Source organism: Schistocerca americana, chromosome 7, assembly GCF_021461395.2.
Source record: "Schistocerca americana isolate TAMUIC-IGC-003095 chromosome 7, iqSchAmer2.1, whole genome shotgun sequence".
Classification (NCBI taxonomy): domain Eukaryota; kingdom Metazoa; phylum Arthropoda; class Insecta; order Orthoptera; family Acrididae; genus Schistocerca; species Schistocerca americana.
Window position 1 is genome coordinate 284,336,593 of NC_060125.1, and position 72,089 is coordinate 284,408,681.

Consider the following 72,089-nt stretch of genomic DNA (forward strand, 5'->3'; position numbering starts at 1 on the left):
AACCTAACTAACCTAAGGACACCACACACACCATGCCCGAGGCAGGATTCGAACCTGCGACTGTAGCGGTCACGCGGTTCCAGACTGAAGTGCCTCGAACCGCTCGGCCACTCCGTCCGGCTGGGCAGTGCACTGGCGGCAGTTATTTCTACTCAGGTGTTTCAAGTGAAAAGGTCTCGACGTTGTTATGGCCGCACGACGGGGATAAATAGACTCTGAATTCGGTTTGGTACTTGGAGCTAGACGCTTGGAATATTCCATTTCGAAAATCGTTGGGAAATTCAATATCCTGAGAGTCACAGTGTCTCAAGTGTGTCGAGACTGACAGATTTCAGGCATTACCTCCCACGACGGAAATGTAGAGCTTACGTCCTTCACTTACAGACCGAGAGCAGCATCGTTTGGTAGACTTGTCACTGCTTACAGACAACCAACACTGCGTGAAGTATGCGCAGAAATCGGCAGCGGACATACGACTAATATATCCATTAGGGCAGTGTGGTGAAATTTGGGGTTTATGGGCTGCGGCAGCAGACGACCGACGCGAGTGCCTTTGCTAACAGCACAACATTGCATTCAGCGCTTCTCCTCGGTCAGTGACCATTTCGGTTGGACCCTAGACAACTGCAATACCGTTGTCTGGTCAAATAAGTACCGATTTCAGTTGGCAAAAGTTGGTGATAGTGATCCAGTGTGGCGCAGATCACACGAAGCCACGGACCTAAGTTATCAACAAGATTAGATTAGATTAGATTAGATTCACTTTCATTCCAATTGCTGCGTAGTGAGAAGGTCCTCCAGGATGTAAAACATGTCAGAAAACAACAATACATGACAAATATTTACAACTCCAACAAATAAGCTAATGTACCATTCAACAGGTCCCAAGTGGAATGATCGTAATTTTTTTAATGAATACTGTATGAAAGAATAATTTTACAACCACTAATGCACTGAATTTCAAATAATTTTTTTTATTTATAAGGTAAGAAACATGTAATAGAACTACTACTATAGTAATTATTTACAAAGAACACATTACTGGACACTGAAATGGTATATATATATATATATATATATATATATATATATATATATATATATATATATATATATATCAGTTGGGTCTACTGAGAAATTAGTCAACGGAGTAGAAGGAATTGGCCACCAATAAATTAGGCTTCTCTTAAACTGAATTTCAATGGTTGTTAAGCTATTTATGGCTGTTGGCTAGTTACTGATAATGTGTGTTCCTGAATAATGCACACCTTTTTGTACAAGAGTAAGTGCCTTGTGAAGATTATTCTTATATCTAGTATTGATTCCATGAACTGAGCCGTTGGTTTGAAAAAGTGATATATTTTTAATGACAAATGTCATTAAGGAATAAATATATTAGGAAGCAGTAGTCAGACACCGTGCAAGCTGATGGTCTATCTATAATGGTTTGTGCTGTGCTTATATGAAATGAAGTGCGTCCGCCGATTCAGCTGAACCGATTAATGACTGGAAATTATTATTTTCGGCTACTTCGGCTCCATTTGCAGCCATTCATGGACTTCAAGTTCCCAAACAACGATGGAATTTTTATGGATCACAATGCGCCATGGCAGATCAATATGGACTAATCGAGAGTAAGATTTGACCACACAGATCACTCGACATGACCATTCTTGGGCGTAATTATGGCAAAAGCCTGCACCGACAACACATTGGCAGCTACTGACGGCTACAGAGGCAGCATGCCTCAGTATATCTTCAAGGGACTTCCAACGATTTGTTGAGTCCATGTCACGTGAGAGTGAGAGTAAGATTTGACCACACAGATCACTCGACATGACCATTCTTGGGCGTAATTATGGCAAAAGCCTGCACCGACAACACATTGGCAGCTACTGACGGCTACAGAGGCAGCATGCCTCAGTATATCTTCAAGGGACTTCCAACGATTTGTTGAGTCCATATCACGTGAATCTGCTGCACTACGCCGGGAGAAGGAGGTCCGACACGGTATTAAGAGGTATTAGATGAATTTTGTCATCTCAGTGTATGTACTTCTGATGAGTTCTCTGTGAGTATATAAAGTTTAGTCCTCAATTTTCGCCAGAATGTACAAGGTCTTTAATGTGTCTCAAGAGACCAGGAGTACACGCCGTTTATATTCCTGTGTAGAGTTCTCCGTGAAAATATTAAGTTTAGTGCGCCAGTTGCAGCAAAGCATACGTTCCAAGAGAAATAGTGAACACACCAGATATGTTCTTGCATAAAATTCTTGGGTCGATATTTACTTTAAAGAATTTGCCGAAACATTTGTGTAATATTTTTAATTTCAATATTGGACAATAGCACTCTGTTACCATCTTTCCTTTATCTCTGGGCTTTGATAATATGTATATGCCGCAGTTTGTTATTTGCTGTTTTAATGACGCACATGAGAGATTACAGCCATTAAGTTTTGTATCAGTTACGTAATTAAACATTTCTTTTCTCACAACTAAATGTGAAAATATATTTCGGTATGGACCTGTTGTGTGAAGTTCAGTTTGGATAATATTAATAAATAATGAAGTTAAACTTATACTGTATAACCAACAGCACCTTATACTCCTCCCAATCCAGCGCTGCCTGCCGTTGAAATAATGTTACTTTTTACACCTTTATTGTAATACCCTCTCTTTGTAAGACCCACGTTATCCCTCCCAGCTCTCCTTTCCTTCCCTTCTTTCCCCGCTCCCAAAACTCCTAACTATTTCACGGAGTTTAGAGTTTATGGATTCTGCGTTTTATATTTTTCATCTCCTAGCAATAGTTTTCATATAATTCCACCGTTTATAGTATCAGTATACAGCAAATGAACCAGAAGAAAGGGAAGAGCGACGTCTATATAATGAGAATGAAAGAAATTTCAGTATGGCTAAGCAGGAAAGCCCATAGGATAGATGCAGATTTGTAGCAGTATGTATAGCCAAGGGAAAGATAGATTCCACCAACAGTAAAATTAAAGAGGTCTTTGAAGAAAGAAGAAACTACTGTACAGACAGCAAACGCTATGGTAAGCCACAAATAAACAACGAAGTGAAAGGTGAAAGGTGAAACGAAGAATTAGAAAATCTATACAAGAAAAACAAAAACGTGAGAACATTATTCTACAAAGGGAAAGAATGTAGGTATACTGTGAGAAGAATTTCAAAGAACACTGAAAGATCTAAGAGGAAACAAAGCACCTGAAGTAGAAGGCATTCCCTCAGAATTATTGAGACTGATGAGAGAACCGGCCATGACAAAACCATTTCACCAAGTATGCAAGATATATGAAATAGATGAAATACCCTCCGACTTCAGGAAGAACGGTGGAATCCCAGTTCCAAAGAGAGCAGGTGTTCATAGGTGCGAATTCTAATGGGCCATCAGTTTAATAAATTTTTGAAAATTCGCAATTTAGACACAGCTGTGTTGCCACTATCACACAACCAGTTTCAGACTAAAATAGACCATCTTAATGCATATAGTGACATCACAGTCACATATATGTGTCATGTCACATACCAAAATCTCTATTATAAACCGCGGACGGTGGATCTGTGACAAAGCACATAGCAAGTCTGAACTAGTATGTCAAGTATTTGGTTATAATGTTCGCTATAACGCAAATCGTCACTTTTAATAGGTTAGTCAGCGCAAGGAGAGCGGGCTCTAACATAAAAATACTGAAGTACGAAGTCTTAGTAGTCCTACTCCATATTCAAAGAAATTCTGTGTCAACAGGAGGCTATCAGAAACTCGATTCTTGGGGCAGGCGACAAGGGAATCTCAGGTAATTCAGTGGCTTCATTCTGAATAAAGATACCTAAACGCACTGAAATTACACAACATATGCATAATATGGAACACGAAATGCAAAGATACCTGGAGTCGATAGCCTACCGCTACGACTGGTGTATATGTGATGTGGAAGTTGTTGGGGTTTGGTTTGGACGCAGACCTACGTCGAAATCACGCCTCATAAAATTTGTATAATGGGCCACAAATTGTAGAAAAAGCGTTTCACAAACGCAATAAATCTGACGTTTGTATCATAATGTCATAGTACAACAAAAATACAATATGGGAAAAGAAGGTAACACTGTTTATTATGACATTGGTAAGCACAACGCAGTGTACTTTAGTACTCTGATTACATTGTGAAGAACAGAATGGAGCGATTACATTGATACTTCTGACTCTGTCTCTCTCTATCTCTATATCTCTGTCTCTCTCGTGTGAGCACAAAAGTCACTTACTTATACGACTCAGCATACATATTCCGTAAATAAAAGGCAGCTCTCTGGCCACCTCTGAGCACTGTGTGTAATGCTGTATTTGCCAACCACAAGCAGCAAGCCGTTGAAATGTAGTTAATTTATTATATTGTTTTGCTACGCAAATAATAGCAGTAATATCAGCTTCTGTGCCACATCTTTGGTATCATGTTAATACACTCCTGGAAATTGAAATAAGAACACCGTGAATTCATTGTCCCAGGAAGGGGAAACTTTATTGACACATTCTTGGGGTCAGATACATCACATGATCACACTGACAGAACCACAGGCACATAGACACAGGCAACAGAGCATGCACAATGTCGGCACTAGTACAGTGTATATCCACCTTTCGCAGCAATGCAGGCTGCTATTCTCCCATGGAGACGATCGTAGAGATGCTGGATGTAGTCCTATGGAACGGCTTGCCATGCCATTTCCACCTGGCGCCTCAGTTGGACCAGCGTTCGTGCTGGACGTGAAGACCGCGTGAGACGACGCTTCATCCAGTCCCAAACATGCTCAATGGGGGACAGATCCGGAGATCTTGTTGGCCAGGGTAGTTGACTTACACCTTCTAGAGCACGTTGGGTGACACGGGATACATGCGGACGTGCATTGTCCTGTTGGAACAGCAAGTTCCCTTGCCGGTCTAGGAATGGTAGAACGATGGGTTCGATGACGGTTTGGATGTACCGTGCACTATTCAGTGTCCCCTCGACGATCACCAGTGGTGTACGGCCAGTGTAGGAGATCGCTCCCCACACCATGATGCCGGGTGTTGGCCCTGTGTGCCTCGGTCGTATGCAGTCCTGATTGTGGCGCTCACCTGCACGGCGCCAAACACGCATACGACCATCATTGGCACCAAGGCAGAAGCGACTCTCATCGCTGAAGACGACACGTCTCCATTCGTCCCTCCATTCACGCCTGTCGCGACACCACTGGAGGCGGGCTGCACGATGTTGGGGCGTAAGCGGAAGACGGCCTAACGGTGTGCGGGACCGTAGCCCAGCTTCATGGAGACGGTTGCGAATGGTCCTCGCCGATACCCCAGGAGCAACAGTGTCCCTAATTTGCTGGGAAGTGGCGGTGCGGTCCCCTACGGCACTGCGTAGGATCCTACGGTCTTGGCGTGCATCCGTGCGTCGCTGCGGTCCGGTCCCAGGTCGACGGGCACGTGCACCTTCCGCCGACCACTGGCGACTACATCGATGTACTGTGGAGACCTCACGCCCCACGTGTTGAGCAATTCGGCGGTACGTCCACCCGGCCTCCCGCATGCCCACTATACGCCCTCGCTCAAGGTCCGTCAACTGCACATACGGTTCACGTCCACGCTGTCGCGGCATGCTACCAGTGTTAAAGACTGCGATGGAGCTCCGTATGCCACGGCAAACTGGCTGACACTGACGGCGGCGGTGCACAAATGCTGCGCAGCTAGCGCCATTCGACGGCCAACACCGCGGTTCCTGGTGTGTCCGCTGTGCCGTGCGTGTGATCATTGCTTGTACAGCCCTCTCGCAGTGTCCGGAGCAAGTATGGTGGGTCTGACACACCGGTGTCAATGTGTTCTTTTTTCCATTTCCAGGAGTGTATACTATGAACGATGTGGAATGAAGATAACTGCTGCGATCTTTGTCAACAAATGAAATAAATTTATGTAATACTGCTTATTTAACATTAACTTAGGAATGGAATAACAAGACAGGAATACTGAAAGAGATGCTCTGAACATGTCATTGTTTACAAAATACGACGATACGAGTTATCAGAATAGCGGTGTTCTAATTTCATTAGTGTTGAAAAGAGCATAGCAGTGCAACGAGCTCATCTTTTGAAACTTCCTGGCAGTTTAAAACTGTGTGCCGCAAAGAAACTCGAACTTAGGACCTTTGCCTTTCGCGTGCAAGTGATGGAAGAAGAAACAGAAGTCGACAGAGGGCATTTAGTGGATCCAGTATCAGAATCAAAAATAGAGATTTGAAGTACTTAAGATCAAATAAGGCAGAATGGATAGATTACATTCCCTCGTAATTTCTGAAATCATTGTGGCAAGTGCTAATGAAAACACTATTCACGTTGGTGTGTAGAATGCGTGAGACTGGCTATATATCTTCAGACTTTCAGGGAAACGTCATCCACAGAACTCCGAAGTCTGCAAGAGATGACAAATGCGAATATTATCACACATTCATCTTAACAGCTGATACACTCAAGATGCTGCCTAGAATAATATACAGAAGAACGGGAAAGTAGATGGCTGTAGGAAATGCAAAGACAGCAAGAGACATTTCTGATGTTGCGGTTGATAATGGAAGCGAAAAAAATGAAGAAAAAAAAGGACTCATTTACACGTTTCGACAATGTAAAATGGTGCAAAATGTCTGAAATTCTGAGAAAATTAGGGGTAAGCTATTGGGAAAGGTCGATAATACATATTTAATTTCTCAAGAACCATGAGGAAAAGAAAGAGGGAGAACTAGAACGAAATCCTCTGACAACAACGGGTGGAAGAGAGGGAAGTAGTCTTTTGGCCCTACTGTTTAATCGATTCATCGAAGAAGCTATGATGGAAATTTAAAAAAAGTTGCAACTGTGGGATTATAATTCAGAGTGGAAGGATATCAATAACAAGGTTCGTTGATGACATTGCTATCCACACTAAATGTGAAGGAGAATTACAGGAAAGAAATATATGTAAAACACTTACAAGAACAAGGGAAAATATGATAGGATACAAGTTACGAAGTCAGGGAATGACTGCCATAGTACTAGAGGGAGCAGTAGAGGGTAAAAACTGTAGAGGAAGACAGAAATTGGAATACATCAGCAAATAATTCAGGACAGAGGTTTCAAGGCTGCAAGGAGCTGAAGAGGTTGGGACATTGCAATGTACTCTTTCCACCTATCAGCTGTCTCCCCTGCATTTAACACTTTAATTACAAATGCATTCTCAAGGTAAACGCTGTTGCTTCCAATTTCATCCAAGGTTGCTTGACTTTTCTATTTTTTGAGACAGTCTATCCGACAATCGTTTCATTTTTAATTTCTTCACATCTTGTATGCAACCATTTCGCCTTAGTTTCCCTGCACTTTCTATTTATGTCATTCCTAAGCGAGCTGTATGTCTATATTCCTGAATTTTCATGAAGATTTCTTTACTTCCTCCTTTCGTCGATCAGCTTAAATATTTCTCCTGTAACCCATAGACTATGTGATCAAAAATATCCGGACACACCCAAAAACGTACCTTTTTCACATTAGGTTCATTGTGCTGCTACCTACTGAGAGGTACTCCATATCAGCGACCCCAGTAGTCATTAGACATCGTGAGAGAGCAGAATGGGGCGCTCAGCGGAAATCACGGACTTCGAACGTGCTCAGGTGATTAGGTGTCACTTGTGTAATACGTCTGCACACGAGATTTCCACTCTCCTAAACATCCCTAGGTCCACTGCTTCCGACGTGATAGTGAAGTGTAAACGTGAAGGGACACGTACAGCACAAAAACATAAAGGCTGACCTCGTCTGTTGACTGACATAGACCGCAGACATTTGAAGAGGATCGTAATGTGTATGGGCAGACGTCTAACCAGACCATCACACAGGAATTCCAAATTGCATCAGGATTCAATGCAAGCACTATAACAGTTATCCGCTGCTGCTCATAATCCAAACATATCACCAGTAAATGTCAATCGACGCCTCGCTTGATGTGAGGAGCGTAAACATTAGACGATTGAACAGTGGTAAAACGGAGTGTGGAGTGACGAATCACGGTACACGATGTGGCAATCCGATGGCAGGGTATGGGTATGGCGAATGCCCGATGAACGTCATCTGCCACCGTGTGCATTGCCAGCAGTGCAATACGAAGGCGGTGTGTTATGGTGTGGTCGTGTTTTTCATGAGGGGGCTTGCATCTCGTATTGTTTTGCGTGACACTATCACGGCACAGGCCTACATTGACATTTCAAGCACCTTCTTGCTTCCCACTCTTGAAGAGCAATTTGGGGATGGCGACTGCATCTTTCAGCACTGTCGAACACCTGTTCAAAATGCACGACCTGTGGCGGAGTGGTTACACGACAATAATATCCATGTATTGGATTGGCCTGCACAGAGTCCTGACCTGAATCCTGTAGAACAACTTTGGGATGTTTTGAAACTCCGACTTCCTGCCAGGCCTCACCGATCGACATGGATACCTCTCCTCAGTGCAGCACTCCGTGAAGAATGGGCTGCCATTCCCCAAGAAACATTCCAGCATCTGATTGAACGTACGCCTGCGAGATGGAAGCCGTCATCAAGGCTAAGTGTGGGCCTACACCATACTGGATTCCAGCAATACCGATGGAGGGTACCACGAACTTGTAAGTCCCTTTCACCCAGGTGACCGGATACTTTTGATCACATAGCACAGTTTATTCAGATTTTCCTTTCAAGTTCCTCTGTTTTACTTTCCAGCTTCTGTGATTGGACTTTTTAGATATACCCATTCCTCTTAAACTGATCTGCCTACTGAGATATTGATATCGCAGTACCCATAGCGTCAGAGAACTTGAAGCGTATCTCTTCATTCCATAGTATTTCCGTATTCCATTCTTTTGTATACTGTTTCCCCGTAACTAGTCTCTAAAACTTCTGCCTACTCTTCATCATTACTAAATCGTGATATGAGTCTGTATCTGCTCCTGCGTATGCCTTACAATAAAATATTTGATTTCGAAATCCTTTGAGGCGTGCCACCTTATATCGCTCCCTTCTACAGCCTGTGTATCGGGAGAATGACTCATGCGTGCACAGTGACTGATGGTCTAAAGTGGGTTCAGTCGAGTACGTAGTTTTAGTTTTCATCCGCTAGAGGACGTACTGCACAGGGACATTCAAGAAACAGGAAAAGAGAATGTTTTTGTGAATTGTATTGTTTATTTTTTAAAGGTTTTTATTTATTTGTGTTTGTACTGTTTTTATATGCTTTCAGTAGTATGAATGATGTGTGAAACAGGAAAAGAGAATAGAATGAAATTTTCACTCTACAGCGGAGTGTGCGCAGATGTGAAACTTCCTGGCCGATTAAAACTGTGTTCACGGTACGAGACTCGAACTCGGCACCTTTGCCTTACGAGGGCAAGTGCTCTACCGACTGAGCTACCCAAGAAGACTCACGCCCCGTCCTGACAGCTTTACTTCTGCCAGTACCTCGTCTCCTACCTTCCAAACTTTACACCGAGCGAGGTGGCGCAGTGGTTAGCACACTGGGCTCGCATTCGGGAGGACGACGGTTCAATCCCGTCTCCGGCCATCCTGATTTAGGTTTTCCGTGATTTCCCTAAATCGCTTCAGGCAAATGCCGGGATGGTTCCTTTGAAAGGGCACGGCCGATTTCCTTCCCCATCCTTCCCTCACCCGAGCTTGCGCTCCGTTTCTAATGACCTCGTTGTCGACGGGACGTTAAACACTAATATCCTCCTCCTCCTCCTCCAAACTTTACAGAAGCTCTCCTGCGAACCTTGCACAACTAGCACTCCTGAAAGAAAGAATATTGCGGAGACATGGCTTAGCCACAGTCTGGGGGATGTTTCTAGAATGAAATTTTCTATCTACTGGCAGAAGTAAAGCTGTGAGGACGGGGCGTGAGTCGTGCTTGGGTAGCTCAGTCGGTAGAGCACTTGCCCGCGAAAGGCAAAGGTCTCGAGTCCGAGTCTCCGTCCGTGCACACAGTTTCAATCTGCCAGGAAGTTTCAGGAAAAGAGAATGGTTTTCTGAATTGTTTTGTTTATGTTTTGAAGGTTTTCTGTTTATTTATGTTTGGACAATTTTGATATGCTTCTAGTAGTATGAATGATGCGTGAATGTGGTCCAAAGTAAATATGTAGAGCATTGTTCTACTGGTTAACTCTGTACGAACTAGTGTGAGAACGTCTTAAGACAGCGTGAATGCAAAAGACCGGGAATTTTGTATGATGTATTAAGTAGCTTTATGGTAAAAGGAAAGCTAATTCGAGTGCAAATGAAAATAGTTAACAACGTAAAGTATAAATAAAATATCAGAATGTCAAATATTTACTTCGGTAAAAAGTACAGTTCGCAAGAGTGTTATTTGTTGATTGTTAGTAAGGAAAAGCGTGGACTAACGCGGGAGAATAATGTTTTCCATTGGCCTTAAAGAAAACTGACCAATCATATCGGAGTATTCTTCGTGCATGTTTTCTCTTGGAGATATAGAATGCTTACAACAGTCTGAAGAAGTCGGAGCCCAGCCTTTCAATGGTACGGTTGTGTGTAGTATGAGCTTCGGAGGAAGTTGTAATTTGCCGGTCTTAGATATGCTGTATGCGTCAATAGCGTTCTAAAGTTAAAGCATATTTATTCCGGTATCTTTTTTAGAAAGTACGGATCTTTTAAATAATTTTGTGTATGAAAAAAGACCGTAATTCCGAGTGGCATATTGAGCAGATTGCTGACTTAAAACCTGAGTGCATTAGACACCAATAAACTTAATACTATGGCGAGCATTTTCATTTAAGAACAATCTGTGCTTAGTAGCTGTTCAGATTTCGAGAAATACATTACCATAAACTTGAATGACATGGTTTGTGCATGACTGTGTTAAGATTAGCACGGGCTTGGCAGTGAACGTGTACAGTATCAATATTCAGAATGTACCAAAGTTTTTCCAGTATCTACTCCTTTAATTCAAAATTAAGACCTTTTCCAGATCCTTGAAACAGTTACATAGTACGCCGCCTGGTGCGACTTGGAGAACATTAGGTTTCTGCTCGGCTTTCCTACCGGCGATCTGCTGCAACGAGTTCAAAGGTAGGTGCAAGTAATGGACGAAAGGAACCCCGCCACCGCTCTCTGCCTGACCATGATGTAATATAACTGAAATCTTACCGTATCTCTCGGTGTTAAAGTATTCCCCCTCCTGTTGTGGTTTGTGAACAGAGTAATCGCTATTATTAGCTGAAATTTATTACAAAACTCAGTTAATCTTTCTCCTCTGTCATTCCTAGTACCAAACCTCCTGTAACCCTTTCTTCTACTTCCTCCCCAATAACCGTTTAAGGTCCCCTATCCCCCCCCCCTCCCTCGCTATTAGATTCTCACATTCCTTTACGTACTGTATTATCCCTTCAATATGGTCATTCCTAGTACCAAACCTCCTGTAACCCTTTCTTCTACTTCCTCCCCGACAACCGTTTACGTTCCCCTATCCCACCCCGCCCCCCCACCCACGCTATTAGATTCTCACATTCCTTTACGTACTGTATTATCCCTTCAATATAATCATATACTTTCTCTGTCTCTTCATTATCAACTTGCGTTGCCGGCATGTATACGTGAACTATTGTTGTTCGGTGTCTGTGTGCTGTCGATTATGATGAGAAAAACCCTGTTACTGAACTGTTCACAGCTAAAGACTGTCTGCCCTACATTTCTTTTTATAACGAATTCTGTTCCCGTTACACTATATTCAGGTGCTATTGATATTACCCTATACTCACCCGACCAGAAAATCTTTTCCTCTTTCCATTTCACTTTACTGACCCCCTTATATGTACATTGAGTCTATACATTTCTCGTCTCAGTTTTTCTACCTCCCCTACTACGTTCAAATTTCTGATATTCTACGCCCCTACTAGTCGTCCCTAGGTATCAGAATTCCTTAAGAGTTTCTATATCAATGTAAAATGCTTGACTTTGCAATGAGCCATCGTTGTAAGTGACAGCCAAATATGAGGACGAAGGAGGTGGCCCGTAGCAAGAGAAGGTATTCATAATTGTCATGTTGATTAATCGGGTTTCTGCCGTTTATTCGCGTCTTTCCTGCACGATATTTCAACTGCGTGACTCGCAGTCTTCTTCAGGTGCTGTCCGATACTGATTCCAGTTTTTTTGTGGCAGTTTACTAATACACAGCGTCACCGGTTCAGATCCAGCCCAACTGTCTTGGTGGACAAGTGAGAGGAGGCTGAAAGCAACGGCTGAATAGCAGCCGAGCGTAGGACGTTGAAGGTGTGGCAGTGGAACTTTAAGTTCCGTGCCACTTTCCGACGGTGGAAATACAGAGGAGGGTGCTGTAATGCGCCAACTCTATGATCAAAGAAAAAAGTGGCTGCACGATAACGGGTCACTGATAGTGACTGTACGAAAACGGACAGAAAAACGTGGTCGTATTGGATTCCAGTGTGGAATGAGTCCGAGCCGCGCGGAATTAGCCAAGCGGTCTAGGGCGCTGCAATTATGGACTGTGCGGCTGGTCCCGGCGGAGGTTCGAGTCCTTCCTCGGGCATGGGTGTGTGTGTTTGTCCTTAAGATAATTTAGGTTAAGTAGTGTGCAAATGTGTGTGAAATCTTATGGGACTTAACTGCTAATGTCAGCAGTTAAGTGCCATAAGATTTCACACACATTTGAACATTTTCTTTGAGTCCGATGTTTATGCCTACGTTATGCTAGGCGTTCCCTCTGCGGTCCGCGCCGCGTCTGGCGCTCTCTCTCTGGTGTGCGCCGACCAGTAGCAACGACTGTAGTGTTTTCTTCTAGCTGCGGCTGTTCCGAACACTGTGCGCGTACTTTGTGATTATTATCCGTTGTCAATATAGCTCAATTAAGTGGTGAATGGCGTACAAGCTGTGCTACACGTTTTATCTTCCTATTATCGTCATTTGAGTCCTTCCGTGAATTAGGACGTTCTGTTAGCGTGCTGTATCGTGTTAGGCGTTTCGTCCGGAGTTCTTGCCTGCCAGGACCGGCTGCAATGTTATTTTCAGGTTGATTGTGTTCAAATTGTTGCTCGAGACTTGGACCACCTACACTCACGCCACCCTAACACAAAAATTCACCATGGAACTGGAGAAGGAAGGAGTACTCCCTTTCCTAGGTGTATTAGTTAGGAGGAAGGGATGGTACCTTCAGTCACGGTGTGTACCACAAACCCACTCACACCGACTTGTAGATGCTGGCCACCAGTTCCCACCACCCAGCACAAAACTACTCAGAACACTGGTTCGCAGGGCGCGAACTCTGTCACATCCGCATAATTTGGCGACGGAGATGGAACATTTACAATCCGTGTTCTACGAAAAGGGTACTCTTCTCGAGACTTCAAAAGGCGCTGCGCCCTGTATCCACACGAGAGGTTCCTGCAGAGATGCAAGAATAAACGCAAAAGGTTGCACATTTGTCATATGTTGGGCCGATATCTGCCAAAATAAGCAGAATTCTCCTCAAAAATAACGTTAAAAGCGTGTTCTATCCACCCACCAAGACTAATACTCTGCTAGGGAGTGTGAATGATGACCTGCGTCTACAGGAATCGGGCGTTTACCACGTACCATGTGTATGTGGTATGGCATACACCGGCCAGACGACCAGGACCGTTGACATCAGGTGCAAAGAGCACCAAAGGCACACCAGGCTGGGACAGGCGACCAAGTCAGAGATTGCCGAGCATTGTTTAAAACTCAATCATCCTATGAAGTATAACGACGCAATGATTTTAACACGAACATCGAGGTACTGGGACGGCGTCATCAAAGAATCTATTGAGATTGAGGTTGCGGAGAATGTAATTAACAGGGACACCGGTTTCCAGCTGAGCCAGGCCTGGAACCCAGCACTCGATGTTCTGAAGACGCAACGTAGACAACATCCAGACCCCCAAGGGACACAGGTATAAGAATGGAACTAGAGATAACAGCCCAGTACATGTAACTAAGGAGACGCGTGAAATAGCACCTCAGACAAGAGACAAAGTATCTGAGGACGCACTTCCGAGTGTCGAGCAACAATATGAATACAATCGGCCTGAAAATAACAATGCAGCCGCTTCTGGCGGGCAAGAACTCCGGACGGAACGCCTAACACGACACTGCACGGTAACAGGACGTCCTAATTCACGGAAGGACTCAAATGACGATAATCGGAGGGTAAAACGTGTAGCACAGCTTGGATGCCACTCACCGCTTAATTCAGCTATGTTGACAACGGATAACAATCACAAAGTACGCGCACAGCGTTCGGAACAGCCGCGGCTAGAAGACAACACCACAGCCGTTGCTACTGTTCGGCGCACACCACGGACAGAGCGCGAGACACGGCGCGGACCGCACAGGGAGCGCCTGGCACAACGTAGGCATAAACATCGGACTCATTCCACACTGGAATCAGTATCAGACCGCATCTGAAGAAGACTGCGAGTCACGCAGTTGAAATATCGTGCAGGAAAGACGCGAATAACAGGCAGAAACCCGATTAATCAAGATGACACCGCCTCGCCGAGAAAGCTTGAAGAATTACAATTGTATTCATACCTGTCGACAGGGGCGGAGAGTTCTTCATCGAGCTCTCGCAAGTCTAGATGAGCAAGGAACATGGAGGCGCCAGCCGGTTACTCACATAGAGCGTTCTTGTCATCAATAGTTATTAGTTATGATTATGACGGAGTTATATTACTTTGTCCGTATTTTCAATTACGGGAACAATTATTATCAGAAGAAAACAGTTTAAAAACATTAAATGGTTGGTGAAAAGTAGAAAGTACAGATGGCGTGACCTCTCCCCGTTTTTTAGCTTCGCAGTGTAAACAGAATCAATCGGTAGTTTTCTAAGTTAGATTTCCGCTTTTAGATTTGCCTAACTAATACTGGCAATTCTACGGAGCTTACATTCTCCACGCCCATGTACGTCAAGAAGTTCGTATTCCTTGAAAACAAATGCACGATGGTCTATCTCATTCAACACACTTGTGATCTGTGCAGTCTGAACCTCTTGTGTTCATCCTCTGTAATTTGGGAACCCTGTTATCAGTGAGATTTTCAATTGTCTTAGCACTACTCTTTCCATCGAGGCTGGAGTCAGAGGACAGTTGGGGATCTTACTAGTCGGCTTGGTTTTGCTTCGATACCCATGTTATCTGTGTTCCGACCAGGAGTCCAGGGCAAATTTAGCTTTGCCTGGAATCTTCACGCTTTCAGCATTTGTGGTTTTGTTAGTCATCTTTTCTCTAAAGGAGACAGTGATGATTTCCTTATTATAAACGATTAGTTTCACATTTAGCGATCTTGGTGAACAGATGGTACTGTTGCTTGCGATGTGCCGCGCTGGTTAGCCGCGCGGTCTGAGGGGCCTTTTCACGGTCCGTCCGGCTTCCCCCGTCGGAGGTTCGAACCCAGTCTCGGGCATGGGTGTGCTTGTTGTCCGTAGCTTAAGATAGTTTTAAGTTAGATTAAGCAGTGTGTAAGCTTAGGGACCGATGACCTCAGCAGTTTGGTCCCATAAGACCTTACCACAAATTTCCAATTTGCTTGCGATGTACATTTGTAAACAAAGCTTTGATAATGACGTGAGGGAAACGATTAATTTAACAATTGTTGCGCTTTTGTAGGTGTATTGTATTGTGTGGAACTGGAGACCTTGAAATGACGGAGAGGCTTCGTCCCAGAAGTAGCCCTTAGTGTTTCACAACCCCACAACAGGCTACAGCAGTACACTCACCCCACCGCCGCCCCACACCGAACCAAGGGTTATTGTGCGGTTCGGCTCTCTGTGGAGCCCCCCGGGAACGTCTGACACCAGACGAGTGTAAGCCCAATGTTTGCGTGGAAGAGTAGTTATGGTTTAGGCATACGAGGAGAAAGTGTTTGCGCAGCAATCACCGACATAGTGTAACTGAGACGGAATAAGGGGAACCACGCCGCATTCACCGAGGCAGATGGAAAACCGCCTGATAAACCATACACAGACTGGCCGGCACACCGGACCTCGACACTAAACCTCAGGGCAGATTCGTGCCGAGGACCGGCACGCCTTCCTCCCAGAAAGCAGTGCGTTAGACCGCACGGCTAACCGGACGGGCTTTTGGAGGTGTACTTGCAGTTACTTTTTACTTGGGCTAATTTCAACAGCTAAGCCTCGTGTACGGGAATCCATCCTCTGATGTGCCGGCCGTTAAGACCCCGAAATCTTCAAGCATACACACACACACACACACACGCACACACACACACACCCGCACGTACAACTCACACACGCGCGCTTGCGCGCGCTCGCGCGCGAGGCTCATAATTTGTAATAGCCGAAACAAGCCACCCACTGGGCTGGCGCAGAATGTACTTTCAGCTAAACTACGGGTGCTGTTGTAAGTTCATTTCTTCAGAAATTAGACCGAAATAGAGAAGTATAACAACATTTTTGAAATTAATTTAATTTCATTGCAACGTACACACCAAACATATCAAGTTTAGTTCCATTATCAACGGGGACAGGTGAAAATAAGTGCCCCGATCGGGACTCAAGTCCAGGTACTACTGCTTATCTGGCCGACACACTATCCATCTGAGCCGACGAGGGCACAGAGAATAGTGCGACTGCATGGACTATCTCTGGCACGCCTCCCGCGAGACGCACATTCTCACCTTGTATGTCCACATACTACATTCGTAGTTTCCCACCCCAATACACTCATTACTCGTGGAAGACATGTCCGAAAGAACAGACACCATCTCCATATAAGTACATAACTTTCGATAGTTACTTTTAGAAACAAGATACAAATACTATGACGCAACAAGAGATGAACATGTGTACCGATCGTCAGTGGAAACTGGGAACAGGCTCGTAGCAGGTGTGACGTCAGGTGAGTGGCATCTGTGACGGACGGCCCGTGATTTAGTAAGCGGCCACTCCCATCTCGTTGCCTAGCAACAGCTGCCCACTCGTAGCCCCTGCGGCCGTGACTGAATACTATGACGAAATTTCGTCTCGGCTCACAATAACCTCGGTGCAAGAAAATAACACTTTTGGAATAACTTGAAAGCGAGAATTACTGAACAGAATTTTTTTGTTTCTCGTACATATGGTCAATAATAAGATAAAGTGCCTAACCTGCTACTGACTCTTCCACTGTAAAATATTAAATCAGACAATAAAATTCTTTAGTTAGTATATGAAATATAAATGTACAAGTATTCGAAAATGTACACTTTTTCAACATGACTTCCGCTGCTGAATGTATGTAGAATTACTTTATGTTGCATCTAGGATAAGAAGCTCTGCAAACGAAAATTTCAGTGCATGAAGAAGGCTATTAAAATCAGAGTACAGCAATGTAACATGAATTGTGTACTTCATCTGTAATTTTAACTATGGGAGCGGGTACTTCTACGGCTGCCTTTGATTCCTGTTTTTCACATTTAAAGGTGTGTGAATATAGACGCACATGGCAAACAATATGACAAGAGAGAGTTACTTACATGCGTGACGAGACAATATTCTGGAGATATATACTGCAGGTTCTTGTACAATGGTTCCTGACTAGGCGGTATTTGTCTCCTAAGAGTTCAAACAAAGTCTCAAAGATAAAAACAAAAGGGTTAAATTGTGTTTGAGGGACGAAATATTTTTTTTAAAGTTCAGTGTTGTTATCACCATTTCTTAATACTGTATATCCAGTTACGTAAGTTATTTATAATTATATTTGATTTTCAAATACAGTCACTAACACATGACGAAGTATGTTGGACGTTACATCTTGAGAATTTTGAGTAGCAAGACCTTTCTCATTCAGTGCACCCACTAGACACATACATTGCACTTTATGTCAGGCATAGCTGACAGTGACTTTGAGACACGTGTATCACATGTACTTCAATATCTTACGAAAAGGTCTTCTTTGAGTTGTAGGTAGTTCCCGAAATAGACCGAAACCGTTTCATTTTCGCTTCAAATTTCTTTACGGGAAATCCATTAATATTAATCATCGTAATATGTAGAATATTATTCCAAAGGTTTGTTTTCGTTATCTTACTGCTAGAAGTTAGGACAGCGTCTTCTTGATGCTTGTGAGCGCTGCGCTCCTAGTTATTGACAATTGCAATGTTGAGATCAAAGACAGGATTTGTCATCATTTTTGTGGTATATGCGGTATTACCGTAGTTGTTATTTTCGCACGATTTTGCATCTGTTGGTTATAAAATGGACCCTGTTCAGGGATTTGTTTCCCTGTCCAAACCAATGTAAAATTTCGTGCAGAGTGAGGACTTGTCACTGAGTGAAGTCCGTAACTCTACGAAAGTACTTGAGGCGTGATGCCAGTACTTTAGGGAGCTGCAGTAAACAGCTGCGAGATTTCGAAATGGCTTTGGTTATAAACCGTCAGACGAGTCCACAGACGATTTACATGAATTAAGAGGGACTAAACGACGTCCTGAACTGTTGAAAATTCAGCAAAAGGCAGTCATGGTTTGGATCATAGCAACTGGAAATTAAACAGTGTTCCTGAAGGGGGAACAGATGCAGGTTATAGGTAAATGTCCGCCTGCTTATCTCAGTGGTAACGTACCTGCCTATCATACAGCAGGCCCAGGTTCGATTCCTGGATGGTAGGAGATTTTCTTCGCTCAAGGACTAGCTGTTGAGTTGTCTTCCTAATCATGTCATAAACGACACCAGCACCCAAGTTGCCCAATGCGGCCTCGGCTGGAAAAAGACTTGCAACTCAGCGGACGGACTTCCCTTGACGGGGCCTCTCAGGTAACAACGTCACACGATCATTTCATTTGCACATAAATAGTCACATACTGTTCATTGCTTGCATTTTCTGTACGTAATGTAGTAGTTGAAGCAAACTGTGAAGAAACGTTATACTAAAATGTGATTATAAACTGGGCTGCTACACAATAAAAAATATGTGAGTGCACTGTTTAGTCAAAATGCATCTCTTTTTCACCCAGCAGCAGTGGAATGAGGAATTATGAATTTCCTCTAGTTAAGACTGGGAAAGATCCTCATTTTCATAATGCGCCAAGAGCATACATGGGCGTCATCCCATTGAAATCTGAAAACTGCAAGATGTTTCACTCATGTTTGACGTTATCGCTTTACAGTTTCGTGAATATTTTGACAATTTCTGAAAGAAAAATGCCTTTAATCAACCGACTGGTGGGGAGAAAGACAGTGAATCTGTAAGTCAAGATTGCGAGTAAAAAGTATAAGAACATGTGCCTCTATCAAAATAAATATATTTATTTAATAAGTTAAAACTGTGGGATTAACTGTTCCATGTTACAAGCAAAGGCACAAAAACAGATATTGATTTCCGTTATGTTGTCTACCGTAATACGTATTGTTTAATTATGAATGTTTATACAAATAATAGAAATGTGTATGATCATGCTGAAATAGTAAAAACAATATTATGTACGAAAATATAGTACTTTTTACTTACAGTTTTTTTAGTTGCAGAATATTTATGATAAAGTGAGTGTTGTTTAAATAAAAAATGTGATAAGTCATTCATTCTCTATCGTCAATTTCTATTATTTGCCGGTGTAAGACTATATTCTTCCTTATGAGCATGAGGGAGTAGCTGTAAAGTTTCGGAATAATCCTATTCAAGATTGTAAAAGTTTTTTCAGTATATTTCAGAACTACTGTTGAGTGACATATCTCCTTTTGATCCTAAAGCCTCAATTTGACGGTATCAGCCCATCATAGACGTCTGAAACTTGGAAATGTTCCGGGAAACATATACTTTCATTTGATTGAAGCACCTACGACTGGGTTTCAGTCAGAATCCCTCTCTCCGTCCGTTGCTGAGGTGCTATTCCAACACAGTTGTAGAGCCTCTACAATGCTGTCCGAATTTTGAGGGAACACTAAGTGGACTAAGGGGCGAACGGGAATTTGTATTGAGGACGGAGGCGTGTTAGGGTAGTTCGTGCAGGTGTACGAAGCGACTGTGGGAGAGCGGCGTAGTGGTTGGTTGGTTGGTTTGGGGAAGGAGACCAGACAGCGTGGTCATCGGTCTCATCGGATTAGGGAAGGATAGGGAAGGAAGTCGGCCGTGCCCTTTCAGAGGAACCATCCCGGCATTTGCCTGGAGTGATTTAGGGAAATCACGGAAAACCTAAATCAGGATGGCCGGACGCGGGATTGAACCGTCGTCCTTCCGAATGCGAGTCCAGTGTCTAACCACTGCGCCACCTCGCTCGGTAGCGGCGTAGTGGTTAGCGCATCTGCCTCGTGAGCTGGGGTAACAATTCTCGTTTGTCGCTTTAGTCCACACACATATATATTTTCCGTAATTAATGTATACACACGTTCTGCAGTCTACAATAACAGTTATTGCCGCATTGGCTTTTAACACACTTGGCAATAACATTCTAATCTCTCATTTATCGGTTCCTAAACTCATATAACATTAGTTCACATTTTTGCGAAATTTGTTTTCCTGGGACTTCAATGTTTTTACGATCGACGTCGCAATCCATGGCATTAATAGTTATGTACGCCGCTGGAGGTAGTCTTTTGGTGGCTTGGTTTTGGTGAACATTGGTTATATATGACCTTCCATAGTCTGTTTGATTTGTAAAACGTAAGATTTTCGCCTCACGCAGACTTGAGTGTTCCTGAGACTACAATCAGCAGGTAGTCGTATATCCTTAAATGAGGAAAAAAATTTTCCGTATTTACTTAAAGCAGTAATATTTACATTCTTAAGCCATACACACAACTAATTATACTCTTATTCAAATTCAACAAACATTTAAGAATGTCGCAGTTTACGGTACCAATGTTGTTAGTGGACCGTGTACAGAATTAAGTATCACGACTTCATATATTGGTGCCCCTATATTTAAAATAACGCTACATAAAATCTCATTCCAATCTTTTAAAATTTCGATGCATTGTATATTGATACGTTGTTCACTAACTTGGCCAACACGAGACGCAATACAGATATTAGACAAAAAGAATCATGTATTAACCCAGTACGTGAAGTAGTTGCTTGCAAGCGTTTTTTTCCCTCCGTAATGGAGTTAATAGCAAGGGACGAGTGTCACCACTTCCCATAATGTATGTCTGGTGATATAACTTTTATTTCTCTGGATTGCAAATTTATAACATAAAACCAATTTCAAAATAGCGCTGGCAGTCATTCTGATACCATAAAATAAAACAAAGTGTAACATACCACGTGTCGTAAAATTAAGTACTAAGTCATTTTGCGACACTAGGAGTCAAAAGTAATGAAAATGATTGCAGTCCAGTGTAATCAATTTCACCTTCACGTACATTATGGACTGAAAACGAAGTAGGAACACACAAATTTAAATTTGCGTGAAATTGCGATGAAGGATATAGGAAAAAATTTCTGTTGAATGTGTTACATTGATTAGGAGGACAATGTGTACTACTCCATATTTACGAGGTCAAAAAAAGCAGTCAGGACATCAGCATGCTTTAGGTTCTGACCTGTAATATGTGGGCTCATCGGCCAATACATTATCACTCCGCCGGCCGAAGTGGCCATGCGGTTAAAGGCGCTGCAGTCTGGAACAGCAAGACCGCTACGGTCGCAGGTTCGAATCCTGCCTCGGGCATGGATGTTTGTGATGTCCTTAGGTTAGTTAGGTTTAACTAGTTCTAAGTTCTAGGGGACTAATGACCTCAGCAGTTGAGTCCCATAGTGCTCAGAGCCATTTGAACGAAGCCATTATCACTCCACTAAAACGGTAGAGTACTTGTTTGAAGATCTCTAAATGGGTTACAACTAGAGTTGTAAAAATATCGTAGTCTACCATAATTATCACAAGTAAGCATTAGCTTCATCAGGCCCAGGTACGACAGTTTCTGACAAATGTAGACAAAGCTGTCGCTAGAGCTGTTTATGCTTCAGGAGACTCGTTAGTGATGTTGGATACCCAATTCTGGAGGAAATATTTTCATTTACTTAGACCTAGCTACGATCCACCTAACGACCATACTAAGGGCACTACACCGCTCAACGTTGAATGTCAACGTGTTCACGCTGTTATCACAGGTCAGATTAAACGTTCAAATGCTCCTGCTGATAGATCGACAGATGTATCCGGAGGGCAACAGATTAATTTCATTGTCATGACACCAGACCCAATTTTGTTCGAGAATAGCCGTGCTGTTCAATGCAGGGAAACTGCACAGTTAAGGATATAAAATGAACTCACACTGAACGATGTGCAGTTCTAATTATGTGCGAAAGAAACAAGAAAGCAAAGAGAAGTCGTCGTCACACCGTGCCGTTCTTCCACATTCAGTTATTACGTAAATTGAAGGCGAAGGAGGGAGAAAGGAAACGAAAGGGAAGGAACAATTGATGTCAGCTGCATCGGGACTCAATGTGGAATCAGCGGTGACAAGTGAAAACGGGGGCTCAGCCGTGAGTCGAACACTCGAATTCCTGCTTCCCTGACAGTGTATTAACCACTGCGCCATCTAGAATTGGCGTTTACCGCAATGCGCGGACTACCTCGGCATTCCTCCCAAACGACCCGCACTCCAACCTACCACCACCTACCCACAGTTTCCATCCATGTCGTCCATGATCACAGGAGATCAAACGTAATCATCCATCTGCACTGAAGGTGGTGGAATCATGGTTCAGCGTGGCGAATCAGTAACGTGAATGCGTGGTGTCTGTTCTTGCACAAGAGACACCACACACCCATGTAAAAATTCAGCAATGTTTCTTTCCCTGCCAATGTTACCAATACTACTGATAATAATACCATTTATTACTTATTTACGTACTGCACCAAAACTACCTACTCGTAATTTTGGAAGAGCGCAACTCTAGGTATAGTTCGTGCCACACCGTCACGTCTCTTTTCCCCACAGGTGTAAGTCGGGCCAGTCAGGCGATGTGTACGTGCCCGTCGCTTGTAAGGAAACATTGCCTTGAGATGGGTCGATGGAGGGATACGAAAAAATTTAGAGATGTGAAAATGTGACAAAATCATGTTTTAACGTGCCGATTAAGACGACGTGAATGAAGTTACACAATCCGTTGGTGTATCATCACGGACTATCCTGTCCAGCTGGCCGGAGTGGCCGAGCGGTTCTAGGCGCTACAGCCTGGATCCGCGCGTCCGCTACGGTCGCAGGTTCGAGTCCTGCCTCGGGCATGGATATGTGTGATGTCCTTAAGTTAGTTAGATTTAAGTAGTTCTAAGTTGTAGGGGACTGATGACCTCAGAAGTTAAGTCCTATAGTGCTCAGAGCCATTTCAACCATTTGTCCTGTCCAGTGCATCTGCAACGCACAACATTCCACTCGCTGCCATGTAACACTTGGAAACTGTAAACGACAGTGACCGGAGACGCGTTTCACGTCTTGTCAATAATAATCGATTTGAAATCCGGCAGACATTGCTTCTTTCTGTGAATACAGGTCCATCTCAATTAGTTTGAGATGGAACATTTCAAAGAGAACGGCATGAAATAGGCATTTGGAGTCGGGTACCTCGCAATATCCATTGCTCACGACGACACGTGAGGCTATATAAAGAAATAAACAAGACTTAAAATAGTAGCTGAACGGAGGCGTGCAGTTTTGTCCAATGGCCGCGTTTTATCTGTCTTCGTGTGATGCAGGGCATCAAATGCCTCCGCGGTCCAATGAGACGTCAACTCTCCATGTGTGTAGGGTGCAGTTAAGGCGAGAGACGTTTCATAAATGGTTCTGAGGTGAACCATGACTTGGGCCCAATTGCTAACGATGCCGTGAACGTGAACCTGGATGTTTATTACAACATTCGCGGCTACCATGGGCTGTTCTTCTTTTTCGTTTTCATGATGAGTATGATGCGGGCGCACCCAATGACGACAACCATGTTCGCCGGGCTGTTCTAGTTTGACAGTCAATTTGACACCTACCTAACCGAACCTAGATAGGCCTACCAAGCTGCAGAATCTTAATTCCATACAAAATGACTTGGACTGTTTGGAACACTGAGTGAAGCGTAGCAATTTATATCCTGCAAATTAAGTAGCTCTTTTTGATCTATTCATTACTGAGTGACTTCTGTTGGATACAGCAAACTTGAATGATTTTGTGGCATCTCTTCCTTTTGAACTGAGGCCTTTATGAAGGCTAGAGCAGGTGTTACACTGTATTAACATGAAGTGTCAAACAGAGTTTGTGCCACATAGTTTTCGAAGTTATCTTAATGCAAATGCAGGGGCATTTCCTTTAGTAGGGAGGTGACTAATTTCCGTACAGGGCTTCGTCTCTGCCTCTAAGAAGCTCGTTTCTTTATTATCAGGACACGATGCATCATAATCTCAAATAACTCTTACGAAGATACTGAATATTATGTCCGTTATTGATACGTATGTATCCTAGGAGAATCTCCACTTTTTTCGATATGCAGAAATTCCTGTTGTACAATTCCAGTTGTAAGAGTTGATGGGCATGAAAGGGAAACTGATTGACACGGGAGTGAGACAGCATTGCACCTTATTCCCGATGTTACTCAATCTGTTCATTCAGCAAGCAATAAAGCAAACCAAAGAAAAATCAGGAGTAGCGTGTAAAGTTCAATAAGAAGAAATAAAAACTCGCAGATTTGCTGACGACAATGTGATTCTTTTAGAGTGAAATCCAGACCTATAGCTTCTTACAGGCGTTGATAAGTGTCAACGGGGACAGTTGAAAATGTGTGCCCCGAGTGGGACTCGAACACGGAATCTCTTGCTTATATGGCAGACGCTCTGTCCAATTTTTTTTTTTTTTTTTTCATTTTGTTCGTTATTGATCGTTGGTTTGGTCTTTGCGGACGTCGCAAGACATACTGTTCAAGTTCGTTGGTTGATCGTTCCACTCAGTTTTTTTTATTACAGAGGCCAACCGGCTCTCTGACCGAACACGCTGAGCTACCGTGCCGGCGCCCGACTGGGCCACCTAAGACACAAAGCACACTGCGACTGCAGGGACTTATCTCTGGCACACTCCCCGTGAGACCCACAGTTCCAACTTACTGTCCACACACTACATTTGTAGTGCCCTGCCCACTATTCTCATTACTCGCGGCAGTCAATCTATGGATTCCCGTAAGAGTTCGGGCAATGTGAGGATCACTGGCCGGTTAGCCTTATCTATATGAAGATGGTTTCTGGTCTTTCCGACATGTCCGAAAGATCATATCGAAAGAAGAGATACCATCTTCATATACAATGTGATTCTGTCAGAGATGGCAAAGGACATGGAAGAGCAGTTGAAAAGAATCGACAGAGCTTTGAAAGGAAGATGTATGATGAAGATAAACAAAAGCAAAACAAGAATAATAGAATGTAGTTGAAGTAGATCAGTTCATGCAGATGGAGTTGGACTAAGAAATGGGACAATAAATGTAATAGATGAGTTTTGCTATTTGGCCAGCAGTATAAATGCTCACGGTCGAAGTAGAGAGAATATAAAATGTAGACTGACAATGGCAACGAAAGCGTTGCTGAAGAAGAGAAATTTGTTAATATCGAATACAGGTTTATTAGCAATTATTTCCTGAAGGTATTTGTCTGGAGTGTGGCCACGTATGGGACTGAAAGCTGGATGATATTCAGTTTAGAAGAAGAGAATAGACACTTTTGAAATGTAGTGCTGCAGAAGAATGTAGACGATTCGATGGAAACATCGGATATGTGGGTACAGTTTCACTCTGGGGCCCGGGAAAGTGGGGTTTAGTGTGGTGTTTGACTGCGGAAGTAGTGTCAGGAAGTTAAATTCTTACCACAATCTTTGCTGTGTATGGCGAACAACGTATTCCACGAGCGCAAGTGAGTGAGTGCAATATACGATTTCGAGAAGTTCGGGTGTCACCGAAAGACGACAGTCGGCCACGGCAGGCTCATCTTGTCATTACATATTCCACCATCTCTGCGTTGAAAGCTGCTGTCAGAAACGACCAATAGAGGATGATGGAAGATATTGTTTCATGTTGTACGTCAGTTATTGTAGCGCTCACGCCATCATGACAGAACCTCAGTTCCAGAAAACGTATGCATTGTGGGTTTCCTACAGACTGAAGGGGGAGCAGAAGTTGATCGAGGTGACATCACTGCTGCACGTGGAACGACATTACTGTGAAGAACATCGTTCCCTTTCTAGTATTGACGCCGGAGATGAAACAGTGCGTTATCATCAAATGGGTCTATGCACTATGGGACTTAACATCTGAGGTCATCAGTCCATTAGACTTAGAACTACATCAACATAAATAACCTAAGGACATCACACACATCCATGCCCGAGGCAGGATTCGAGCCTACGACGGTAGCAACTGCGTGGTTCCGGACTGAAGCGCCTAGAACCGCTCGGCCACCGCGGCCGGCCAGTGCGTTATCATTCTAAGCCAGAGAGCAAAAATCTTAGACAACAAAGGCAGCATTTGGATTCACTCATATCGAAAATATCCAAACCCGTGCATGCCTGCTTCGTGAATGTCATGCTGATCTCACTCTTTGACGTCATGGGTCCGTTGCTCATTGTCTTTCTGGAACACGAAAACCACAGTTAACGCACAGTAGTACGTGGCTACTTTTTTAAAAAGTGAAGTCCGCCATCAAGTACAACCGCCCAGGAATGTCGAAAAACGATTTGATTCTGTTGCAGGATAATGCCAGCCGCTATGGTGCCTTACGTTTCTCCATCTGTCTCTATTCCCGAGAATTTTAGAATCAAAAATTTTGGACAAAGTGCGTGAGTTACCTGGAAACTTCCACATGTCTTACACTTTTTTTTCTTTTAAGCCTTTCCACAACACGTGTCTACCAAACACGATCATGCGTCAGTGGTTTAAAAATTGTACACCAGCATCATTCAGCGTAATTTACAGCAGCGTCTGCTTATTTACTCTTAAAGTATATTGAAATGATACCGGTTTTTCTGTAAACGACGGCAGAGTTGGTGCAACTTCACTCATTTGCCGTAAAAGAAACCTATCAATGTCACTGTGTCACCACGAACCTACCCGGAATACCCGTAGCTAAAAGAAAATAAATAAGGATAACCGAAACTGGACGACCTAACTTGGGCAATATTTCAAGCAATCGCATTTGGAAATGCGGTGAAAATTTACCCTTGCGCCTCGGATGAGTTTCACGAACTGAGATAAGGCGTTATGATTTTTCTATCCCACAATATTTCAAAGATTTCCAGTAGAGCGAAACGGCCAGTGTAATAGCGAGAGGCCCTTAAACCGAATAACGTGCCTCCTCTACTGATACATCTCTGTATAAATCTCCTGTCGTAAATCTCTATTCAGTGAGAAGTCACTTTACGGAGAATCCATTTTACTGTTTATGAGGCTGCCGTAAAATTCGCGAAACACATTTCCATACGCCGCTGTCCCGTGCCAACGCAGATAAAACAAAATATTGTTTATCAATAAATGACATCATTTCCAAAGATGGGTGCCTTATACTGCCTCTTCTCAATAATTTGACCGGCGTCGACGACGCAACTTTCAGCGCAATATCTAGTTTGTCGTTGATAGGGATATCTGGGTCAAAAGTATCTCGCTCGTTAAATTTAATATACAAGTAACATTTTCATACCTTGTTAATTATATCGGCAATAACAACATCGTACAGCGTATGTACTGCTGAGATATTCTCGTGACGTTCGCGTCTTGCTTCGTACCCCTGTGAATTTCTTTTCTCACCTTTACGAACAAATCATCATATTACCCAATGTTTCAAAAACTGATCGACAACATTTGTACCCACTAGATCTTATGTTGGTAGCACATAAAGTTGTGAATCAGGCCACGCAGAATTAAGACCACATGGTGCAAATGGTAACTAAGAGAAATGGTGAATTTCAAGACGTTACTGGCAACAAATTCCATAATTAATTACAAATTATAATAGGTTCATGAAACTAGATGTGACTGTAAGTGTGGACTGAGCGAATATTACGCCACTATAGCTTCAATCCCATTTCCATCAGATGAACTGGTAATATGTGCTGTTTCACTCTTGTCAATTCAGGTAGCCACCAAGTTCTTCTCTTAAACTATGACACGGAAAATATCCCGTCCATTTCATGACAGGAATATATTAAAAGAAAAGGACTGCAGTAAAAAGATTTGCAGTAATTGGGACATACAAGGCCTGATTATTGTTAGGATGAAACCATTACACAAAAACATATAAATTGTACGTACACTTCTTATGGTCTGTTACGGACACATGACCTCAGTGCGATAATTGGGAACAGAAGAACATTTTCGATAGTTTGCAGTAACGTTCTTATTGGCTGACCTGATTTGCTTCCGTCAGCTCACACCACGCGCACATTTGTTTGTTTCTCTCATGCCAGTGCAGTTTTCAATCAAGAGCACTACAGTGTTGACCTTACTGTTCCGTGTTTGTGTGTGAGGCTGTGCACGTTTTGCTTTTCGTGTCTATATCATACGTTCACTGACGTGGAAAGTTTGATTATCATTTCACTCGAAATGGGAAACCGATTACTTCTTTATCCAGGTGAAGGACAAGTGTGTGGGTGCTTACACTGCTATATTAGTGCATCAACTGGGCGGAAAGGTAATGTCAAAAGTCGCTTAAAAACCGTTCACGCCAGCCGGAGTGGCCGAGCGGTTCTAGGCACTACAGTCTGGAATCGCGCGACCGCTACGGTCGCACGTTCGAATCCTGCCTCGGGCATGGATGTGTGTGATGTCTTTAGGTTAGTTAGGTTTAACCCTGCTGTTCTGTTCACTTTTACTTGACATATATACTGTTCGGGTCAATATGACCCGACATATCAAAATGCTTTAGAAACATAAATTTTGGTACAGTTTTAGCTATCGACATTGTTGTTCTATTCCAGTACCTTGTTAGTAATAATAATAATAATAATAATAATAATAATAATGGTAATAATAATAATAATAACAATGCATACAACTTTATTGAGGGATATTTTTCATTTAAATATGCACATAAATTTGAAACAACAGACAGTTTCCATTACAGGCATTCAACTTAGAAAGCACTACAGTTTTTCCATACTTCTATTCTTATTGTTGACAGTTTAGACGTAAGTATTGACATTTTCTAACAACAGACAGTTGTCATTACAGATATTCATCTTAGAGCACACTACAGTACAGAACACACTACAGTTTTTTTATTACATTCCAACATAGAAAGCACTACAACTTTAGAATCCTCTCTTCTTACTGATTGTAGTTTAGGCACAAGTATTCACATAAATTTGAAACAACAGAATTTTCAATACAATCATCTTATAAAATACTACAGTTCTTTTCTTACTGCTTGCACTGTGGACACAAGTAGGTTACATGTTTCTTGCAAATATGTTTACTACATTTTCCACACACCATGTTTGTTTTATTGTCATTACTTGATGGACAGAACTTACAGCGTGCACGTTTTGTAGATTTTCTTGTTGTTACCGATTCTGACACACCACCCACATCATTCGGGTTTTGGATGCTTGTGACCATTCTCAAAGAATCTTCTGTTCTTGGGAAATGCGTTCTTGATGCAATATGTTCTTTTATCAGTGACTTTCCAAGTTCCTCCAAGAATATTCTCCTTCTAGTCAATTTGCTTGCATTCCAATTAGGGTCAACCGAAATCCACAAAACGTATGCATTATAAGCAGAAACATCAAGAATATTGTAGAAAACTATCATTGGCCACCTATTACTTTTTCGTTTGCATGTATATGTACCTAATAACTGATCAAGCGTGTCTACAGCACCTTTGGTTGAATTATAGTCCAAAATCATTTTTGGCTTCTTATCAGCCCTGTCACTGATTTCCGCATCATGGTGGAGAGTGCTCATAAGTACAACATTCTTGTGTCTCTTAGGAATATAATTAACCACAGTAGTGTCATTTGTGAAGTAAAATGAAGAGCTGTGTACCTCCTTGTTGGTCATTTTGTGTGGAAGCTCCGGCTTATTTTTCCGTATAGTTCCCAACATAGTCAATTTCCTTTTCAGAAGCAGCTGCCCCAAATTGTACGACGTAAAAAAGTTGTCACACGTGATATTCTGACCACGTAACTCAGAAGTGAGATCAGATACCACCCTCATTCCCTGATTTCTTTCTGGTGCCGCTCCACTCACCTTTCCTGTATAAATTTGGGCTTTCAGTACGTATGAAGTTTTGCTGTCACACATGGTCCATATTTTGATCCCATATTTTGCCGGTTTACTTGGGATATACTGCTTGAATGGACAGCGACCTCTAAATGCTACTAACTGCTCGTCAACAGTAACATTTTCTCCTGGATTATACAGTTTAGGAAGGACCTCTACCCACTTCTCCCAAATACTACGAATTGCGGCAAGTTTGTCAGTACGTCGTCTTTCCTCTCTAGTAGATTTCTTGTCAAATCGCAGGACACGTGATATCTTACAGAATGTTTCATGAGACATGGTTGCTCGAAATATGTTTCGCCCAGTATCTTTATCCCACAAACTTTTTGTAGACTCCCCATGAGATCGATATACACCCGCTAGGAGTAAGAGTCCTAAGTATGCATGGAAAACAGAACCATCAATATCTGTCCACTGTTCACCATAAACTCGCTGCCCTTCAATATTTGTCATCTCTATTATTTCATTTTGAAGCGCTGTGTGAAATACTGCTTCAAATGAACATTTTACATCAGATATTCTGCTGACTGCATACCTGGTAACTCCTGGGGTACTCTTGATGATGTTCGAAGCTGGTAGGCGACCATGTTGTGCTGGTGGATGCAACTGCCATTCTATATTCCCATTTTTAGAAAGAAAAGTCTCTACACTATTTTGTATGGGCTGTGGACTGTCGTAACTGTCATCGGAACACTCGCTTTCAGATGCATTGCTGATGTGATCTTCAAACTCAGAAAGTGATCCTTCATCTGGTGAGGCATTTACTATTTCTTCCAACTCACGATCATTCAATGGTCTCATCGCCATGGTGTCACAAGTCAAACTGGGCAGAAACAAAGCATTCCAATTATTGAGAACTGCCAATTATTATTTCCTGGGGAAAGCAACAAACAAGCCCATTGTTGTGAACGCATGGAGCTTTAGGTGATTGTTGAGAGTAAGTTGGAATGATGCAGTCACTATTCCCACACAACACAACAAAAATAATTTTCGCCATTTCCAGATTTTAGAAATAAATACGAGTTACACTAAACATATTTGTGTCGGGTCATTATGACCCGAACATTACATATGCAACTATTACAGTTGAAGCCCAAACTTCTTAAACTTTTTTAAAACCTTTTAAAACACATGCTGCTCATCCATTTTCAGACAAAGTCACAAAGTTTCATAAATATATATTGGTATTTACATAATGTAAAATAACGTTCATATTCGTTTCGGGTCATATAGACCCGAACAGAACAGCAGGGTTAAGTAGTTGTAAGTTCTAGGGGACTGATGACCATAGACGTTAAGTCCCATACTGCTCAGAGCCATTTGAACCGTTCACTCTGGAATTTAAAAGGATTTCCCACTGCATTCTGCTCCAAGAAAATAAAAGGGAAGGCAGCTAAAATCCAAATTTATGGTAAAAAATAAACTGTTTAAAACTATTAGACAAGAATAAAGCAGCAACTAAGGCACCTTTTCGAGTTTGAAAAATTATCGTACAGGACAAGAAACCACTCGAAGAAGTTGACTCAACGAAAACTGCGTTTTTAGAAGCTGCACATTTATTTTTTGATAGTTGCAAATATAAAAGTGCAGGTTTTGCAAATACGCAAATGAGGAGGTCTGAGACGATGAGTTCTAACATTATTTCACAACATAAAAAATTTGAACGCTGGAGCTATTTTTCTCCCTTCAACTCCGATCGGCTGATATTGCTAGTACAAGTAGTTGGTAATTTTTGGAAGAATGGATTCTCATAATTTCGAAATGAGAGCGGAGCTGGCAAATATACAACTAACACCACGGACTATAGGACAGCATACATTTTTAGCAGTGAACCATTTTATCAATTCCGAAAATATTCGATTACTGAATTTGGTGGGCATAGCAACTTATACGGCTCCTTGCGATGGTAGGCGGAGAGAAGGGCTTATTATCCTTGTGTAGTAAAGGCAGGAACTTTCAAAATTTCTGTACCATCATTGTGTTGCACAGCAGCAAGCATTGCGTGGAAGGTATTTAAATGTGAAAACAGTCATAAAAATAGTGAAAGATGTTAGATCACATGCAGTTCATAGACGTTTGTTCAGAGCACTAACTGACGAAGTAGATAGCCACTACAGTTATCTACTGCTTCATAAGGAAGTTCATTGGCTTCGCAGAGGCAGAGGTTTACAGAGTTTTAAAGAATTACGTCCTGACTTAGCGGATTTTTTGAAATAACGGGGAACACCCTTCTCTGAACTAGAAGGCCCGGTTTTGCTGCAGGACTTTGCTTCTCTCGCAGACGTAATCGAAAAATTAAAAATCTTTCATTTTCAGCTATAAGGCAAGGATAAAGATACTGGCAGAACAATTAAAGATGTTGCATCATTCTCCTAAAAGCTGGGACTGGAGGGAAAATTCTCATCCAAGGTGAAGAGAAGCACTTTGCCTCTATGAAGCAAGCCCTTGTCAGGCACTGTTCTACAATAGCTCCTTACAACAGCAGACAATACATCGAAATTTTTCAGATTGGGTATGCCAGTTTTGCAAAGTCTTCCAGGATTTCGATATAGTTTCAATTGTTGCACAGTTTCTATAATCACCTTATATAGTGCCTGCTGCTTAGATGTTTAGTGAGTCAATGCTGCTCCTATTATCATAATAATTTATCTTTAAAACCGCGCCGGCCGCTGTGGCCGAGCGGTTCTAGGCGCTTCAGTCCGGAACCGCGCTGCTTTTGCGGTCGCAGGTTCGAATCCTGGCTTGGGCATGGATGTGTGTGATGTCCTTAGGTTAGTTATGTTTAAGTAGTTCTAAGTTTAGGGGACTGATGGCCTCAGATGATAAGTCCCATAGTGCTTAGAGCCATTTGAACCATTTTTAAAATCGCCTTTTGCTAGCTCTGAAAATATTTGGCCTCTCATTTGTAAAGTGAAACACCAAGGTTTCGTCCAGGTTCGTTCTTAAAGTCAAGGTAATGTTAAGCTCTGCGTGTCTGTATAAGGTTTCTTTATCCAATACGTGATTTTTTAAAAGAAAGAGTACCCACACAGATTGACTGATGAACATTAGGAACGCTGTATTCGAATGGCAGTCACTACTTAATATCACATTGCTAAAAAAAATTATAAAAAAACTTATTGATTACAAAATAAGAGTTTCATTGTTCTCATTACAGTTAATAAGGTGCTAAATCTCTAATCTAGCGTTTCCAATTTATTAGTAATTGCACTTCACTGATACCTAGACATCTGCATAATATATATGTAGACCATGTGCCACTAACAATAGCTAAGCAGTCTCTCTGTTAAAGACGCTAGGCGTGCTACCACAATGTTTATTTGAATGATGTATGAGACAGGCAGAATACCCTCAGACCTCAAGCAGAATATAATCATTCCAGTTCCAAACGAAGCAGGAGCTGACATGTGTGAAAATTAACGAACTATCAGTTTAATAAGTCACAGTTGCAAAATACTAACACAAATCCTTTACAGAAGAATGAAAACATATGGTAGAAGCCGAACTCGGGGAAGATCAGTTTGGATTCCGGAAAAGTGTAGGAACACGCAAGGCAATGCTGACCCTACGACTTCTCATAGATGATAGGTAGAGGAAAGGCAAACCTACGTTTATAGCATTTCTAGACTTACAGAAAGCTTTCGTCAATGTAGAGATGAATACTCTCTTTCAAATTTTGAAGGTGTCAGGGGTAAAATACATGGAGAAAAATGCTATTTACAATGTGTACAGAAACCAGATGGCAGTCATAAAAGTTGAGGGGCACGAAAGGGGAGCAGTGGTGGAGAAGTGAGTGAGACAGGGTTGCAGCCTGTCCTCGATGATATTCAATCTGTATATTAAACAAGCAGTAATGGAAACAAAAGAAAAATTTGGAGTACGAATTGTCCAAGGAGAAGAAATAAAACTTTGAGGTTTGCAGATGGCACTGTAATTCTGACAGAGACAGCAAAGGACTTGGAAGAGCAGCTGAACGAAATGGAAAGTGTCTTGAAAGCAGGACATAAGATGAACGTCAACAAACGCAAATGTAGTCGAATTAAATTAGGTGATGCCGAGTGAATTAGATTAGGAAATAAGACACTTGAAGTAGTGAATGAGTTTTGCTACTGATGATGGTCGAAGTAGGGAGGATATAAAATGTAGACTGGCATGGCAAGAAAAATGTTTCTGAAGAAGAGAAATTTGCTAACATCGAGTATAGATTTAAGTGTCACGAAGTCTTTTCTGAAAATATTTGCATGGAGTGCACCCATGTATGAAAGTGAAACATAGATGATAAACAGTTCAGACAAGAAGAGAATATAAACTTTTGAAATGTAGTAGTACCGAAGAATGCCTAAGAATATATGGGGAGATCACGTAACTATTGAGGAGGTACTGAATAGAAATGGGGAGAAGAGAAATTTGTGGTAGGGATCGGTCAGTAGGAAACATTCTGAGATATCAATAGATCGCAAATTTAGTATTGGGGAAAACTGTGGAGGGGGGGGGGGGGAGGTTAAAAATCGTAGAGGGAGAACAAGAAATGAATACATTAAGTAGTTTCACAAGGATGTAAGTTGAAGTAATCACTCGGAGATGAGGGGCTTGCACAGGATAGAGTATCACGGAGAGCTGTATCGAACCAATTTTTGGACTGATGACCACAACGACAACACACTTAGAGATGCTTATAATTGGAATAACCCTGTTCATCGTCGTATCACTGTCATCCAAAGGCGCACTTAAAGTTAGACTTTGACAGACCCGCAACTGTGCTGACATGGGGGACTCCTGCTGGTCACACAATAGAAGCCGGACGGATTAAAAGATTAAAATGAATAGGAGGATGATGCTACTTGTCTGAGGGAAAACTACCATGCCACTGGGACGTAAATACATTCGGAAATGCTTCTGATCACGAAAACTGATCGCTACCGCCAGAGCCCACAGGGCGTAAATGATGTGGAAAACAGATCTCTTATTCCGGAGGTATTTAGGAACGATTCTGTGGAGTGATTTAGTTGCTGTAACAGATAAGGCCCCCAGCATGAGGCATTGACCTTGCCGTTGGTGAGGAGGCTTGCGTGCCTCAACGATACAGATAGCAGTACCGTAGGCGCAACCACAACGGAGGGGTATATGTTGAGAGGCCAGACAAACGTGTGGTTCCTGAAGAGCGGCAGCAGCCTTTTCAGTAGTTGCAGGGGCAACAGTCTGGATGATTGACAGATCTGGCCCTGTAACACTAACCAAAGTGGCCTTGCTGTTCTGGTACTGCGAACGGCTGAAAGCAAGGGGAAACTGCAGCCGTAATTAGTCCCGAGGGCATGTAGTTTTACTGTATGATTAAATGATGATGGCGTCCTCTTGGGCAAAATATTCCGGAGGTAAAATAGTCCCCCATTCGGATCACCGGGCGGGGACTACTCAGTAGGATGTTGTTATCGGGAGAAAGAAAACTAGCGTTCTACGGATCGGAGCGTGGAATGTCAGATCCCTTAATCGGGCAGGTAGGTTAGAAAATTTAAAAAGGAAATGGATAGGTTAATGTTAGATATACTGGGAATTAGTGACATTCGCTAGCAGGAGGAACAAGACATTTGGTCAGGAGAATACAGGGTTATAAATACAAAAACAAACAGGGGTAATGTAGGACTATGTTTAATAATGAATAAAAAAATAGGAGCGCGGGTAAGCTACTACAAACAGCATAGTGAACGCATTATTGTGGTCAAGATAGACACAAATCTCACACCTACTACAGTAGTACCAGTGTATATGCCAACTAGCTCTGCAGATGACGAAGAAATTGATGAAATGTGTGATGAGATAAAAGAAATTATTCAGGTAGTGAAGGGAGACGAAAATGTAATAGTCATGGGTGACTGAAATTCAAGAGTAGGAAAAGGGAGAGAAGGAACCATAGTAGGTGAATATGGATTGGGGCTAAGAAATGAAAGAGGAAGCCGCCTGGTAGAATTTTGCGCAGAGCATAACTTAATCATTGCTAACACTTGGTTTATGTATCACGAAAGAAGGTTGTATACATGGAAGAACCCTGGAGATACTAGAAGGTATCATATAGATTATATAATGGTAAGACAGAGATTTAGGAACCAGGTTTTAAATTGTAAGACATTTGCAGGGGCAGATGTGGACTCTGACCACAATCTATTGGTTATGAACTGTAGATTAAAACTGAAGAAACTGCAAAAAGGTGGGAATATAAGGAGATGGGACCTGGATAAACTGACTAAACCAGGGGTTGTACAGAGTTTCAGGAAGAGCATAAGGGAACAATTGACAGGAATGGGGGAAAGAAATACAGTGGAAGAAGAATGGGTAGCTCTGAGGGATGAAGTAGTGAAGGCAGCAGAGGATCAAGTAGGTAAAAAGACGAGGGCTAGTAGAAATGATTGGGTAACAGAGGAAATATTGAATTTAATTGATGAAAGGAGAAAACATAAAAACGCTCTAAACGAAGCAGGCAAAAGGGAATACAAACGTCTCAAAAATGAGATCGACAGGAAGAGCAAAATGGCTAAGCAGGGATGGGTAGAGGGCAAATGTAAGGATGTAGAGGCTTATCTCACTAAGGGTAAGATAACTACTGCCTACAGGAAAATTAAAGAGAGCTTTGGAGAAAAGAGAGCCACTTGTATGAATATCAACAGCTCAGATGGAAACCCAGTGATAAGCAAAGAAGGGAAAGCAGAAAGGTGGAAGGAGTATATACAGGGTCTATACAAGGGCGATGTCTTGAGGACAATATTATGGAAATAGAAGAGGATGTAGATGAAGATGAAATGGGAGATATGATACTGCGTGAAGAGTTTGAGAGAGCACTGAAAGACCTGGGTCGAAACAAGGCCCCTAGAGTAGACAACATTCCATTAGAACTTCTGACAGCCTTGGGAGAGCCAGCCATGACAAAACTCTACCAGCTGGTGCGCAAGATGTATGAGACAGGCGAAATACCCTCAGACTTAAAGAAGAATATAATAATTCCAATCCTAAACAAGGGACGTGTTGACAGATGTGAAAATTTCCGAACTATCAGTTTAATAAGTCACAGCTGCAAAATACTAACGCGGTTTTTTTACAGACGAATGGAAAAACTGATAGAAGCCGACCTCTGGGATGATGTTTGGATTCCGCAGAAATGTTGGAACACGAGAGGCAGTACTGACCCTACGACTTATCTTAGAAGAAAGTTTAAGGAAAGGCAAACGTACGTTTCTAACATTTGTAGGCTTAGAGAAAGCTTTTGACAATGTTGATTGGAATACTCTCTTTCAAATTCTGAAGGTTGCAGGGCTAAAATACAGGGAGCGAAACGCTATTTACAATTTGTACAGAAAGCAGATGGCATTTATAAGAGTCGAGGGGTATGAAAGGTAAGCAGTGGTTGGGAAGGGAGTGAGACAGGGTTGTAGCCTATTCCCGATGTTATTCAATCTGTATATTGAGCAAGCAGCGAAGGAAACAAAAGAAAAGCTCGGAGTAGGTATTAAAATCCATGGAGAAGAAATAAAAACTTTGATGTTCGCCGCTGACATTGTAATTCTGTCAGAGACAGCAAAGGACTTGGAACAGCAGTTGAATGGAATGGAGAGTGTTTTGAAAGGAGGGTGTAAGATGAACATCAACAAAAGCAAAACGAGGATAATGGAATGTAGTAGAATTAAGTTGTGTGATGCTGAGGGAATTAGATTAGGAAATAAGACACTAAAAGTAGTAAAGGAGTTTTGCTATTTGGGGAGCAAAATAACTGATGATGGTCGAAGTAGAGAGGATATAAAATGTAGACTGGCAACGGCAAGGAAAGCGTTTCTGAAGAAGAAAAATTTGTTAACATCGAGTATAGATTTAAATGTCAGGAAGTCGTTTCTGAAAGTATTTGTATGGAGTGTAGCCATGTATGAAAGTGAAACGTGATCGATAAATAGTTTAGACAAGAAGAGAATAGAAGCTTTCGAAATGTAGTGCTACACAAGAATGCTGAAGATTAGATGGGTAGATCACATAACTAATGAGGAAGTATTGAATAGAATTGGGGAGAAGAGGAGCTTGTGGCACAACGTCACTAGAAGAAGGGGTCGGTTGGTAGGACATATTCTGAGACATCGAGGGATCACCAATTTAGTATTGGAGAGCAGCGTGGAGGGTAAAAATCGTAGAGGGAGACCAAGAGATCAACACACTAACCAGATTCAGAAGGATGTAGGCTGCAGTAGGTACTGGGAGTGGAAGAGGCTTGCACAGGATAGAGTGGCATGGAGAGCTGCATCAAACCAGTCTCAGGATTGAAGACCAGGTAAGCGCCGAATTCACCTTAGCACTGATATTTTATGTAAGCACAAATTACGAGGTTTTCTTTGGCAGTTTTAGTGTTTCAAATATGTGTAAGAGTGTTGATCACCAAATTCTTAGCTCTGGTGAAATCATATAACTTTCCCATGTGTTACTGTGAGGAGTATTGCGTCTTAGGGGCAAACGTATCTTCGCGGTTCCCAGATGAAACTGCAAACGAACCGCTACTGACAAATAGTGGGTGCTCAAAATATGTAAAAGTGATTTTTATTGAATTACTGAAATTTTTTTCGGTGGTAAGTAGAATGAGATCGGACACTATACAATGTCCACTTTTTTAATGTGCCCACCGCCTATGTCCGCCTTCAACGTGCAATAACCACTCACATTCGGTAGGTGGCAGCACTAGCAGTGGACCTTATGTAAAGCGTGTCCAGAGGAAGCGGTGAACAGTGAACCCGTAGTCGTAATAAAAATCAGAGCGATTTATCTGACACTGAAAAAGGCATGGTCGTTGGATTTCGGGAAAGGATGGAAGGAATTCCGGATGGCTAAGTAAGTGAACTGCTCTCGAGTCGCTAAGGTTAAGCTACGCCGTGCATTGCAAAATGATGCTATCCAAAACCAAAGCCGAGGCAACTGTAGCGGAAAACGGGCATAGATAAAAGGGGTGAACGATGGCTGCGGCGATATCTGCATCTACATCTACATCTACATCTACATACATACTCCGCAATCCACCATACGGTGCGTGGCGGAGGGTACCTCGTACCACAACTAGCATCTTCTCTCCGTGTTCCACTCTCAAAGACAACGAGGGAAAAATGTCTGTCAATATGCCTCTGTACGAGCCCTAATCTCTCTTATCTTTGTGGTCTTTCTGCGAAATATAAGTTGGCGGCAGTAAAACTGTACTGCAGTCAGCCTCAAATGCTGGTTCTCTAAATTTCCTCAGTAGCGATTCACAAAAAGGACGCCTCCTTTTCTCCAGAGACACCCACCCGAGTTCCTGAAGCATTTCCGTAACACTCACGTGATGATGAAACCTACCAGTAACAAATCTAGCATCCCGCCTCTGAACTGCTTCTATGCCCTCCCTCAATCCGACCTGATAGGGATCCCAAACGCTCGAGCAGTACTCAAGAATAGGTCGTATTAGTGTTTTATAATCGGTCTCCTTTACAGATGAACCACATCTTCCCAAAATTCTACCAATGAACCGAAGACGACTATCCGCCTTCCCCACAACTGCCATTACATGCTTGTCCCACTTCATATCGCTCTGCAATGTTACGCCCAAATATTTTATCGACGCGACTGTGTCAAGCGCTACACTAATTAGTAATGGAGTATTCAAACATTACGGGATTCTTTTTCCTATTCATCTGCATTAATTTACATTTATCCATATTTAGCGTTAGCCGCCAATCTTTACACCAATCACAAACGCTGTCCAAGTCATCTTGTATCCTCCTACAGTCACTCAAGGACGACACCTTCCCGTACAACACAGCATCATCAGCAAACAGCCGCACATTGCTATCCACCCTATCCAAAAGATCATTTACGTAGATAGAAAAGAACAGCGGACCTGACGCACTTCCCTGGGTCACTACAGATGATACCCTCACCTCCGATGAAAACTGACCATCGAAGACTACGTACTGGGACTAGTCGTGCAACTGCTGGGCAGATGGACCAAGGGGCTGCCAAGAGCTGTCCTCAACGACCGTTCAGCGACCGTTGGTGTGTGTAGGTCTCCGCAGCAGGCACTTTATTCATGCATCCATGCTGACTGCTGTTCATTGGCGACGAAGTCTGGAATATACACGCCAGTGCCGCAACTCGACGCCCACTGAAAGGCTACAGATGAAACACGTTTTATGCTCCATCAGCGTGAATTGTCTGAATGCAAAAAATCTGCTACAGTCGTTGAAAGGGCCCATGCCGAAGGAGGGAGTGATATGGTCTGGGAATTTTTTCGTGGTGGATCTCTTGAATCTGGAAGGCAAAATGGATCAACATAAGTAAGCATCTGTCCTCTGTGAGCATATCCAACCCTAATTCAGTTCGTTTTTCCTCAGCAGGATGGCATCTACCAGAAGGGCAATGCAACCTGCCAATAACCCCACAGTTTATTTGCATGGTTCGAAAAGTACCAGGATGAGTTTACCATAATCCTCTTGCCACCAAACTCACTAGTTTTAGGACCTATCGAGAATGGGTGTGAATACCTTGATTGGTGGGTTGAATAGGCCACTTCATTTTTTATAGTTCGACTCACAGCTGATGCTGAGCTATACAGTATAGTATCAGTTCTTAGACTAAATAGTGATGATCATGCGCAGTAACATAAATTTAGCCTATTAAGAATGTATGAGAACTGACAGATCAAAATGAGGCACAGCGATCGCTCCCAGACTATGCTATGCCCACTGATTTTGATAGGAAATATTGGGTTTTACTTTTGGAGGCTGCTCCTACTGTCATCCTGTTTTTTGGTTCCTTTTGTACCTTTTTATAACTATTTCTACTATTTGTTCTAAGACACACATTCCTATATTTCGGAATGGTATTAGTTTCCCGTTGATTCTACAGTCCACTGTTTATAATATAGTTCACTTTGAGCATAGTCGTAATTTAAGGGTGATCTGTTTCCAGTGCGTTCATTGTGAAAATATATGGGCGACGTGCAACCTCAGGTTAGAAACAGCCTGCAGTCTCTCGGCTATCTTGTGGATACCTACTGCCAGCTCCAGACACCATGTCGGGAATTTCTCCGATAAATTACCCTCAAAATAACGTCTTGTGGTGACGTAATGTCATACTAGAACTACCGGCAAGGTCCCGTAGAATCACGCCTGAATTATGCCTCCGAAACAGTAGTGCAATGGATGAGGACCAAGAGTCCGTCTTGGCCAGGTGCATCTACGATGGTGTAATAGAAGGTAATGGTACAGTTCGTGGCGCCAGCCGTGACCAGGGTAATGGTCGCACAGTAGTTAGAGTACATGCTTCCTTCGCAGCGTCACCAGGTGAACCCAACCCTCAACCGCTGTTTCATCTACGGAATATAACCCAAGTACTCGTTTGATAGCAGTTGCGTGGACGGTGGTCCGTCGTAGAGAGACTAGAATCAAGAAGTGTCAGAACACAGTGCTCTTTCCGCAAGACCTCCATGGCTACGCGACGTTGTAGAAAGTAAATGTATGTGTCACTGCAACCACAAGGAAAATTCAGTTGCTGTTGACAATCAGTTGCTGCAACCAATAGTGGAAAAAGCGAACCGTAGAGCCAACAGTGGAGGAAACATACTATTTCTATATACGTGTGGTGCCTGTTCGTTCGGACATGGCGAAAAGATCAGACACCACACATACAAAAATACGTATGACACGACGGCCGTAAGACTACATCAGTATAGATGGATTCTCTCTCCTGAATTCTAGCTGGAATCCAGCATGATGCGGCGAGCAGTGAGTATGATGGACACAAGGCGCTAAATCAAGTGGTGCGCGCCTAGAAGGGAATTTGAATCGGACGGAAAGTATACTCGGACAGCCGAAGCAGTTACGCTGACCACTCGCATAAAACGGGAAATGCAGATTAGATTCTGGGTCGGAGACAAATTTTTCACTTGCTGCCATTGAATTAATTTCAGTGCCCAGTAGCGGCCGATTTCATTTCATCAAACACACAATTTATCTTATCTACTTACGCTGCTGTGCAGGCATGGAAAGCGTAAGTGTAAACTGCCTATGCGTGCAAGTGCGACGTTTGTTATTAACATCTTTAAGGTTTTTGACTATCACATGGAGAAAGGAGTGGCAGAGATGACGTGAAAGCCGGCCGGAGTGGCCGAGCGGTTCTAGGCGCTTCAGTCTGGATCGGCGCGACCGCTACGCTCCCTCGGGCATGGATGTGTTTGATGTCCTTAGGTTGGTTAGGCTTAAGTAATTCTAAGTTCTAGGGGACTGACAACCTCAGAAGTTAAGTCCCGTAGTGCTCAGAGCCGTTTGAACCATGACGTAAAAGTTGACAGGAAGTGCAATCAAAATGAGTAAACGGGTGGTGTGGAAACCCCAGCGCGACTGAAATGATTGTCAGCGCAGTGGAACTCGAATACCAACCCCAAACAAGAAGAAGAAAAGTGCTGACAAAAGATGTCCCACTTATGATACGGTTATAGGCCTAAGTGTTATTAGACGGCAACTGCTGCGATATTTGAACAATACATGGAACTACAAATTTTGCGATAACTTAACAGGTTTTGTCTCACAGAAATGGACGTCAAGATTAGCAACGATACTCTGAGAAAAATTGTTCTGTGGCAGTTGGTTTCAAAACGTCACGAAATGAATGAGGTATAACGGGCGAACGATATTTCTAAATCCGAGTGGAGGCACCGCGCGGTCTAGGGCGCTATTTCAAGGATTGCACAGCCCCTCCAGCCGAAGGTTCGGGTCCTCCTTCGGGCATTGATGTGTGTGTTGTTCGTAGCATAAGTTAGTTTAAGCAGTGTGTAAGTCTAGGGACCAATGACCTCATGAGTTTGGTCTCTTAGGAATTCGATATTTTTAAGAATGAAACAACAGAATTAGAGCAGAGAATGGTTTATCCGGACAAGACATGGATTGGAATACATGAGACGTTAAATAAACGTAACAACGATCTTTTTAAAATCCGGGGTCCACAGTATCTAAGCGGTCTCTTTTTTATTTTCTGTGCAATCGTACAGATATCGCTCTAGTTTGTTTACAAGTACCTAAGTCGTTTTCTCAGAAAGTAGATATCCAACAGCTGCAAAATTTACGTGATAATTTTATTATGCTACCAGTTTCGGTGCTTCATTGGTAACGTCTTCAGACCCCGGTACACGAAACGAGGTCAGCTATCCAGTCGTTTGTGCTTACTAAAGGGACCACTATATCAAACTGGTTATTGTAGGTAGCTTCGCAAGAGACGTGGAAACTTCTCACATCTAACGACAGCTGTCCAGGTTTTCGCCTCTGGGAAACTACCCTTGATGAAACTCAGATAGATCGCACGCCTTCCCCATTCTACACACGCACAGCCAGATCACTGATACTGCAAGTACAGTGTGTGGCATTCTGCGCCAGGCGTGACTGCTATCACCTGGGTTGGGTTTATATCTATAGTAGGCTGGCGGTGATAATGTTCTGGCTCATCAGTGTTTAGTGTACAACAACTGCATTCAAGAGTGAAAGAGTGTAGACAAGATTTATGTCCAGCATATCTAAGAGATAACAAAGACGATACTTTTGATCGCAGAATTTTGTTATAATACAACAAATAAATTCGTTTAAATTTTTAAAAATGGCTTAAGGTAAAACTGTATGTTAGTACACGGAATAAACCAAAATCTGACAGTTGTCGAAGTGACAGACTTTCAGGAGTATTGAAAAACAGAAGAGTTGGTCATTGTTTCAGTAATACGGAATGTATTCTTTTGTTATGTCTTCTCCCTGTTTTTCGGCTGTAAACGTTTTGATGCTACTGCCCCGCACAGGTCTTCGTTTTGACTACTAAAACAGGTTACTTTTTAACTGTAGATTTAAAAAGTGCCAAGGAGGGAAAAAAGTAACAAAATTCCTTGTCCATGAAATGTTAGAAAGGAATACTTGAAACACATGTAAGTGAAAATATAGTAGAACATTTTTGTGTAATTTTCAATAAAATAGAACAAGTTGAAGATGTATCCACAGTGGAGCACTACTTTTATTTGTAGCACCTATAATAAGAGAGGGGGTAAGAAGAATTGTCCATATTACAGGTGAATTATTGTGATACCATCAGTAGCAGAATTCTCCTTTATTATCCCTAAGGAAGATATTCATCAGAATATGAAAATTTTATACGGGAAACAACTGGCTTTAGGCCAGGTAGAAAATGCTTGTATAACACCCGTTGTCATATATTAACAACTGAAAAGAACAGAACTAGTAGGAAGGAAATGCACACGACTTTCGTGGATCTGGAAAAGCATACGATAATATTCGAAGATCTCGTATTGCTTTTGAAGTAAAGAGACAAAAATCACGGTATAATTGGATTATTTGAGCTATAAGAGTGTACGGGGATGCAAAAACGAAAGTAAAGCTGGGAAACGGAATAACAGAAAGCAGAAATATGTAGAACCGCCGATGACCATCGGCATGGTAGCAGTCAATTCCCTTTAGCTTTTAATACTTGTGGTGGTCAGAAACAGTGTGAAATCTCGTACAGATGTTGCAGGGCAGGTTGTACTGAGAAATAATTGATAGAAAAAGTCGATACGTTGCACCGTTTCCGAGTTAATTAGTGTTGAAGTTTGCCAGTGAGTCTGTTTCGCGAGCGGATTCAAGCTGCTCGCCAGATACTATTAGTGCCAATTGTTCTGATAGCGTAGGTGATAGTGCACGAGACTGCTCAGCCTTTGTCCAGGCTTCGGTCATTACTGCCATCTCACGTCCAACTTTTTTGTAGCAAACCAAACAAAGAACACGGTTGGCGATTGCCTAACTTCAGTGCTAAGTAACGCGTAAATGGCACAACAAATTATTTCTCAGCTCATCCTACCCTGCAACACCCTTAGAAACTTTCAGAATTTTTCTCATCACCCTACACACATAGACCAAGCCTTGGAGGCATGGTACAAAAATTATTCAAGAATGAGTGTACTAGCAGGATAAACTTGCTATGTTTTTTCAGATAAACAGATAGTTTCCTGAATAGCAGGCAAGGTACGGAACACTTGTTGGATAAACTGCAGAAGGAAAACACAAGGAAGGACCTAAAAATTAATTTTGACTAGTCGGAACTGATGTCTGTTGGTAACCAAGGCACGTATTTAGTCCTCTAAGATGGAAAAATAATAAATGGTGACGATTTTGGATATGTTGTTCTGTTACAGCTTATGACAGAGACTGCGACTGAAGTAGCGATGGGTAAACACGCGATAGAAGTCCCTAGAAAACCTGATTTTTAACAACATTATTAGTCAGCTGGCTAAAAATATTATTGCGTAGTATCAGTTTGAATACAATTGCTTTAGTGCAGAACTGTTGCCACTCACGAACAAAAGAAGGGACAAAGTCAGGACAGTGGAACTAGATATTATGAGAAGATAAAATCAAAACAACTACAAAATGGGAAAAAGTGGAAGCGACACAGTCCATTAGGACCTGACTGGAGAGTAAAAATCTGCAGTGATTTGGACATATTAAAGTAATGAACAATGATAGGTATCCCAAGAAGGATTAGAAGGGTACTGTCACCTGTCTCGTGGAAAGTATATGTTGTTTGCGCTATAGATGAGGAGATAACAGCTTTCATGTGGAGTAATCAAGACTATTTGAAGGGGAAAACCAGAGACAGGCAGAGTGAAACGTCGAAGTAGAGGAAAAAGAAGCGTTGTGGCCTTCATAATAACTGGCAGTCAGTCTCAGGGCGCATCCAGAGGAGGAACAGAAGTAAGAAGGTATACCGCAATACTTGGAAAGCACACATCTGTACTCAACAAAAGAATAATACACTAAGCAAAAAAGTAGGAATTTGTTAGAGTTCAATGAAAACAAATGACGACGATCATATTCGAATCAAACACATGCATCATGCATCAAATATCCAACGCAGATGATACTGAAACACCACGAATGGCCTCCCCTCCTCTTTGCGAGAAGTTTCAGCGCGTATCTTTCGAAGTTTCATTACATCTTACAATCCGCCTTTTAAAGGCTCTCGCGTGTTACTAGCGGAGCAAGATAGTTACTCAGAAATAATTTCCTGTCACCTAAGAAGTGAGACCAGGCGTGGTGATTGTAAACCGTCGGAAAAATCCTTGTGTTAAAGCACAATAAAGGCGAAATTACTCCTGTTTAAAAGATTCAAAAAAAATGGTTCAAATGGCTCTGAGCACTATGCGACTTAACTGCTGAGGTCATCAGTCGCCTAGAACTTAGAACTAATTAAACCTAACTAACCTAAGGACATCACACACGTCCATGCCCGAGGCAGGATTCGAACCTGCGACCGTAGCGGTTACGCGGTTCCAAACTGAAGCGCTAGAACCGCAAGGCCACACCGGCCGGCTTAAAAGATTCTAACTAAAAAGTGGGGTCCCAGGTGCCACTTTCTTTATTCCTCAGCACTTTTTAATTAAAATGTTTTCCAGTATTATGGCATGCGAACATATTAGCGCTCTTGTTAACGTACAACTCACGTCTCACATCCACCAGGTACCGTAACTGTAATTCGCTCACAGCCGCTAGGCATCGCTACAACTTCCACGTACCAATCCATTGCAACTTGAAAATTTCCACTTACTCATTCGGCCCAGCTCATTGTCATTATCCCTTTCTGTCTCTTTAACTATCCCCTGTCTCAAAGGCACAGCCTCCTTCTTTCTGTCCTAGCACTACTGTTTCCTTCTTCGACTCTCTTAGTGCTACTGTCTCACTCATTGTTTCGTTCATTCCAACTGCTACTGTCTCTTCTCACTGTCACTATCTCTCTGTCTTCGTCGCTGTCACTGACATAGAGTCTGTCTCTCATTATCATTGGCTCTCATTCCCATCCACATTTTCCTTCTCTTTATTACTCTCCCACTGTCTGTGAAAGGGACTGTCGCATTTGCCATGGCGATTTTCAAGAAACTTCGGCCATAAATGTGAGTGAAGGTGCGAGTTTAAAAGATGTACTCAACTTCTGTAACATCGATATACTCATTTTCTTTGTAACACTGTGTTTGAAACCAGAGATGTTGGTGAGAGAGTAGAAGTGTGTGTTGGACAGTCTGGCAATGTAATTGGTTTGAAAAAGAATCCAAGCTGGCCTGCTTTCTAATGGAGGCAGCATTATTTAAAAAGGATTTTGTAATAATACGTTTTGAGGAAAGATATTGAGCAAATGAGGCTATATTAATGGAACAATAATAAAAGTCAATCTTTAAGGTAAACCAGTTATTTATATTTGTAACTCTGTCGTTTCTTATTGATAGAACACTGCATATGGTGGAAATTTCGTAATGCAACATGTGGTTTTGTCTTATAATTGAAGCAAGTGTGAAGGAAGGCAATTGAACACAGGAAATGTAATGGGAAAATTTTTTGTTAATTTGTCTATGCGCGAGAACTTTGTGAAGAGGTGTACTGTTGTCATGCTTTATGAAGCACAGTTAAACTTGGAGTCGTTGTTCTCATTTGTTGTTGTTGTTGGGGTCATCAGTCCTGAGACTTGTTTGATGCAGCTCTCCATACTACTCTATCCTGTGCAAGCTTCTTCATCTCCCAGTACCTACTGCAAGCTACATCCTTCTGTATCTGTTTAGTGTATTCATGTCTTGGTCTCCTTCTACGATTTTTACCGTCCTCGCTGCCATCCAATACTAAAATGGTGATCCCTTGATGCCTCAGAACATGTCCTACCAACCGATCCCTTCTTCTAGTCAAGTTGTGCAACAAACTTCTCTTCTCCCCAATCCTATTCAATACCTCCTCTTTAGTTTTCTGGTCTACCCATCCAATCTTCAGCATTCTGCTGTAGCACTACATTTCGAAAGCTTCTATTCTTTTATTGTCTAAACTAGTGGGAATTTTCAAGTTGCAATGCTTCACTTCTATACATGGCTACACTCCATACAAACACTTTCTGAAACGGCTTCCTGACACTTACATCTATATTCGATGTTAACAAATTTCTCTTCTTCAGAAACGCTTTCCTTGCCATTGCCAGTCTACATTTTATATCTTCTCTACTTCGACCATCATCAGTTATTTTGCTCCCCAAATAGCAAAACTCCTTTACTACTTTAAGTATCTCATTTCCTAATCTAATTCCCTCAGCATCACCCGACTTAATTCGACTACATTCCATTATCTTCGTTTTGCTTTTGTTGATGTTCGTCTTATATCCTCCTTTCAAGACTCTATCCATTCCGTTCAACCTATCTTCTAAGTCCTTTGCTGTCTATGACAGAATTACAATGTCATCGTCGAACCTCAAAGTTTTTATTTCTTCTCCATGGATTTTAATGCCTACTCCGAATTTTTCCTTTGTTTCCTTCACTGCTTGCTCAATATACTGACTGAATAACATCGGGGAAAGGCTACAACCCTGTCTGCTACCTTCCCAACCACTGCTTCCCTTTCATATCCCTCGACTCTTAAACTGCCATCTGATTTCTGTACAAATTGTAAATAGCCTTTCGCTCCTTGTATTTTACCCCTGCCACCCTCGGAATTTGAAAAAGAGTATTCCAGTCAACATTGTCATAAGCTTTCTCTAAGTCTACAAATGCTAGAAACGTAGGCTTGCCTTTGCTTAATCTAGCTTCTAAGATAAGTCGTAGGAACAGTATTGCCTCAAGTGTTCCAATATTTCTAAGGAATCCAAACTGATCTTCCCCGAGGTCGGCTTCTACCAGTTTTTCCATTCGTCTGTAAAGAATTGGCGTTAGTATTTTGCATCCGTGACTTATTAAACTGATAGTTCGGTAATTTTCACATCTGTCAGCACCTTCTTTCTTTGGGATAGGAATTATTATATTCATCTTGAAGTCTGAGGGTATTTCGTATGTCTCATACATCTTGCTCACCAAATGGTAGAGTTTTGTCAGGAGTGGCTCTCCCATAGCCGTCAGTAGTTCTAATGAAATGTTGTCTGCTCCCGGGGCCTTGTTTCGACTCAGGTATTTCAGTGGTGTGTCAAACTCTTCAACTATCAAGCTGTTCTCATTTCTCAGTCGTAAAGATTAGTTCCCCATTTTTACTTTTACTTTCATGATTGTGTTTCTGCACTCGCATTGCTGACCATGTGTTGTGTACTGAGCGTTGCACATACCAAATTGGAGAAATGAAGTTTGATTTTTGTCGACAGTAACGTGATTATTCCTAAAAGCAACAGGTTGCAAGGCAGACCGGAGTTTTCTGCGCACGGGTAGGCCAACATATTTAATTACCATCAAATTTCATGTGCACTGTAAGGCAAAGTGATTGTCAGACAGTATCTGTGAAAACAATATCGGTTCAGAGACTTAATACCAGTAGAAGATTTCAGAAGAAAGCTATCATTTGAATTTTCAACCAGTTTTATCAGAAAGTCGGATGTGTTAAATTTTCTGTTCATTTGATGTTTAATTACAATAAAAGTTCTAGTACAGTGATTGTTTGTAAGACTAAAGGATAAGATTAGCCACATTCAGGGGCAGAATCTAAATGTGAGTCATTCTGTTTTGCAGTCATGTGGCATACGTAAATTTCATCGAAAACTGATATGAGAATGTTCTAATTTTAAGTATAAAATCGGATAACAACTGGTAAAAGAAATATTTTTTCGTCTGATGTAATTATAAATTAACAGTTTTCTGTTTTTCATCTTTACTTTCACTGTGAAATCATGCCTCTTGAAAATTTAGTGATCACAGGAGGTAACCTATACGTTTCGATGAGTGATTTTGCGAGCATCAAAATATGTGACATAAATGGCCGAATCTTTTGACTGCACTGACTTTGTAGTTCTAATGTTTTACAACCCAAGGAACCTTAGTACGTGACATAAATACGTCCACCATTTTCTGAGAAAAAGGTTTTCAACAAGCTGACAAGCATGGGTAAAAACTGATCATTTAAGGGTTCTTTTTTTACCGCCTGAAGAACGGAAACCTAAAAATAAGTAAATGGAGTGTAAAACTTTGCCACTATCATACAGTAATAAAACCACAAGAATTATAAGCAGGCAAATCGAATAATTATTCCCACAGCCCCAAGAGAAACCGCACGAGTGCTGTGTAATACCACCTCTAGCGTTAAACGGCGCCATTTCAGAAGGAAGAGAGTCAACTGGTTTCTCGAGGTGTCCCTTATACAAGAACCCACTCGTCGACGATTAGACGCCACAGAACTACACAATTAGGGGGATGTTGGTGGCTACATGTCACAAGCAGCCCCTAGTAGTCTACACACACCTTGCCACGTCATTTATATAGGGGTCATTTGCTGGCGCGGGCGATATGCCATAGGACACCTGTGCATTCAACAACTAAGACACTCCGTCGTGAATTTAAGGTATAATTCATCGTTCGTCAGGCCAGCTACTACCTAAATAAGAAGCGTTCTTATTTTAAAATGGTCTACATGAAATGAATGCGAAATTTTCAACTATTACGTTGTAATAATTTCCATTTCATAAATTGGAATTTAAATCCTCTTCCTGAGAAAAATAACGCTAATAAAATAATAAATGGACAGGTAAGTTTGTAAACGAAGTCTTCCCTTTCAAAAACAGAAATATAAGCTTCTTGAAATAAAGCTTTAACCTTGTTCTTTCTTAAAATTGAATTTCAAAATTTCGTCTCGTACACAGTTAAAATTTGTTCTGTGAATTGAAATATTATATCTTTTATCTCCAAGGAGGAAAATAAAAATATGGGTAATCATAAAGGAGAAGGAATAAAAGTGACACTTTGTCAATACATGATTTTTCTTCTTAACTGCATACTACATGTCTGTTTTCAAATATGACTTTATTTTCCAACTTTATACAATTTTTCCCACGATTCTACTTAGACGATTGTAAGGAAAGTTTTGAAACAGCTTTTTTCCCCCCTTATACTGGTGGATCCAATTAGGTCCTTGAAACCTTCTTCCAGCATCCACTCGGCTCTTCCATGGGGTACGTGAAAAATATTTCGAACAGGATTGGTCTGGGTGAATGGAGGGGTTGCAGGATACTACAACTAATGTTGTTCCTTCTAGTCTCGTATCACTTTTGCTGTTTAAACTATCTCTAGTTAATTTAACTAATTTTAGTTCAAAGTTAAAAAGCCCGTCCACAATGGAAAGTTTTATAACGGTTTATTTTGGCTGATCAGACAGTGATTCTGATGTCAGGAGAAATATATTCTAAAATAATTAGCAATTGTCTGTTTATCTTTAGATGACTCGGTGTTATTGTGAGTTGCGTCTTTCCTATCTGTACTGAGATTATTTATCAAAAAATTCGACTGAACAGTGTCAGAAATTTAATTGTCTTCGTGATTTCATTTTAGCTATGAAAACAACTACTCCTCAGACACATTATTATCTTGTTGTACAATGTTCTTTTCCTTACAAAAAATATACTTTTCCACAATACTAGACCCACATGTTATTAAACTCATCATTTCTTTATATTACCTTTAATAATTAGTCGTTAATAATATGCCTCTTCTGGTATATACCCGTATCTTGTCAGCAGGCAACCAATGGCTTTGACGTAGTGGTAATACCGATTCGTATCAGGTCGGCGAAGTAAAGCGCTGTTGGGCTTAGCTAAGTGTTGGATTGGTGACTGTACAGGTCTGCTTGTCAGCGAAGTAAAACGCTCTTGGGCTTAGCTAACAGTTGGATGGGTGACTGTACGGGTCTGCTTAGTGCTGTTGAGTTGCTGCTACGGTAACGAGAACTGCTGGGAGAGCGGTGTGCTGACCAGATGCCCCACCATATCCGCACTCAGTCACGCCTATCGTATGAGGATGACACGCCGGTCGGTCGGTACTGTTGAGTCATCCGAGATCGATTCGAACAGAGTTTTCTTCAGATTGCGACCGCCTCTTGCCGCTCTCCGTTTCTGTCTGCCTCCTGTCTCTGTCTTTTGTCGCCTTAAACCCCCACGTGGCGTGGCCTCTCGGTATTCGGGGTGATTATAACCAGAATTCAAGTTTCGGTCAGAAGGACGGCAAATTTAAACGGAATACTATCGAAGAAGGGGAAACTTCATGGAAACAAAAAGACGTAATGAAAATTTTACAACGAGGTGATGCAGCAAATGGCAGAATGCGCTAAATTGAAGAAGCGGCGTTTGCGTCTGTTCCCCAGTTCGCATCTGAGACGCTCGGCATGACTGAACGCAGGATCGTGCGCTGCTGTTAAAGCTCTTTCACTACAACAGTGACAGTGCGCTCGTAGCTCTGCAGAAGTTCCGGACACTCAACTACGGTAAAAGGCGTTGGTCCGATGTCTTTGAAAGATCTATAGAAAACGATTACGAAATTCGAAAAGAAAGGTTCTTTTGAAGTGCAATACGGCAGAGGGAGCAAAAACTCATCGGAGATCGGTAGAAGATGTGACCACAGTATTGACGGAGGTGTCAAGTAGTGGTGTGCAAACACGCAGTGCATGGCTAATTGCCCGAACTTTGGACATACTTGTCAGCATGGTGCATAAGACTCTACGAAACATCGTGCACTACTACCTAAAATAAAATTATTAGTGATGGGGTGTTGCTCATTGCTGACCTGTCAGTAAGACAAATGTTTTCGCTCTAGAATTTCTTGCTCGCATGAAAGTGGACCATGAATGGTCGTGGAACATTCTAGGGACAGACAAAGCCAATTTTCAAGGAAATGTCAGTACACAGAAATGCTCTTTTTGGGCTACGGATAATTACCTCGTACATCAGCAACTACTGCTTGGTTCTGCGAAGGTAATTCCGTGGTGCCGGTTAACGGCGACATTTATCGTAGAGCCACACTTTTTTGAGAAGATGTGTCCTGCAGGTGCTGTCGCCTGTATCGTCAGTGGTAAACGCGCTATCAGAGTCTTTTGCACGTCAATATCAATGCAACCCTTCATCAGCCTGGATGTATGGCTTTATGCTTTGATGCTTACAGCGCCATCTAGTAGGAAAATTTTGGTTAACGTGTTTTGCTTCCCTAATGTTTCCCCGAACTTAAGTAATATTCTGTCCAAATTTCACGTAGCTCTGAGCAATGGTTCGTTTTTTTAGAGGGTTTTCAAACTGTAACTTTAGTTACAATCACCATGTATATGCAGAGTGGTCAGTAATCGTCTGAAAGGCTTTCAGTGGTGCTCGGGGCTGTGCTGAGAAATCGCTGTTCACATAAAAGTTATTTCGTTGCACCGCTTCCGACTTGATTAGCACTGAACTCAGCCAGCCAGGCCGTTGTGCGCGCAAATTCAAGCGGCCCGCCAGAGTAGGTGTCGCCAAAGGCTGCCTTGTTTCCTAAAACTGAATAACAGAGTGATACAGAAATAGTATATGAGACTGAAGTAAGGATCGAACGTGAACCAAAGTTTGGACAGTCTGGTACCACATCATCTGCGCTACGAGAACAACTGACACGAACTGTACCTAGCGACCTGACTACCTTAATGCTCATTAACTGGGAAAAGGTCCAACATACAGAATCTGTTTCTTAATAATTATTTCCCAGCGCACCTCACCCTGCAGTACGATCAAAAACTTGTCAGACTGTTACTGACCATCCCGTACATGTTCGTAGGGTATTTTGGTAGCATTATGCCGCTTCAACAACCGCTTACCAATTGTAGCACAATGTGTTTCAATTTCAGACAACTGTACTTCTATGTTCGTTACTTGAATAACGTGTTATCCTTTCTATCTTCTATGTCATGTGGGTTTTGACTTCAGATTTGTTAAGCTTGATGACACACCATAATTTACCAAAGATACTGCCGCATTACACTAGATCCCACGTAGGTTAGTATGTTAGTATTGAATAAGAGTGAAAAATCAGTGACACTGTAGAGGTTAGCCGGGTTCGGGGCCATGCTCGCAACTTCGCTAATTTTTCTAGGTTTCTTCTTGAGAGAATCAAATTTTATGGGATGGAACCGCAATGAGTAGCGAACTTCCAATACCTGACATCTATGTAACAGAACTTTTTGCACTATTTGAAGATTGAGATGAGCACAGTTTTTAATGGATCAACTCTGCGTTGATGTTATACGTGTCGAAACTGACGGTTGACCACATACCGTATTCGTGTTATTCATGTTACAAGTAAATTACATGTGAATCTTGCTTGCTTACTACATGTTGTAAGTTTGAATGTTGTTGATATGATTGATCACAGACGTACTGATTTTATAAGTGTCATAGGCAGCTTACAGATGAATATACACATACTATACGCATCAACATTGCTGAGTATGTTGATCATATGCTGTATGCATATTACAACTTTCGTAAGTACCTTACAGCTGTACGTCGCTTAGTACATATAATGACTTCCAACATTGCTGATTGGGTTTATACCCTCGGTATTCATGTTGTATGTGTCGTTGGTAACTTACAGCCGACTCATGCTTGCATAGTACGTACTGAAAATTTCAACACTGCCTGCTGGGTTGATAACACTATGTAGTCATTAACACGTTTAGTAAATAACTTACAAATGAGTGTTGGTTACTTCATACATGGTGTTCATTTCAGTAATGTTGATTGCTTTCTATACTGATGTTACATGTTCCGTAACTAACTTAGAGATTGACCTTCCTTGTTTCATACGTACTGCACGTTTGACTCCACTAATTTTCGTGATTAGTCAGGCTGCATCAGGAGATACACAAGCGCTGTTTCCCCGTTTGTTTAGTACCCTAATATCGATTTGATCCTCACCCTGAGGTGAGCAGGAGCTCAATTACTGCTGGGCAGTCTTGAGGAGAAATACGAGGTGTCTTCAATAAGCAATCACAGTCTTCCTCTTGGTCTATTTCGATAGAAGAAAAATGCAACTTGTTGTGGCACGTAGTGGAATGTTCCCGCTTCAGCTCCTATCATTTCATGGAGCTCCGATAATGGCAACGCTGCATATAGCCCTCAAAATGGCGTCTGTAACTGAGATTCATTCCAAGCAGAGAGTTTTCATCGAAGAAAAGGACGATGAGTCGTTGGGCAAGGCATCTGTCATCATCGCAACAAGGTCTCACAAGATCTTTCGCGTGCTGGCCGGCACACGTAGTGTGATTCTTGCTGTGTTGGAACGTAAATACGTACACACTCATACGAGGTGATCGGAGGATCACAGTCACGAAATATGGTTTCGCAGGACAGAGCGTATCAGGTTACAGTTGTCGAAAGGCGCCAGAATCAGTTACTGTCAGTTGCCCAAAACATACACACTTTATTTTCCTAAAACACTTAATCACACATACCCTTAAATGCATTCAGTAACAATACGACTGAATGCCCGAAACACAAGTTATTAAAATTGCCTTAAGGAATACTCACGGATGGAGGCCTTATCTTAAAATATTTCACGTAAAGGTCGGCTGAAGGCCACATACTGACCATAGAACAACTCAAGGCTTAAGACCTGGATAATAATAAGGATTTCCAATGGGCAAAATCCACCTTTTTTAAAAAGAAGAAATTTGTTCAAGCAACAATCTTCATAGTCTTAATTTAAGAAGGCTGAAGGCCTTATCTTAACCTTAAAACAAACTAAATTAATAGACGACTGAAGGCTTCGCACAGTACTTGAGACTAAAAAGAAAATCACAATCTAAAACAACAGAACAGTGGTGCCCAGAAGTGCTCCAAGGGTCGGCCTGAGGAGGTAACTCTAACTTAAGTTTAGATGAGACAGGCAGCCAAAAGTAAGAATAAGTAATCGGGTTGCAACCAAATCCAGGGACGGCTAAAGGACCGACCAACAACCTAGTCAATAACCTTCAGCGCGACCAACGGCACGACAACGGAACATATCAGCGAGGATGAAGATACCAGCAGCACTACATCTTCAAAATTGGCGTCTAAATACAGCCGAGGTACAATACCCACCCAAAAGTATAAACAATCACTAAAGGCAGTCGAACTACACGCCGTGCCGGACAGCAGCAACACGGCGAGGAAACACACACTCGCTACACAGTCCCAACCGACCAACTGCCTACAGTAGGCAGACACATTAGTAACTGCTCAGTCGAAACTACACAAGCTAGACACACTTATACCGAGAACTCCGAAAATCCTGAAATCAATCACTGTGGAACAACAACGACGAATCACAAGTCGACACACACAATGTTTCCATAAGCGGTCGGCGACCAAATACACGTCATCCGATGAGACGACAGACAGAACGACCAACCAAGGTCGTCCCCACTCACGTTATGTGTGTCGGCAACGGTCGGGCGAATCATGGTTGTCCTCAGCTCACTGCAGCTCCATCCTGGCTTCTTTGATGTCCATTCGGAACTCGGAGACACGGTGACCCGGGCACACTGGCTCGGACACAAACATGCAGAGGGAACACTTGCCCATTGGCCACCCTACATTTCTGTGCAAGGAAGGAACCGGTCCACGTCGGGCAAGATGACCAACTGACGAGGTCCAGAAACGGTCAAAAGACCAAATACAAGTCGCCCGATAAGACCACCGACCGAACGCCAGCCAGTGTGGCCGAGCGGTTCTAGGCGCTACAGTCTGGAACCGCGCGACCTCTACGGTCGCAGGTTCGAAACCTGCCTTGGGCATGGATGTGTGTGATGTCCCTAGGTTAGTTAGGTTTAAGTAGTTCTAAGTTCTAGGGGACTGATGGCCTTAGAAGTTAAGTCCCATAGTACTCAGAGCCACTTGAACCACCGACCGAACGACCAACCAACGGTAGTTACCGCTCCAGTCTCCTTCCGTCGGACAGTGAGTGTATATGTGTCGCAAGCGGTCGGCGAGTACTGGCTCTCCGGACCTCACTGGCGCAGCTTCCAATTGAACTCACCACACACCACGACCCGGAAACACTAGCCGTCGCTTCGAAGATAATACGACAGTACTCTTATCGATACGCGCTGCTGCGGCCACTCACGGGCAGGCAAGCCAGCAACTTAGTGACGCCAGTAAATCGAACAAGGAACGAGGCGACACTTCCGTAAAGACAAGCTGTCAAGCAAGAAACGGCATGAACACGAACCACGGACGGCTCAAATGAAACACCTCGTTTATAACTGGACATCTCGGTTAGTATTTTTTTTTTTTTTTTTTTTTTTTTTTTTGTCATCAAAGTACTGACTGGTTTGATGCGGCCCGCCACGAATTCCTTTCCTGTGCTAACCTCTTCATCTCAGAGTAGCACTTGCAACCTACGTCCTCAATTATTTACTTGACGTATTCCAATCTCTGTCTTCCTCTACAGTTTTTGCCCTCTACAGCTCCCTCTACTACCATGGAAGTCATTCCCTCATGTCTTAGCAGATGTCCCATCATCCTGTCCCTTCCCCTTATCAGTGTTTTCCACATATTCATTTCCTCTCCGATTCTGCGTAGAACCACCTCATTCCTTACCTTATCAGTCCACCTAATTTTCAACATTCGTCTATAGCACCACATCTCAAATGCTTCGATTCTCTTCTGTTCCGGTTTTCCCACAGTCCATGTTTCACTACCATACAATGATGTACTCCAGACGTACATCCTCAGAAATGTCTTCCTCAAATTAAGGACGGTATTTGATATTAGTAGACTTCTCTTGGCCAGAAATGCCTTTTTCGCCATAGCGAGTCTGCTTTTGATGACCATCAATCCTGATGTTAAGTTTCTCGCTGTTCTCATTTCTACTACTTCTCATTACCTTCGTCTTTCTCCGATTTACTCTCAAAGCATACTGTGTACTCATTAGACTGTTCATTCCGTTCAGCAGATCATTTAACTCTTCTTCACTTTCACTCAGGATAGCAATGTCATCAGCGAATCGTATCATTGATATCCTTCCACCTTGTATTTTAATTCCACTCCTGAACCTTTCTTTTATTTCCATCATTGCTTCCTCGATGTACAGATTGAAGAGCAGGGGCGAAAGGCTACAGCCTTGTCTTACACCCTTCTTAATACGAGCACTTCGTTCTTCATCGTCCACTCTTATTATTCCCTCTTGGTTGTTGTACATATTGTATATGACCCGTCTCTCCCTATAGCTTACCCCTACTTTTTTCAGAATCTCGAACAGCTTGCATCATGTTATATTGTCGAACGCTTTTTCCAGGTCGACAAATCCTATGAAACTGCCCTGGTTTTTCTTTAGTCTTGCTTCCATTATTAGCCGTAACGTCAGAATTGCCTCTCTCGTCCCTTTACTTTTCCTAAAGCCAAACTGATCGTCACCTAGCGCATTTTCAATTTTCTTTTCCATTCTTCTGTATATTATTCTTGTAAGCAGCTTCGATGCATGAGCTGTTAAGCTGATTGTGCGATAATTCTCGCACTTGTCAGCTCTTGCCGTCTTCGGAATTGTGTGGATGATGCTTTTCCGAAAGTCAGATGGTATATCTCTTCTAATTTTACTCCTGCTTCTTCTTCTATCACATCAGACAAATCTTCACCCTCATAGAGGCTTTCAATGTATTCTTTCCACCTATCTCCTCTCTCCTCTGCATTTAACAGTGGAATTCCCGTTGCACTCTTAATGTTACTACCGTTGCTTTTAATGTCACCAAAGGTTGTTTTGACTTTCCTGTATGCTGAGCCTGTCCTTCCGACAATCATATCTTATTCGATGTCTTCACACTTTTCCTGCAGCCATTTCGTCTTAGCTTCCCTGCACTTCCTATTTATTTCATTCCTCAGCGACTTGTATTTCTGTAGTCCTGATTTTCCCGGAACATGTTTGTACTTCCTGCTTTCATCAATTAACTGAAGTATGTCTTCTGTTACCCATGGTTTCTTCGTCCCTACCTTCTTTGTACCTATGTTTTCCTTCCCAACTTCTGTGATGGCCATTTTTAGAGATGTCCATTCCTCTTCAACTGTACTGCCTACAGCGCTATTCCTTATTGCTGTATCTATAGCGTTAGAGAACTACAAACGTATCTCGTCATTCCTTAGTACTTCCGTATCCCACTTCTTTGCGTATTGATTCTTCCTGAGTAATGTCTTGAACTTGAGCCTACTCTTCATCACTACTATACTGTGATCTGAGTCTATAACTGCTCCTGGGTACGCCTTACAATCCAGTATCTGATTTCGGAATCTCTGTCTGACCATGATGTAATCTAACTGAAATCTTCCCGTATCTCCCGGCCTTTTCCATGTATACCTTCTCCTCTTGTGATTCTTGAACGGGGTACTCGCTATTACTAGTTGAAACTTGTTACAGAACTCAATTAGTCTTTCTCCTCTTTCATTCCTCGTCCCAAGCCCATATTCTCCTGTTACCTTTTCTTCTACTCCTTCCCCTACAACTGCATTCCAGTCGCCCATGATTATTAGATTTTGGTCCCCTTTACATACTGCATTACCCATTCAATATCCTCATACACTTTGTTTATCTGTTCATCTTCAGCTTGCGACGTCGGCATGTATACCTGAACTGTCGTTGTCGGTGCTGGTCTGCTGTTGATTCTGATTAGAACAACCCAGTCACTGAACTGTTCACAGTAACACACCCTCTGCCCTACCTTCCTATTCATAACGAATCCTACACCTGGTATACCATTTTCTGCTGCTGTTGATATTACCCGATACTCATCTGACCAGAAATCCTTGTCTTCCTTCCACTTCACTGACCCCTACTATATCTAGATTGAGCCTTTGCATTTCCCTTTTCAAATTTTCTAGTTTCCCTACCACGTTCAAGCTTCTGACATTCCACGCCCCGACTCGTAGAACGTTACCCTTCCGTTGATTATTCAATCTTTTTCTCATGGTAACCTCCCCCTTGGCAGTCCCCTACCGGAGATCCGAATGGGGGACTATTCCGGAATCTTTTGCCAATGGAGAGATCATCATGACACTTCTGTTAGTACTGCTCACATATTCGTCCACCTGTGGGTAGTCAAAGTTGTGTATCAGCTGAGTTCATCACCGCCTAACACACGACCATAAAAAGCAACGAAGGACCATCTGTGCGGAGCTGCCTGCGCGTTACGGGACTGATCGTGATAATGTTTGTTAAACGTGGCTTCATCACTCTCAATGGAAAAAAAAAACGGGAATTCATGAAGTTGCACCGTTCGATGGAATCAAGCCACAGCACCTCTCCTCCGAAGAAAAAGTTCAAAGTCACACACACAGTCAGTAAAGTCATGGCGACAATTTTCAGGAACTCTGAAGTTTACTGTAATACCCTCAGGAGACTGCAGAAACGAGTTCAGCGTGATCGCTCAAATTGGTTCAAATGGCTCTACGCCGATGACCTCCTCCTGTTGGTCGGCAGCCGTAGCCGAGAGGAACTTGAACCTAAAATCGAAAGAACTAGGACAATATTGTCGCAAAGATGGCACAGGACCATACTTAAAGTTGCGCCAAATAGGTCAACTTACTTGCCTTTAAAAGGCCAATTGGCCAGAAACCCAACCGTTAGGATTGAGAGTAGACCGGTTATACGCCGTCGAGAGGCACGATTCCTGAGAGTTACCCTGAATGAGAAATGGTGCTTCGCCCGACATACTGAAGTGGCAACACACTGCTCACTAGAGGTCCTGAACACTCTCAACTTGATTGGGCATAGGCGATTCCATCTTCCTCCACAACTTGTCAAATTGTACCATGACACCATTCTCGCTTCCATCGTGGGCTAAGGGTCAGGAGTCTGGGCTCACAGGCTCACGATGGTCGTTCCTGCTATGGACATGAGGAGGGATGTGTGCAGCGCAACATGTTTACGATCGATTGGAGCCTACCGAACATCTCATGAGGCTGTGCCCATAGATGTAAAAGCAGGATGTAAGAAGCAGGCCACGTGGTATTGGGCAAAAGGGGGCAAATTGAAAAGACTGAGGGCATCTTGTGGGTGCGAGTGGGGGACAAACCATGGATTAGAAGAAGGGGGAAAAATTATGGCAAGAAGTCCGGGATAGGTACGACACAGGCAGAAGAACCTACCAGATGTTCCCAAACATCCAAGAACGTCTACAAATGCAACATTTTCAACCTAGTAAGGGACTGCTGCACTTCCTCACGGGGCATGGTCCGTATCCGGCATATCTTTGCCGGTTCGGCAGAAGGGCGACTCCTTCGTGTGACTGTGGTGCCGGGATAGGTATACCGGACCACGTGGTCTAAGAGTGCCTCATGTTTGATGATGCTGCCACGCATTCAAGGAACTAACTACCAAACACAGACAGCTTTCATTTGCTCAGGAATCAGGTTGCCATTAACATCATTAACAGACTTGCCAGTGAGGTATCCGCCAAGGTCCTGCGTGAATTCCGAAGGGAGATAGAGTGATTGACGAGCAATAAAACGAGATTACGCACCTATCCCATTCCACTGGGGCGCGGACTGGCCAACAGCCATGACGATTGGGATCCGCCACGTCCTGGATTAGTGTGTGAAATTACCCAACTTAGACACCGCACACTAATTATGACACAGTAGTTAGAATTAATTAGTAGAATATAGGTCTTAGGATACTCTTGAAAGACCTGCAGCGATTTCCAGTTAAGGCCAGCCCAGCGCCAGGGCCACGCCCACTGGAATTAGTTCGGTGAGCACAGCCAAGAGATAGTAGGTTTGTATTCTGCTGGCACACTTGTAACGCTGCAGGATGTAGCTTGGTAGAGTAGACAGTATAATAGGTTGAATTGTAGGCTTACCCATAGAATAGCTAGCTTTCCATCCTGTAGTTAATACAAATATTAAGTAGATAAAAGAATAGTAAATGCTGCTTGGTAATCAGTACATTGTATGTAATCAGGACCCACTAATGTTTTATGTGGTGGGTTATTATGTATAATATTGTTTTAATGAATAAATATTTTTTTAATGGCTCTAAGCACTATGGGACTTAACATCTGAGGTCATCAGTCACCTGCCGGCCGCGGTGGTCTCGCGGTTAAGGCGCTCAGTCCGGAACCGCGCGACTGCTACGGTCGCAGGTTCGAATCCTGCCTCGGGCATGGATGTGTGTGATGTCCTTAGGTTGGTTAGGTTTAAGTAGTTCTAAGTTCTAGGGGACTGATGACCACAGTAGTTCAGTCTCATAGTGCTCAGAGCCATTTGAACCATCATCAGTCACCTAGACGTAAAACTGCTTAAACCTAACTAACCTAAGGACATCACAAACATCCATGCCCGAGGCAGGATTCGAACCTGTGACCGTGGCAGGAGCGCAGTTCCGTACTGAACCGCCTAGAACCGCTCGGCCACAGCGGCCGGCTCAGTGTGTTCGTCATCCCAAAATTTCAAAAGAAGTTCTTCTCATCCATGAGAAGTCCTCAGGCAAGTCTGTGCATCCGAGAGAAACTCACAAAACTTCATTGGACTGGTCTTTCTCATCCATCCTACAGTCCGGATCTCAGACCTTCCGACTTCCATTTGTTTAGCCCAATGCGAGACGCACTCCGTGGGAAGCAGTCCAGCCCCCCCCCCCCCCCCTCTCCGTAAGATGCCGTATGACCATCCCACTGAGAGGAGATTATGTTGAAAAACCTAAAAGATTAAGGGAAAATATGGTGTATAGGAAAGCTGAACAAAACCAACCTGCTTTCAGAAAAGAATATGTAGCGTTACTTATGGAACTCCCCTCATAAGTCTAGCTTATAGCTCTAGCTGAATTCCGTAGCCATACTGTGCCTGCGGAAAACAGCCGCCGCTGTGAAGCAGCCAAGGGCTCGACGACGGAACTCACCCTGCTGTACACACGTATCGCTGGAGCTACCAGAGTATCAGGAGTCGGCAAATTGCTGCTGGCCGTGCCGTTATTTATGACGGTCCGGTGCCAGCAGCTCAACGGCTCCCCAGTCGTTTATCAGAACGCAGTGCTCCTCGCTTGACGGTGGTCGTGCCTCAGTGGGACCGCTCATTCAGCAATAGCTGTGAGCGAAGGTGGGGCGCTCCCACGAGCGCTTTATGGTTACGCAGCTCGGCGCCCGCTGAATAATGTATCCGGAGCGCGGCGGCAGCGAGACATCGGCGCCGGGCGGCTGATGGGTCCAAACCGTCACGTCGCACATTGGTGGGGATTTGCAGTGGGCGGACCGCCGAATCGACGGATCGGCGCTCTGCAAATCTCACGGCTACTGTTTCCGCAAAGGCCTGCGGCCTTAGCGCGTTACCCATTTATGATTATTTCGTCATCGCTACGAGGATCTTCATCGACGGCTTTTATGCTGTAGCTGGGAACCCATTTTGGATGCAATTTTTCAATATTCTTCCTGTCTTACATTTTACGGACACCTACTTTCCTCTTTCTTTTTCATGGTTCCGTGCCTCAATCGGTAAAAAGGGGGTCCCTATAACGGTAGTGCACTGCCTTCTCGTAATTATGCCCTGATTGTAACGTGAAAATTTATGAAGGGTAAAAACAAAACGGAAAGGCTGTGTTTCAATCACGAAACTATATTTAAAAAAGTTACTACTAATAATAATATTACGTAGGACTGTACGCTAGTACGTATGTGGCCAATAATTCTATTTTTTCAAATACTACCATTGACGTGAGCGAAAGTGTGTTGGAGATTAAAGACTATGAAATGAATATATCCTGGTACAATCCACCCACTACATACATACGTTTCACTAAGTGTCTATGACAGTAAAACTGAGACATATACATCACATAAGCTTAAATATTTCATGAAAATTCCTTCTCTAATTTTTTGTTAATTCGCGAAATGGTATAGAATTTGCTCCATATTCTGCCACATATAAACGAACGAATTGACAAAACAACATAACAATAACTATGCAAAGATTACTGCGTTACTGTAGGGTCTACATATTATTATTATTATTATTATGAGTAGTAGGACTCGGAGTAGTAGCTGTAGCAGCAGTCACCAAACAAGAAGAATTAACAGCCTGAAGTCTTCCAATTCATGTCATTTCAGAAGGAAGGAGACTAGTGATCAAGTGGACTGCTAGTAACAGGTATTTTGCACATGCTTTAACTCTGTGGGTTTGAAATGTGGGTCCAGTCTAGTGTGTGAAGTAAGCGTTAGTATGGAGATTAATGGTGCAGGAAAAGTGTGTTTTCTAACTAGAGTCTAAGCTCAATGTAGATTGTTATCTTTCTTTTCTGAGAAGGAGATGTACGTAGCACTCATGATGCACTGCGAATTGCTTCATCATTCCATAAACAAAACAAAAAAAAGATCGGTCAAAACACGGAGTAACCGTTGTCTCTTAGACTTATTAGTGCCTGGTTTTATAAAACATCTACGAAAACTATATATTATTTATGATGTGTCATTTTAAAAATAAAGGTATTCAAAGAAAGTTCTTTTTATCCTAAAGTTATGGTGTCAGTAATGTTCACGATGATGTGAGGGAGGCCGCGACGTGGCTAGGAGTATGGGGAGGGAAGCTAATATCTGGTTACAGTCAAGTGGAACGGTTTCAGGAAGGCAGGGAAACACTACGGTGTAGGAATGAATTCTTGTCCTCTGTCAGTCTGCCCGCCTGTCCTGAGAAACAGGTAAAGGTGTCGAGTTGAAATTTATATCACATACAGAGGTCTACGGTACATTGGTGATAATAGCACATGTCGATTATCACCAACGAAAGTAACATTTGGCTGTCGGCAATTTCGTTTCAGCCAGCTGAACGCGTTGTTAGGCCTTGCAACCAGCTTCAGCCAGTGTAGGCCACAGTCATATTTATAAACAAAGGTAAAAAATTAAAGTTCGCTTTTAAAACATTACTAACACAATGTGTACAAGGCATTAATTAGTTAGTTAAAGTTATCATCATTATCATAGTTAGATAGTGACAGCGATCTTTATTAACATTTCCTGATGTGGCATGTGCAGTGTGGGCCAAATAAAAGTGGCCTGGACTAGTGGATACGGTAGGAGGTGAATGTATGCATATAACCATACCCTGTGACGCACACACACACCACATATACGCTGCCACATGATTCTCACTAATTCAGAGCGCAGTGCGGGATGTGTCAGTGTGAGTGGAGCAGTGCAAAGGGGACGATAGTTCTCACATTGTAACAGCGGTTTTTCATTGTGGAAAGTTGTATGAAAACAAAGTGGTGCAAACGATGTGGACAGTTGTTTGCTGAGAAGTTTAAGGTACCTAGGTGCAGGCAAAGAGCTCCATGCAACGCTTAGTCCTAAAATGGCGTAAGACAGAATTTGTTTTGAGAAAGTCCAAAAACATTCCGAAACGTGTCTGCGACCCAGAAAATGTGGCTGCAGTTCACCAGAAAATGCGTCAGAGTCCTACCAAATCAACTCGATGCCTATCGCAAGAGACCCGCGTATCACGTCGATCATGAGGAAGAATACACCTGGACGTGCAATGCATCCTTCCCGAGTGTCTGTTGTCATGCATTAAACCCAAAAAGTGACCCTTACATCCTAAAATTTTGTGAGCGGCTCTTCACTGAGAAAGCAATGAATGTCTTGGTATTGAATCTGTTCTTAGTGTCTTTGATTTCACCTGAGTGGTTACGTCAACTCACTGAATCACAGACCATGGGCAGCAGAAACTCCTTATAATTTCTTCCATTACATGATCAGAAGATTGGGGTTTGGCGTGCAGTGTCTGCATGCCGCATTATTGGTTCCAACTTCTTTCAGCTGACGCCGACTTCAGTGCGTAACAATGCCAACATTTTGAAACCAATGGCCAGATTAACGGAAAAGGAAAAGACCTAGATTTATTTCCAAATGAAAGGAGCAGTTTCACATACAGTGGCCGACTTTAGAGCATATTTCCACAATCTTCACGCCTGACAGAGTTGTTATCAGAGGTCGGTCTGGTTGTGGCCCTAGCTGACCACCCGGTATACCAGATTTGTCAGTGTCCATTACTTTGCGTGGAGTGCCCTCAGGTGTAATGTGCATTGCAACAGCCCTCACGAGCTGTAGCAGAACATTTCGGAAGAGACTCAAGCAGTTTTAGCAGTCCAGCTACTATCCGTCTTCAGCAACTTGCTGATCGGGGAGCAAAAGTGCCAAGAGATGAAGCTGGTCACTTTCAACATATGCTACAGTCAGTTTAGTACTGTATATCTTTTCCTCTTCTGTTTTTCTGTGCACGCTGCAACACTGTTATCCGTGCCACTTTTATTTGCCCCACCACGAATTGTAAGGTCATCAGCATTTGTTAAACAGACAACGGTCGGTGGGGTTGTGATAGCCCTTTGGTCGAGCATATTCGGTGCTGTACCGGTAGATCATAGGCTGCGACGCTCGACTAAAGGTGGAAGTTGGCTTCCTTCTCTTCGTTGTTTGTCATCGCTGGGATGTTGAGGATTCTGTGATCTATGTTTCCCGCTTTTTGTCGCCTATCCTTCCGGAGCCTGGTGCTTTGCGGTGTTGATACCAGGTTATGGACTTCATGTGTTCTTCAATGAAGAAGGTTGTGTCTGTCGAGATGTAGACTGTCCTGTTTTTGCGAAAGTTTTGAGACTGATACGATTCTTTTATGGTAAACTGATTCGACTCCTTCTAGTCGTTTGTCAATTGAGCATGTGAGGGTCTCCACACACGATGTCTGCCATATGACGCAAAGGGCACAAACTTTATGTTAAATATTTCCAGGGACGTGTACCTGAGAAAGTCCGGAAGATACGGGGAGATTTCAGTTAGATTACTTCATGGTCAGACAGAGATTTCGAAATAAGGCGTACCCAAGAGCACATACAGACTCAGATCACCAGTTATGCTGAAGAGTAGGCTGCAGTTTAAGGGAACTTAAGAGAAGTCGCCCAAGGGATTATCACTTGGTTAACTCCCCGAACGGTACGAACGTGATTTTGCGAACATTAATGTGAGTACCAGCAAGACATAAAGAAAAGGATCGAAGGTATTCTTGACTCCGGAAATGTCGTCGACATTTCGTACTGAAAACCATGCATCACCAGCGAAAGCGCGAAACTGAAATTGTTCCCCGATATAGTCCAGCCGGCGAAGCAACGGTTCCAAGAACAGGAAATTAATAAGGGGCTTTCGTCGGGCAGACAAGTCAGATCCCAGTCCGCCTGCTAAGGTGACCTTTCACAACCACTGAGGCTTGGACACCAGTGGCAGGTTTGGCTAAGTAAACTCCGAAGCAGTTTCCGCAATCATTAAGAGAATGTGACTGACAGGATCAAATGCCTTATGGAAATCGAGAAAAAGCAATGCCCCGAGATATTAGTGGACGCAGCCATCGAAACTACATCTCCAAATTAAGTAACGTAAGTCAGATTCACAACTTTGGTGAATGGCAATATTTCAGTCGAGCAACTTAGAGAGGCAGTTGTTTACACATCCAGAAACAGTTTTATAGTCGAACTTTAGGAGAGTAATCGATCGAAGTGAGTCAATGTCAGATCTGGATGAGAATTATTTTACCTTCCATGAAAAGAGAGGGAAGGAGGACACGCCGTATCACTTCATTAATCATCGACTTTATTGTGTCACTTATCGACTTTATTGTGTCACTTATGAGGGGCCAGAAATGAAAACAAAATTTTTAGGAATTTCATCCAATCCAGGTGGCTTCCATGACTGAGTGCCGGTAACACCATATATATCGCCTTTGTGAAGATCACTCATAATTATCTCACTTTATTTAGGAGCGCCGACACAATCGAAAGAAGTCGCCAACAAATTTTTCAACCGGAACGTGGACATCATACAGTTGAGTAAAGTAGTAAAAAATTAGATTGAAAATGTCACCTTCGAATGGCGACAATCGACCATCGGCGTTAGTGACGGATGCAATGCAAGTGCGTTTCCTGCACGCAAGCGTACGAATAAGATGGTATAGGGAAGTAAGTTTATCTTGTGAAAAGGAACGTGGTTGAGATCTTGTCCGGTGTCCGTCCATCTGAACTTGTTACAGTTGTAGCAATTTTGTTTTATTTTACAACACATTCATAATCCGTAGAGGAACTTGCTTAGCGCTGTCGCTAAGTTGACGAAATACGAAGTAATAAAATTAATGAGTCTGCTGGACGTCTGAAGGCACCAAAACGCACGCGAGCTTTACGAATTTGTAGTTTGGCATGCAGCACGAGAGCAACTGGCCCAGACTTCCTGAATGGTGACACAAACGGAATGGTCTTGTTATTACCGGCTGCTGCACATAATTAAAAATGTGACGCCTAAGGTATAATGATCAGTAAAACCGGCGGGTGTCACGTCAACTTCAGAGATGCAAAACCGCTGAAGTTGACTGCTAGAGTCGGCAGTAAAATAAGCATATCGGATAAGAATAGGATACTGACAAACCAGCAAACCTTTGTGCACGTAGGTGCAAGGAGCGCTACATATCATGGAGTTCTTTACTAAAACTAAAATCTGGAGACGATCCACTGGCTGGAGAACACATTTAAAATCACCACCCAACAGAATGTATGTCGGGTATTTATGAATCAGGCAAATGTATCCTCTTTGCAGAAACGCGAACGTTCCGTAGAACGTTCAGAGCCAGAATAACTTTGAAATATCGTAATGGAATTCTTTCCCTAAATAACATGGACGTGAACTCGTAAAGTTTGGAAAAAAACTCCTTCCGAACAGGCCATGAGTACCCAACGGTACCGACCAGCAGCCGTGGGATCCTCAGCCCACAGGCATCACTGAATGCAGATACGAAGGGACATGTGGTCAGCACACCGCTCCCCCAGCCATATGTCAGTTTCCGAGACCGGAGCCACTACTTCTCAATCAAGTAGTTCCTCAGTTTGCCTCACAAGGGCTGAGTGAACCCGGCTTGCCAGCAGCGATCGGCAGACCGGATGGTCACCCATTCAAGTGCTAGCCCAGGTCGAAAGCGTTTAAATTCGGTGATCTGACTGTAACCTGTGTAATCACTGTGGCAAGTTTGGAAGCCACATTAAAAAGTTCGAAAACTCAGGAACTGAAATTGGTCAAATAATATTTTCTGTAAAAATAAAAAAATAGCGTCTGCACAAGAGTATATAGAAACTGTTGCAAAGCTGCGATCAAGTGTTCAGAATCTGTTTTGTTAATATTTGAAGTGAGAAAAGTGAATGATGGCTCAGGCAATTGATCCAGAACAAAGCTACAAAATTACATGACCATCATCTGACGGAGCTATGTAGCAGTATCCATGGCAGAATCACCGGACGAAACGGAGGGAGGAGAGGTGTGAACATCTCCCCACCGTCCAAATGTTTTTCCTCTTCCGTGAGGCTACTCTCTCAGTTGGATACATTGTTCACTGTTGCTCCTCGAAATTGCATTCATGCGGTTGTGTGAGGGGCTCGTGCAGAAAGTTCTTTCCAGATTGAGAGGGAGACATCCATACACCCCAATCGTCGATCGACAGGAGTTCACGTAAGTATATTTGTTTACTAACGACGGGGTTCTCCTAGCTTTATGAATAAATCAGGTTATGATCTCCAAGAGTTTGTAACACGAAGATCACGAGAGAAGTAGTTTGGGAAACTAACAAAACAAGAGAGGTATCCGACAGAGCCGGGGGAGACAAATGGGGTTCTGAAACAGATTGTTTAACAGGCAGCGACGATGGGGAGGCCTCGATGACTGAGAATCGCCTCGTGAATTATCAGTAAACATGTGGTATGGTGCAGAAGCACCCATGGTGTCCTCCTCAACAAACTCAATCTGGAGACGACGGCACTTCAATGGAGAACTATCCGAAGGGGAAGCCAAGAGGAAAGGCTCGTCAGCTGCATCATTGTCATGCGTTCTGTGACGCTTGTTTAAACAACGGGGTCCGGCATTATTTAAGTGACAGCGTTAATGTCTCTATCCGTGGTCGGCGAGGGAAAGTCACGAGTGCTATCCCTCAAAGTTCTACTTTGACCCTCAATAGCCGGGGTTGGCACAGCTGCAGAATCCTATGGGAGAATATCCGCTAATGTCAGTTTTTTACGTCGTTCGTATGCGAATTTTGATACCAGCATACGATGTGGAGAATTAAATCAAAACTGGCTGCTCTGACTGCAAACACAGCACGTTTCTTCCTGGCCGGTATAAGTGATAAAACCCGATAACCACATATCAGCAAATGAGAAGGAATATTCTTTCCAGTCATCGTTTCTACTGGCCGAACACCACATATACCAGTAAGCGGTGCTGAGCAGACCAGTATTATCTTCGAATATGTCGTAGATAAGGAAGCAGGATGGACCTTAGGAAAGTGATCTATCTCGGGCACAAGATCAAAAACCCAAAAATTTCTATCGAACACTTTTGCAGTCGCTAAAGGAACCATGCTAGTGGAACCATCACGATAAAGGGGACATGGAAACTCTTACTGTCAGCTTGAAGTGGTTGAAGAAATGTAACGAAAAATACGTACAACTCCGAATCAAACTACGCAGTATGAACTTGATTTGTAGTGACTATAACCTTCTCCACAAGCCAATCGTTTATTTCAAAGAGCCGGGCTGCACAACCAGCATGGATTTATCGCAACTGAAGCCAACAGTAACTGTACGTGGGAAACATGTTGGACAACAAGGTGCAAAGCAATGGCATATCAGGAAGGGCTACACTGATTCAGATATCAATTACAATTGTAATTTGTGTGTAATGCAGTACAATATTTTTCTGTCTCCACTCTTTACTTGAGGTCTAGATGGCGTTTAAATGGAGCGAGGCACTATGGGGCTACCATAATACTGAAACAGTCATTCGTTGCCCTCTAATATGGCGTGTGATCACCTCGGACGGCCAGTACAGTTGCACACCTGCGTGGCATTGACAGTATGAGGTTATCAACCAGACCTTGAGGATATTTGGCCATTCTTCCATGAGTGCAATATCCAGCTCTGCAACCGTTGTAGGAGGTTCTGGTTTGCCGGCAATGCGTCTGCCAACTACATCCCAGACATTCTCAATCGCGTTTAAATCCGGTGAACAAGCTGGCCACTCCAATCGTTCACTTCTCTCAGCTTCAAGCATGTTGTCCATCAGTGCAGCTCTGTGGGGACGGGCGTTATCGTCCACCAGAAAGAACCCATCTCCTATGGCACAAGCGTAGGGTACAACAAAAGGTCGAAGGATCTCGTCTCTATACCTTTGAGATGTCAAGGGGCCATTATGAACGGCACAGCGGTCCGTACGTCCGCCAGTATTAACTGCTTCCGACGCCATTCGTCCACCATCATGATATGGTTATGTCTCCTGCACACAAGCAGGACTGTTCCGAGTTTCACGTTCTCTCCAGATGAGGAACCAACGATTGTCCGGCTAAACACAAAATCTTGACTTATCTGTGAAAAGCATCAGGTGCCATTCGTTACGACTCCAGTCCTGACGTTGCTCCGCACAGTTTCTGGGGGCTAAACGGTATCGTGGTTTTAATGGGACACACACAATAGGCCCACGTGTGTAGAGCCACATTTCCCAAGGCGATTTTGGACTGTTTTTGTTGATATTGCGCGTCCTGTTGCTGCCTGGAGGGTGCGTTGCAGCTGAGTTGCATTCAGCCTCCTGTTTCGACGGGCAGTTAACCGGAGATAACGGTCATCTCTTTCTAGTCAACACCAACACCCTCTGCAACAAATTTTCGCTATTACCACTATCTCTGCTACCGTAATGTTGTTTCCACTTCGTCTAACCGACAGAAAGATGTCTAACAATTTTAGTTCATTTTGCCGCTGGCAGTACTTCAGACTCTAGGTATCACAGCTGATCCCCTAATTGTTTTGACCAGTGTAGACCACAAACAACAATATGACGCTCACAAGGGCCCACGCGACACAGAACGGAAAGAGGACATAGCGCTATGGTAGAAGGCACAACTGAGACGACCTACTCGCCGAAGGTGCGAAGCGGGAATGATCCAACTGCTAGACCAGCAGGACCGACATGTACAAGAATGTGGGTAGCTCGTCTGTAAGTTTTCATGA